This window comes from Notolepis coatsorum (assembly GCF_963971535.1).
Source record: "Notolepis coatsorum genome assembly, chromosome: 1".
NCBI lineage: Eukaryota > Metazoa > Chordata > Actinopteri > Aulopiformes > Paralepididae > Notolepis > Notolepis coatsorum.
The window spans coordinates 320,703,295-320,773,357 of record NC_140165.1 but is presented as its reverse complement, the minus strand read 5'-3'; the positions used below and the strand labels follow the sequence as shown (position 1 = coordinate 320,773,357).

Genomic DNA, 70,063 nt, shown 5'->3' with positions numbered 1-70,063 from the left:
CTGCTTAGGTTTCATATAAAGACTGCTTAGGTTTCATAAAGACTGCTTAGGTTTCATATAAAGACTGCTTAGGTTTCATAAAGACTGCTTAGGTTTCATAAAGACTGCTTAGGTTTCATAAAGACTGCTTAGGTTTCATATGAAGACTGCTTAGGTTTCATATAAAGACTGCTTAGGTTTCATAAAAAGACTGCTTAGGTTTCATATAAAGACTGCTTAGGTTTCATATAAAGACTGCTTAGGTTTCATAAAGACTGCTTAGGTTTCATAAAGACTGCTTAGGTTTCATATGAAGACTGCTTAGGTTTCATAAAGACTGCATAGGTTTCATATTATTATTTTTTATTTTATTTTCATCATATGAAGACTGCTTAGGTTTCATTATTTAGGAAATTATTTCATAAAGATGATGATAGCATTTCTACACACGTATATTGCCGGTGTTGTGCTTCACATTTGATTCACTGTCCACACATTTCTGCCTCTTGCTCTTCAGGGAAGAGTTTCCGAGAGGAGCAGTGTGAGAAGTACAACAGCCTCAGTTACCTGGACCTCCGTGGGAACGCCAAGCAGTGGATCCCCAAGCACGCCGGTGTGTCGCCCCGGGACCGCTGCAAGCTGTTCTGCAGGGCCAAGGGGAGCAGCGAGTTCAAGGTGTTCCAAGCCAAGGTAATAAGAATCATAATAATTAGGGATGTCCGATATTATCGGCCTATCGATATTATCAGCCGATATTGGCATTAAAATGTAATATCGGAAATTATCGGTATCGTTTTTTTTTTTTTTTTTTAACTTTTTTACATTTATTTAACCTTTATTTACCCAGGCAAGCAAGTAAGAACAAATTCTTATTTTATTTATTGTCAAAAGTATGCATACTGTTGTGTTAATTCCACAACAAGAGATATGTAATGTTAATTCGTTTTTTTGGGGGGGAAACGGTATCGGTTGATATCGGTATCGGAAACTTTGGGTGCCGGGAAACGCTTAAAAACACGTCATTCCCGGCCATGCTCAAGTTTCCGAAGACGCTTTACAGCGTCTTTGATATCAATATTTCAAAAATCTGGGACCGGAATTCATATTTCCCCTCCGCTGGCCTGAGATCCACCAGGAGGACCCACTGAGCTCTCTGGCGGTTCAGGAGCGCCATCTGGTGGCCGATCGGCGCAATCGCTTAACAGGAAGTGCCATAGAGGTTGTGCTGGATGGCCGTATTACTTCCGGGCACTCGCTATAGGTCCCGGCATTCTAGCTCGTCACAATACACATCGATCGATTGCCAATAACTCGATAAACAACATGATTTGGACGTATATACCATTATACAAGCTGGAGATGGACCGGGTAAATCTACATCCCATAATGATAAAATGTCTACTCTACGATGATCGCCCAACGGCGCGCGGAGACTGGGGTGAGTTTTAGCGTGTAAAGTTACCGTCTTCGATACTAACTGCTATTATCAACATTTGACCCACATTAGATGATTGGTATAACGCTGCCCACGGAATTATAAACGCCCCCTCGCCCATCCGGTCAACATCAGATGACGTGTAGTAACTTCTAGAAGTACGTCTAGTTGGAATTTTTTATATCGCGCTGATTGCCATAAAACTGTATTGCATCATCAATATAATGTATTTGGGGCTATATATCACGTTCTGGAGAAAGCTGCAGAAAGAGATGAAAACATACTTATACATTAGACCATACTTTACTATGAATATGTGAATGAAAAAGTTTAACGTTGCTACACAATGAACAATACATATAGGACTTTGAATGGGCCCTAATAATGGCAATGTAGCAATAGAATTTAAAAAGTTATAGCCCTGCAAAGAAGGGGACTTTCTCTATAGACAAATAGAGCCGGCAACCTACGGTTGATAATGAATTTAACCCATGGCAGCCAAAGTGAGTCGGACAATATCGGTATATCGGATATCGGTAAAAAAGCCAATATTGAACATCCCTAATAATAATAATATATTTGATTTGTAGGGCGCTTTATAATTGTGGAGCGAATCTCAAAGCGCTACATTGTAAAAGAACATAAAAGCTAGCAAGAGAGTAAAAAAAGAATGTAAAATAAGCAAGACTAAAACTAGTAAAAAAAAAAAAACATCAAATAAGAAGGGCTAAAACTAGCAGTGTTGGGAAAGTTCACTTTCTACATGAACTAGTTCAGTTCACAGTTCACACATTTTAAAATGAATTAGTTCAGTTCATAGTTCATAATAATTTTTTTTAACTAAAGTTCATGGTTTCAAAAATGAACTAGTTCATAGTTTATAGTTCTTTTTTCAATACGTTGCTGCGAGCTATTATTTGTCAAAATTATTGCCACAACCCATATAGAACCACAGACAGCAATCAGAATACTGGCATTTCCATCCCACTGTGACTATTTATCAGTGTCTCCCCGACCATTGCCTTGAAGGAGCGGCCCACGCCGTGCGTAATGAGTCTCTCTCTCCACACGCAACACGCACACACCAAAACATTTCGGTGCGTGTGTTCGCCCGTACGCCCGTCCCAAATCTGGCACACTTTTGAACTAAGTTATACTGTGATAGAGCGCCGAGAATGAACGCGTTCACAATTACGTTCATCTTCTAGCGGAAATACAGTACGTTCAGTTCACGTTCGCCCAAAATATGAAAGAGTTCATGAACGATCGTTCATTGAACGCGTTCAGGTACATCGCTGAAAACTCGGTAGGTCCGTTCACCATCGAGTTACTAGAACAGTAGATCCACCACAGCCCTGCATGGTACCGACAACATCTGGACCTTCGTGAAGCTACTGTAGCACATTGCATTTGCCAAATCTGTTCCAAAGCAAACTAGCTTAAAATGCTCTCATCTAAAATGTAGCTTCACTAGTGTGGCTGGGTAGCGTAGAGGTCTAAGTCTAAGAGGTCTGGGTTCGAATCCAGCTGTCAGCGGTACCTCCGGCTCGGTCAGTCGTCCCTACAAACACAATTGGCCAGTGTTCGCGGGTGGGAAGCCGGTGGGGTGCGAGTCCTGGTCGTTGCAAACAGCGACTCCTACTGGTCTGCCTTCCTGTTCAGCAGGGAGGGGATTTGGGCGAGCGTTACGTTCTCCCAGTGAAACTCCTCATGTCAGGTGAGAAGAAGCGGCAGGCGACTCCACATGTGATAGTTCTACACACCCTCCCCACACCGACAGTGGGGCAATGCGCGCAATGGCCAGGAAGGGAATTGGCATAACGACTAAATTGGGGGATGGGAGAAAAATTACAGAAAGGCTTCACAGCTGGAAGAAACGTCTTTCGTTAATGCTTTGATCTTGTGTCACTGAAGGTAATCGATGGAACCACCTGCGGTCCGGACACCACCTCCGTCTGCGTCCAAGGCCAGTGTGTGAAGGCGGGCTGTGACCAGGTGATCGGGTCCAACAAGAGGGTGGACAAGTGTGGCGTGTGTGGAGGCAGCGGGCTCACCTGCAGGAAGATAACAGGCTCCTACAACAAAGCCACGTAAGTAAAACCATCACATATGAAGAGCATGGCTCTGCAAAGATCATGAATTACAATCTGAACCTGAGGGACAGTAAATGGGTCAAATGTAACAAAGGTTTCAACTAGGGATGCTCGATATTGGCTTTTTTACCGATACCGATATACCGATATTGTCCAACTCTTAATTTCCGATACCGATATCACATTTGAATGCCGATAATATCGGACATAATTTCTATAGAAATGTTAAAAAATAAATCTTTTTTTGAAAACCGATACCGATATTTTCCGATATCACATTTTAATGCCGATATCGGCCGATAATATCGGTAGGCCGATAATATCGGACATCCCTAGTTTCAACTAATTACACATACCAGTGACAGTAGATATGGCCTTCAGGCCATGTCCAGACGAAACCGATTTCGGTCGTATCAGTCAAAGTATTTTATCGTACGCACCTTTCATCCACGCGGAACTGCGCTCTGGCAGCCTGAAGACGCTAGTTTCTGAAACCGGCCACCAGAGTGCGCAATTCTGAAGACGCTCCCCTTGCGTCGCGTCTTTACAAGCGATACGAGTCTTTTCCTGAACCGTTGACGTGATAGCCCACCTCTCCCTTACCCCGCGTGTGCAAACTCCCACATCACAACAACAAGACAGTGGTATCCTGAGGCGACGTTAAATACAGACAACGTTTGCTAGTCGAAAGGACTGGACACAGGGACAAGTTAAACATCAATCACTTACTTTAATACAACACAGGTGGTTTGAGCCGCGGCCTCTCTCTCTCTCTCTCTCTCTCTCTCTCTCTCTCTCTCTCTCTCTCTCTCTCTCTCCACTCCTTTGGAAACTAACGTTACGTTCGCTCAAAATCACAGAACCGGACGACACAGCAACGAACAACGATGACACTTCCGGTCGGGGGTTTTCAAAATAAAAGAGCGACGTCTAAAACAGGAAAGACATTTATTTTGTACATTTGTGGCACGCACTTATTTCTTGAGACGTTTTCGTTTTTTTTTACGGAAACCTTTTTTTAAATGAGAAAAACGAAATGAAAGCGAAAAAGATCAAAATCGTTTTCGTCTGGACAAGGCCTTAGATAACGTCCTAATAAGACCACCGCTGTGAACGCACCAACGCTTTTAAGGAGATCTTTTATTTTTAGAGCATTAACTCTTTGGAATAACCTGCCTCAAAACCTCTGCTGCATTTACAGTAGATTCACTTTAAAAAAGTATCTTAAATTGTATTTAACACTGTAAAGTTTTTTGTTTTGTTTTCTGTTTCTTTGCTCGCATGTAATTTTTGCCATCTTAATTGTTAGTTTCATTATGCATTGTGTGTTGCGTACTGACTTTTAATCATTTTGTTTTGCAATAATAATAGTTTTGTGTGTGGACCCCAGGAAGACTAGCCGGCTGCTATGGCACCAGCTAACGGGGATCCGTAATAAAAATCAAATCAAATCAAAAGCATCAATTAGAAACGCGTCCGTCTGTTTTTCCCCCCCCCGACCCCCCAGGTACGGATACAACGACATCGTCACCATCCCCGTCGGGGCGACCAACATCGACGTGAAGCAGCGGAGCCACCGGGGCATCAAGCACGACGGCAACTACCTGGCGGTGCGGCGGGAGGACGGCGGCTACATCCTGAACGGCAACTACTCCGTGTCCACGGTGGAGCAGGACATCCCCGTGCTGGGCGCCGTGCTGAAGTACAGCGGCTCCTCCACCACCCTGGAGCGCATCCAGAGCTTCCGGCAGCTCCGCGAGGCGGTCACCGTGCAGCTGCTGGCCACCGCCGGGGACGCCAACCCGCCCAAGGTCAAGTACACCTTCTTCATCCCCCGGGACGCCGCCTTCGCCGCCAAGTCCAAGGAGAAGAAGGGCGGCGGCCCGTCGCTGCACGTGATCCACCCGTTCGGCACCCCCGACTGGGCCCTGCTGGGCGACTGGTCCCCGTGCTCCAAGAGCTGCGGCTCCGGCTGGTCCAGGAGGAGCGTGGAGTGCCGGGACGGCGCGGGCTTCACGTCCAGCCACTGCGACAGGGCGCTGAAGCCCAGCGACATCAGGCCGTGCGGCGACCTGCCCTGCCCCATGTGGCAGATGGGTCCGTGGTCCGCCTGCTCGCGAACTTGTGGCCCGGGCGAGCGGCGGCGCAGCGTCCTCTGTATAGACTACACCGGGAAGACCGCCGAGTCGGAGAAGTGCGACCCGGGCAAGAGGCCCGAGCCGGTGTCCGGGGGCTGCCTCCTCAACCCAGAGTGCTAGTGGAGGGTGACGAGGGCAGAGCCGGTGTCCGGGGGCTGCCTCCTCAACCCAGAGTGCTAGTGGAGGGTGACGAGGGCAGAGCCGGTGTCCGGGGGCTGCCTCCTCAACCCAGAGTGCTAGTGGAGGGTGACGAGGGCAGAGCCGGTGTCCGGGGGCTGCCTCCTCAACCCAGAGTGCTAGTGGAGGGTGACGAGGGCAGAGGACGTTTTATTAAAAGGGCTGAAATAGGTCACTTTGAACAAGTCCCCCCTTCTGCGCCTCACACGTTGGCGGGGGAAGCCTTGTGAGTGAGTGAGTGAGTGAGTGAGTGAGTGAGTGAGTGAGTGAGTGAGTGAGTGAGTGGCCGACTGACTGAGCGAGTGAGCGAGTGCACTTACCGATCAAATTAAGTCACATCAAGGGCATTTGTCTGAGTATTGTTTTGTCATCTTTTGTTGATATTTGACAACCACTATTGAAATTGAAAAGCAATGGAAATCTACCTCAGGATGTACATGTGATGTTTTTGTAGAAGATGATCGAAGGCACCGTGTCTGTTCCTCAGCAAGGCGTGTTGTTCTAGTCCCACTCTGAACCGTGTGACTGGTCTGTGCCCACTGGTACGAGTTCCACGTGTCTCTCCTGGTCTTTTCAAAGTTAGCTTCCGTTCACAGTGGGACTAGTACTATAATTATGCAAATATACCTCCAATTATCCTCCAGAGAACTAGAAGCCTTCCAAAGCTCTGACCGAGCCGACGACGTGAGACTACGAAATGCCCTCCTGTTTGATTGCTTCTGTTTTCTACAAAAATAATCAGTTGTCCAAATGTGATTTGTCTTGAGATTGTTCAGGTGGTATGTCTGTCCTACGGTAAAAATAATAATAATAATAATAATAATAATGATGATAATAATAGGTATTGATTGTCTATATTGTTGACTGAGGATGTGTGACGTAGATAGACAGATTGATTGATAGGTGATAAATCAATTGGTCATTGACACCAAAACTGAGAATATTGTGGGAATCAAAATGTGTAAGCTTTAGGATAACTTACATCTGAGCAGTTCCTTTCAATAATAAGCTAGGCGTGTCAATATTATAGAGATGGGTAGACTTTGAGTTTACACACTCTGTGTAAAAATGGGTTTAGGGTAGACAACGAGTGGTCAGAATCTGAACCAAGAAAAAACAGCGAGGCAGAAATTTCTTTTCTGTTGTGTAATAAAAATGTTTGCCTTTTCCCGGGTGTGTTGTAATACAACTGATAGTAAAGAGTGGTGCAGAGAATTTATAATACAGCCACTTTGGAGGTGTTACCGTTTAAGCAGTAGCCTAATCTCTATCTGCGTGTATGAGACATAATTAATTCTTCTAATTTTCTGATTATTTTCCTGTGTTCATTCATATGCAAACCATCACTATTGTTATCCGATACTCTGTGTGTGTGTATATTTGATTGTTCATTCCAGTTGTTAATTTACAGGATGTTATCAAACAAGAGAGAGACGAAGCGTTGGCCCTGTATCCCTTCAGTGAAGGACCATAACTATTGTATTATTATTACAGCTTCCTTTTTAAGCTATTTATTTTTGTAACGTTTTTACCTTGGACATGTAATTAACATTTCAGATGCTGCTGTCTTTGAGATTTTTTATGTCTATAATAAAATTGCCAAATAAACACATTCAAATCAACTATTCAGTCTCTTTTTACTGCTCCTTCTGCTCCACACAACCACCATGAGAAGGTTTTTTTTACTGTCCCCAGAAGCCGTCCACTCCAAGACCATGACCTCCGGATCCAGCATGTGTAAGTTGGTTAGTTTTCTTAACAGTATGTAGTAGGGCTGCACGATTAATAAAAAAAAGAATAATCGCGATCTCGATTCAGACCCATGCGATCTCATTTCTAAATGATGACGATATTTTTTTTGCATAACATTTTATTATTATTATTATTTTTACTTAACTCTTTTAAATGATGACGATTCTGACTATAGTTATTTTGTATGTTACAAGAGATTTTTTTGTTTAAGTCGAGCACTTTCATATAATGTTTTTTTTTGTATCCACTTTTTCTCCTTATTTTCTATTTTTCTCCCATCCCAATTTTCTTGTATCCAATTCTCCCCTCCCCTGTCTTGAACGTTGCTCGACTATGCCCCCCCGCTGGTCGGTTGTAGGGAGGATAGAAGCCTTGCATCACATGTTCCCTCCGGCACACGAGGAGGCAGCCTGTCACATCTTTTCACCTGCCAGCGCGGACTCTCATTGGCGAGGTGTAACGTGTGGGAGGCTCACACTAGGGCTGGGTGATATAATTTTTTTTGTGTGACCTGCAACAGGGCAGTTTTAAAATCAGAGACAGTGGACAGACTTGTCTTTCTTGCCTGCAACTTAAAGTAATGGCTTTGCTTGTCCAAATGACAATACTGACCAAATTGAGATTTATTTTTCTCTTGTCCATTTATTTTGTTTGCTTTCTAATTTAAAATACAGTTTGAAACCGTCTGTACACAGAAAGCTATGTGTGCTAGCAGAGCTAGTCTCCAGTCGCGAGTCACGGTGCACATGTGCGGTGGTTTGTCCACCAAAAAAGCACCAAAAGATAGAAAAGAAACTAGCAGCGCCAGAACTGTTCAACTCCCCTGGAGCCACAGCCAGCAGAGAAGCCGGGTTACTTTAGCTTTTAAACCAGCTGCAGCCTGAGAACTGGAGTGTGAGGGGCTGTAACACTGAAGATGGCGGCAACGACAAAGAATTGCTGCAAAATAAACATACATCTGTTGTTTAAAAAAGAATTATAACAATTTAGATAATTATCGATATCGAGTGATATGATAACATTATCATATCGTTATCGCTATATCATTTTTTGCCATATCGCCCAGCCATAGCTCACACTACCCCCGTCATTTCCTGTCTGCTGTGCAGGCGTCCCCAACCGACCTGTAGGAGTCTCTGTCCACAACGTCCAATCCCCATGAATGAATGAATGAATGAAAACTTTATTTAACAGATTGCAGAAATGGGTACAATACAGTACGGCTCAATACACACAATTGTTAAGGGGATGCAGACCAGAGAAAGACGTTTGTCTTGTTTACATCAGGGTCCCCCATTTTCAATTCATAGTGACATTTATGACATACTCAATATACATGACATCATGACATTTATGGCATAGGGACATACATGACATACAGGTATATAGTACTGTTACATTTGATGGGGAGGAGACTTTACATTAGGAGGGGGTGGGTGGGTGGGTGAGAAATATACATACGGTGGGGAGATAAATATACATACGGTGGGGAGAGAATATATACATCGACCCACCGGAGTCTCTTGCATTGGTGACGAGCGCAATCTCCGCTACGCCACCCAGCCGCCACTTTCATATAATGTTATGTTTAAGTTTAAGTCAAGCACTTTGATATAATTATGTTGTCTGTTTAAGAAAGAGTGCAATAAATGATTTTATTTATTTATATTATTTATATTTATATATATTTATATTTTATTTATAAAAATTGTGTGAGAGAATCGTGATCTCAATTCTTTGAGATAAAAATTCTGATTCACATTTTAGCAAGAATCGTGCCGCCCTAGTGTGTAGCTTATAAAAATAGCTTTGTGACAGAAGGACCCTCCCCCTCCAGGTGGGTGGTCTTTAGCTCCTCTCCATGTCTGAAGGGTGTCCTGAGGTGGATTGGTCCAGAATGGTAAATAAAAATGGTGCATTTATATAACAGCTAGGGATGTCCCGATCCGATCACGTGATTTTCAGAAGATCGGAATCGTGAAAAAAAAATCTGGAATCTTTTTTTATAACTAGACTAGTTCATAGTTTTCTGTCTTTTTGGGGCCAAGTAAGGTTTAGTCAATAATCCAATGTACAGTTACCCCCCCCCCCCCACCCCGCCTACCCAACCCCCCCACACCCACCTCCAATGTACAGTCCCCCCCCCCACCCCACCTACCCAACGCCACCCCACCCACCCAACCACCTCCAATGTACAGTTACCCCCCCCACCCCACCTACCCAACCTCCTCCAATGTACAGTTTCTTCGTCAAATGTATATACTCTCTTTTTTAGACTCCTTTTTGTATCACAAACAGTACTGTATTTGTAGATCTGGTATGTCATAAATGTCTAGATGTAGCAGTACTGTCTATCTGTATGTCATAATATGTTATGATGAATTGAAAATGGGGGACCCTGATGTAAACAAGACAAAAGTCTTTCTCTGGTCTCTGTGTGTATTGAGCCATACTGTATTGTACCCATTCTGCCATTCTGCTATTCATCTGTTAATACAATTTTCAATCAATCAATCAATCAATCAATCAATCAATCAATCAATAGTCTAGAATTATTCTGCACTAAGCCAATTGTATATTTTATTTTATTATTTATGACTGAATGTAACTGAACTTGTGAAGCTATATAGAGCTACCTCTGTTACTGCACTACCTCTGTTACTGCACTACCTTTGTTATTGCACTATTCTGCACAGCACTTGTTTTAGTTTACATGGTTATTTTGTGGTGCACCACCACTTTATTTTGTTTTGAATTTTGATCCAATGGTGCAATAAGTGAAAAAAATAAGCTATATATCCATGTTGGATATAATGGATAGTTGGATATAAAAAAACAGGAGGGGTGGGCGGGGGACACTGTACAACTGTACAAACAAAACTGTACATTGGAATATTGACAAGGCCATACTTGGTAATTTACTGTACATTGGAGGGGGTTGTGTTAGGACATTTAAGGGGCCAGTTTCGAATTGCAGTCTCCCGTAGGTGTTTTTTGAGAGTGTTTTTGAAAGTGGGTAGTGATTCACATTCCTTTACAGCTTTGGGTAGGGCGTTCCGGATCGGGAAAAATCGGTATCGGCAGATACTCAAAATCACATGATCGGATCGGGAGCAAAAAAATGCGGTCGGGACATCCCTAATAACAGCTTTTATCCAAAGCGCTTTACAATTTGTTCCTCACATTTGACCCATTCACTCACACATTCACACACCGACGGCGGAGGCGACCATGCAAGGTGCCGACCTGCTCATCGGGAGCAATTAGGGGTTAAGTGTCTCGCTCAAGGCCACTTCGACACGCTGCACGGGAGGAGCGGGAATCGAACCGGGAACCTCCGGATTGCCAGACGACTGCTCTACCTCCCGAGCCACAGAACCCGGGTCAAGAGCAGGGCCAGACTGACCATACTGCGGCATGGTCATGCTGGACCTACAAAAGGCCTTCGACACTGTCAATCACTCCATTCTGATTGACAAGCTAAAAGCCATTGGTTTTGATAGTTTATCAGTGAGCTGGATGCAATCCTACCTGGAGGGGAGCTAACAGATGGTGGAGGTAAACGGTACCCTATCCCCCCCCCCCCCCCAGTGAGCTGTGGGGTTCCACAAGGAAGCATACTAGGACCGCTACTGTTCCTAATTTATGCAAATGACATGTCGTCAGCTTGTGACTGCAACTTGTTCCTGTTTGCGGACGACTCAGCCCTGCTGGTCTCTGACAAGAACAAGTCACAGGTTGAAAAAACCCTCAGCTCGGAACTCGGCAGAATCTGCACCTGGCTCGCTGATAACAAACTATCATTACACCTGGGCAAAACAGAGTCCATTCTCTTCGGTTCAAATAACAAACTCAGCAAGACCGACGGCTTCTCAGTTACAGTGGGTGACAATATTGTCACAAGGAAAGATGAAATTACCTACCTGGGTTCCATCCTAGAGGCAGATCTTTCCTGTGACAAAATGGCATCCAGTGTAATAAAAAAAAGTCAACCAACGAACTAGATTCTTGTACCGGATCTCCTCTCTGGTAAACAAGAATACCCTGAAGACTCTGGCAGGAGCACTCATTCAAGGGTACTACGACTATGCGTGCACCGCATGGTACCAAAGCACCTCAAAGGCGCTAAAAACAAAATTACAAACATCTCAAAACAAACTGGTCAGACTACTGCTTGACCTGACTCCTAGAACCCACCTCACCCCTGCCCACTTTGACAACCTAGGATGGCTTAGAGTAGACGACAGAGTACAGCAACTTGCAATGGGCCTGGTCTACAAGATACACTGACTACACCACTAAGGTACCCATGTACATGTCAAAATACTTCCCAAAGGTCAGTGAATACCACGACCACAACACCAGAGGAAGCTCAACAAATCATGTTAAACCCAGATTCGGCTCAAACAAGGGACTAAACACGTTTAGCAATTATGCCACATCGATGTGGAACGCCCTGCCTGATTGATTGATTGATTGAAAAGTTTATTAACAGATTGCAGAATGGGTACAGAACAGTACATCTCAATACATACAATTGTTAAGGGGATGCAGACCAGAGAAAGACTTTCGTCTTGTTTCCACCAGGGTCCCCCATTTTCAATTCATCATAACATATATGACATACATGACATACAGATAGACAGTACTGCTACATCTATACATTTATGACATATCAGATTTGCAAATACAGTACTGTTTGTGATACAAAAGTGTCCAGAAAAGGAGTGTATATACATTTGGCGTAGAAACTGTACATTGGAGGAGGTTGGTGGGGTGGGGTTGGGTGGGTTGGGTGAGGGCTGTACATTGGAGGTGGGGGGGGGGGGGGGGGGTTGGGTAGGGGACACACACACATTTTACACTGTACATTGGAATGTTGACAAAGCCTTACTTGGTCATTTACTGTACAACTAGGTTAGGACATTTGTAGGGGCCAGTTTCGAATTGCAGTCTCACGTAGGTGTTTTTTGAGAGTGTTTTTGAAGGTGGGTAGTGATTCACATTCCTTTACAGCTTTAGGCAGGGCGTTCCACATTGATGTGGCATAATTGCGAAACGTGTTTAGTCCCTTGTTTGAGCCGAATCTGGGTTTTACATGATTTGTGGAGCTCCCTCTGGTGTTGTGATCGTGGTATTCACTGACCTTTGGGAAGTATTTTGACATGTACATGGGTACCTTGGTCGCGTAGTGTATCTTGTAGACCAGGCCCATTGCAAGTTGCTGTACTCTGTCGTCTACTCTAAGCCATCCTAGGTTGTCAAAGTGGGCAGGGGTGAGGTGGGTTCTAGGAGTCAGGTCAAGTAGTAGTCTGACTAGCTTGTTTTGAGATGTTTGTAATTTGTTTTTTAGTGCCTTTGAGGTGCTTTGGTACCATGAGGTGCAAGCATAGTCGTAGTACCCTTGAATGAGTGCTCCTGCTAGAGTCTTCAGGGTATTCTTGTTTACCAGAGAGGAGATCCGGTACAAGAATCGCGTTCGTTGGTTGACTTTTTTTATTACATTGGATGCCATTTTGTCACAGGAAAGATTAGCCTCTAGGATGGAACCCAGGTAGGTAATTTCATCTTTCCTTGTGACAATATTGTCACCCACTGTAACCGAGAAGTCGTCAGTCTTGCTGAGTTTGTTATTTGAACCGAAGAGAATGGACTCTGTTTTGCCCATGTGTAATGATAGTTTGTTGTCGGCGAGCCATATGCAGATTTTGCCTAGTTCCTAGTTTGCCTAGTTTGCCTAGTTCCTAGTTACAGCCTAAAGCTGTAAAGGAATGTGAATCCAATATTTACTCCAGTAAAGCTGACTTATTTAAATCACATGTTATTAATATCAATACGATATGATATATGATATTAATATGATATCAGCCCAAAGCAGACCTCTGTGTGTAGTGGAGGCCGCGCGGTGCATTATGGGACAGAACTCCTTCTCCAAAAGCACAACAACAGGAGCACAAAGAAGAAGAAACAACAAGAACAGCGGCTCGGAAACTTTTCACACCGAGTTGCCGTGATGATGATGATGGTTCAATAATAGTTATTAATAATAATAATACGCGACGGGCAGACAGCTGCCTGACAGAGACGCCGAGGGGATGTGAAGGAGCAGCGGACCAGGAGCTCCAGCTCTCCCCGCTCCGCTGCCTCTCAGCGCCCGCCTCTCCGCGCCTCTGAGGCGGCCGCGCTGGACACCGCGACCCGAGGCTTCCGGCCGCCACCACAGGCCCCTCCGGTCCTCCTCCTCACACAACAACAAGGTACCTGCCGTCTGTCGCGCCGTGTGTTCGATACCCGCCGTGTCATCATGTCAACCATCCACGGTGATATCTGAGGACCGACTAGGAATGAACTAGCAGTGTTGTTGTTGTTGTTGTTATGTTGTGTGACAGACAGCCAAGGCGAGCTAACGGTTAGCCTCGGGGAAGCTAATGCTGGCTAACAGTGTTGGTTCTGCAGGTAATACATGTAATATAAGTTGTGTTCTGCAGGTAATACATGTAATATAAGTTGTGTTCTGCAGGTAATACATGTAATATAAGTTGTGTTCTGCAGGTAATACATGTAATATAAGTTGTGTTCTGCAGGTAATACATGTAATATAAGTTGTGTTCTGCAGGTAATACATGTAATATAAGTTGTGTTCTGCAGGTAATACATGTATTATAAGTTGTGTTCTGCAGGTAATACATGTAATATAAGTTGTGTTCTGCAGGTAATACATGTAATATAAGTTGTGTTCTGCAGGTAATACATGTAATATAAGTTGTGTTCTGCAGGTAATACATGTAATATAAGTTGTGTTCTGCAGGTAATACATGTAATATAAGTTGTGTTCTGCAGGTAATACATGTAATATAAGTTGTGTTCTGCAGGTAATACATGTAATATAAGTTGTGTTCTGCAGGTAATACATGTAATATAAGTTGTGTTCTGCAGGTAATACATGTATTATAAGTTGTGTTCTGCAGGTAATACATGTAATATAAGTTGTGTTCTGCAGGTAATACATGTAATATAAGTTGTGTTCTGCAGGTAATACATGTAATATAAGTTCTGCAGGTAATACATGTAATATAAGTTGTGTTCTGCAGGTAATACATGTAATATAAGTTGTGTTCTGCAGGTAATACATGTAATATAAGTTGTGTTCTGCAGGTAATACATGTAATATAAGTTGTGTTCTGCAGGTAATACATGTAATATAAGTTGTGTTCTGCAGGTAATACATGTAATATAAGTTGTGCAGGTAATACATGTAATATAAGTTGTGTTCTGCAGGTAATACATGTAATATAAGTTGTGTTCTGCAGGTAATACATGTATTATAAGTTGTGTTCTGCAGGTAATACATGTAATATAAGTTGTGTTCTGCAGGTAATACATGTAATATAAGTTGTGTTCTGCAGGTAATACATGTAATATAAGTTGTGTTCTGCAGGTAATACATGTAATATAAGTTGTGTTCTGCAGGTAATACATGTAATATAAGTTCTGCAGGTAATACATGTAATATAAGTTGTGTTCTGCAGGTAATACATGTAATATAAGTTGTGTTCTGCAGGTAATACATGTAATATAAGTTGTGTTCTGCAGGTAATACATGTAATATAAGTTGTGTTCTGCAGGTAATACATGTAATATAAGTTGTGTTCTGCAGGTAATACATGTAATATAAGTTGTGTTCTGCAGGTAATACATGTAATATAAGTTGTGTTCTGCAGGTAATACATGTAATATAAGTTGTGTTCTGCAGGTAATACATGTAATATAAGTTCTGCAGGTAATACATGTAATATAAGTTCTGCAGGTAATACATGTAATATAAGTTGTGTTCTGCAGGTAATACATGTAATATAAGTTGTGTTCTGCAGGTAATACATGTAATATAAGTTGTGTTCTGCAGGTAATACATGTAATATAAGTTCTGCAGGTAATACATGTAATATAAGTTGTGTTCTGCAGGTAATACATGTAATATAAGTTGTGTTCTGCAGGTAATACATGTAATATAAGTTGTGTTCTGCAGGTAATACATGTAATATAAGTTGTGTTTTGCAGGTAATACATGTAATATAAGTTCTGCAGGTAATACATGTAATATAAGTTGTGTTCTGCAGGTAATACATGTAATATAAGTTGTGTTCTGCAGGTAATACATGTAATATAAGTTGTGTTCCGCAGGTAATACATGTAATATAAGTTGTGTTCTGCAGGTAATACATGTAATATAAGTTCTGCAGGTAATACATGTAATATAAGTTCTGCAGGTAATACATGTAATATAAGTTCTGCAGGTAATACATGTAATATAAGTTGTGTTCTGCAGGTAATACATGTAATATAAGTTGTGTTCTGCAGGTAATACATGTAATATAAGTTCTGCAGGTAATACATGTAATATAAGTTGTGTTCTGCAGGTAATACATGTAATATAAGTTGTGTTCTGCAGGTAATACATGTAATATAAGTTGTGTTCTGCAGGTAATACATGTAATATAAGTTCTGCAGGTAATACATGTAATATAAGTTGTGTTCTGCAGGTAATACATGTAATATAAGTTGTGTTCTGCAGGTAATACATAATAATATAAGTTGTGTTCTGCAGGTAATACATGTAATATAAGTTGTGTTCTGCAGGTAATACATGTAATATAAGTTGTGTTCTGCAGGTAATACATGTAATATAAGTTGTGTTCTGCAGGTAATACATGTAATATAAGTTGTGTTCTGCAGGTAATACATGTAATATAAGTTGTGTTCTGCAGGTAATACATGTAATATAAGTTGTGTTCTGCAGGTAATACATGTAATATAAGTTGTGTTCTGCAGGTAATACATGTAATATAAGTTGTGTTCTGCAGGTAATACATGTAATATAAGTTGTGTTCAGCAGGTAATACATGTAATATAAGTTGTGTTCTGCAGGTAATACATGTAATATAAGTTGTGTTCTGCAGGTAATACATGTAATATAAGTTCTGCAGGTAATACATGTAATATAAGTTGTGTTCTGCAGGTAATACATGTAATATAAGTTGTGTTCTGCAGGTAATACATGTAATATAAGTTGTGTTCTGCAGGTAATACATGTAATATAAGTTGTGTTCTGCAGGTAATACATGTAATATAAGTTGTGTTCAGCAGGTAATACATGTAATATAAGTTGTGTTCTGCAGGTAATACATGTAATATAAGTTGTGTTCTGCAGGTAATACATGTAATATAAGTTCTGCAGGTAATACATGTAATATAAGTTGTGTTCTGCAGGTAATACATGTAATATAAGTTGTGTTCTGCAGGTAATACATGTAATATAAGTTGTGTAGCTAGTAGCTACACCACATTTTGTTGCATGGACATTTCTTTTGTTCGACATCCCGATGGGCTAGCTTAATAATAAACAACCCCATGTGTGTCTATATATGGCTGTTACAGTTTCGGCGTGGTTTGTGTGCATTTAACGCTACTATAGAGTGGCCACCGTTAACGTTAAGAAGCTGCAAGCTATCGAGTTCACTTCACAACATCATGTTGTCACTTGCTGCTGGTGCGTTGTTGTTGATGTAACGTAAACAAGTGAAAGTACGTGATTAGGGACCACACCCCCCCCCTATAGACCACTGCACTTCCACGTTACATGGAGCTCGTGATTAGGGAAAAAAATAAAAAGGTATATATATTTTTGCAAAATCAACTCTTCCTCTCCTTGTTAACTACAACAAGCAATGCTGTTTGTTATTTAAGATGAGGTCGGACTCGGCACTGACAGATTTGTGTTCATTGTGCTGCTTTTATAAAGCCTCAAATGACTGCTTACAATATTTCATGAAAGCAAAGTGTTTTGTTTGTCTAAGATTTAAAAAGGTTTAAACTTTACAGCACTGACAAAGTTGAACAAAGTGCTGTACAAGTCCCACAACATAAAAAAAAAAGTAAAAAAAAAAAAGTTAATTTTTTTTTATAGTTGATTCCATTTTTATTGCTCAATTCCGCGATTCCGTCCGCGATTCCGTGATCGCGGATTCCATATGGCTCTAGAAGAGAGAGCGCGCAGGGATCAAATGAATGCATGTGTTGATTAGAGGCTCGAGCCTACAATCACTTACGCCAAGGCTCTAATCAACATCCATTCACGCGCTCCCTTCCCCCCCCCCCCTTCCCGCTCTCTCCCACGAGCTCAAAATACCGGAAGTGTCGCGGTGGTCTCTAAGGACACCGTTTGACCTTGATGTGTGTCCACTGTTACTAGCTTGATTTCGTGGTGATTCAACTGGCCAACGATAACGTCACAAGAAAGTTAGCTTAGGTGAAAGTCGTGACTCAAGGGTGTTTTGCATAGCAAAGTCGTTGATGTGATTTAAGTTAAAATAAATATAGATTAGATTCGAATGTATTGGTCATTCAACCCCCCCACCCCACCTCATCCAATGTACAGTTTCTTCGTCAAATGTATATACTCTCTGTTTTAAACTCTTTTTGTATCACAAACGGTACTGTATTTGTAAATCTGGTATGTCTTAAATGTATAGATGTAGCAGTACTGTCTATCTGTATGTCATAATATGTCATTATGAATTGAAAATGGGGGACCCTGATCAGGCCTGTACGCTGCGACGAGATCGTCGCAAATTGCCCCCTAATTTGGCCGGTGCGAATGAAAAATTATATCTACTCGCAAGCTTGCGAATAGTGATTTCACCCCTTCATTCGCATTTCACTACACTAACATTAGCCTACAACCAGGGCTGTACAGGCGACATAATGTTGCGGTTGTAATTTCATTAGACAGACCAGCGCGGACATTTAATAACATGCAATTTAATTGACACGAGCAATGGGCTAACGTTAGCTGGTGGTCCCGAGTGAAGCAGGGACGGCGGAAAAGTGAGGAAAGGGGGTGGGTTATATTGACAAGTGACAACGCTTGACAACAGAAGTTTAAACATAACTTCATATTTATTAGTTATTCGTTTCTGTATATCATCCACTTTCCATCTCCGTGTTAGACTCTTCCTGTTTACATTCGAGTGTGACGTCATCACCTACGGCAGCTTAGACGATCAAAACGCGAACCTAGAACAAAACCCGGGGGGGGGGGGGCTGGCTCTCTTGTGCGTTCTCGCCCCCTCTCTCTCTCTCGCTCTCTCTCTACATTCAATGATTTAAAGTAGCCAAACGTTACAGACAGTATAAATACTAACTGGATAGTTGATGATAAACATTTAATTTCATTATCTGAAATATTCTAAAATCATTAAGTCTGCTATAAGCCATTATCCCTTTGTGTGTAATTATTATTTTCTCACAGTAGTATATATATATATATTAGGGGTGGGACGATACATCGATCCAGATCGATACATCGATGTAATTATCAACAATCGAATCGGATCGATGCGATGTAATAAGATCGATTCATATCGATACTCTTATTTTGAAAATCCTGTGGCGAGTCTCATATCCGCCCAAGAACAACAGCAGTAGCTCCGTGTGTGTAGATGTTACAGCATAGCATTCTCCCTTTCTGTGTGTGTGTGTGTGTGCGCGCGCGTCTTTGGAAAGACCAGATGAGGTCAGAGGAGTTTGATGTTTAAATGTTATTTAAACATAAACAATATAATACATAATAAATGTAGGCCTATACATGATCATGCAACATCAACAAATTGTTGTAGGAACGGTTTGGGAGAGGGAGGTTGTGAGTTTTGAGTTCCAAAAAATGTAGCTTAAAGTTTAAAGCTCAATATATAAAAACGTGGCACTTTACAGTGAACAGGAGGTCTATTTGTATTAAAAACAATAGATTGATTTTCCTTTAAATGTCTGGAAGAGCTCAAAAATACAAATGTCAAATGATATTTTCATTACCTTTTTTTTGTTGATCTAAATGTTACTGATTGTGTTAAATGGGCATATGATATAATCTCATATCGATCGCAGGCACCTGAATCTAATCGTATCGTATTGTATCGTGAGAGACTTTGTGATATCGGCAAATATCGTATCGTTGTCCAAAGAATCGATATCGTATCGTATCATGATGAAACTGGTGATTCCCACCCCTAATATATATATGTGTGTGTGTGTGTGTGTGTTTGGCTAAAGTGGATAGAAAACACAGTACTGTGCAAAAAAAGGGCACCCAAGAGTTTTTATATAAATAGTCTTAGATGTAAATAAATTTTTTTATTAGTGTGTCAGTAGACTACTCTTAGTACATTTTCATTAAATTATTTTTTAAAGCATCTTCATGGTTTAATAATGCAAACATATGTTGCAGGGACTTATTATAATCATCATATTGGCGTGACTGTATGCATCAAAGGGTTAAATCAAGCATTTTAAGTGCTTTAGGAAATGTCAAAATATTGCGATATATATTGTGTATCGTGATATGGCCAAAAAATATCGCAATATCATTTAGAGGCCATATCGCCCAGCCCTACTATAATGGTAAAATAGTTATTTAAAAATTTGCCCCTAAAAAATATTCTTTGCCCCTAAATTTCTCATTTAGGGGCAAGTGTGCCCCTAGTGAAAAAGCTTAGCGTACAGCCCTGCACTGATGTAAACAAGACGAAAGTCTTTCTCTGGTCTGCATAGGGCTGGGCGATATGACTAAAAACGTTATCGCGATAAAATTATAAAATTATTTTCATATAATTCGATATCGATAATTATCGTCGATATAATGTCCGTCAAGTTTAATTAACTTCTTATGCTGCTGCGAATGTCTCAAGTCGAGTTGATGCCGTCATCAGTCTGCGCACGTTAGCCGACAAGCGGAGTATCTCATGACAATAAATATGACACTAAAATACTCTCTTCCGCCACAATATATTGAAACGACGTCCACTGTATATCCCACACTACCATAAACGTGGCCTCAGAATTCAAAACACACACATACTCGGCACGTAAATATATAAAACAGTGCCGTGCAAGCTAGTTATCCTAGCCAGCCTGTTGGTTCTAAGCGGTGTATTCCATGACAATGTGCTAAATATGACACTAAAATACTCTCTTCCGCCACAATATATTGAAACGACGTCCACTGTATACCCCCACTACCATAAACGTGGCCTCAGAATTCAAAACACACACATACTCGGCACGTAAATATATAAAACAACGGCGTGCAAGCTAATTAGCCTAGCAAGCCTTGTTGTTACGCGAGTCGCGTCCTACCTCCTTCCGGGTCTCGGCCATCTCCTTCACTGATTGGTTGTTAGCTGTTGTGCGTAGCACGTCATCACGTAACGCTGGTTGTTGTGAGTGAGTGTGCTGAGCCGAGGCTGAACGGAGCCAAGCTTGGAAAATCGATATATCGAAACTTTGCGACCACGTTTCATGTTTATTTCGAGGAAATAATTTATCGCGATAGTTATCGTTATCGTTTTATCGCCCAGCCCTAGGTCTGCATCCCCTTAACAATTGTGTATATTGAGCTGTACTGTATTTTACCCATTCTGCAATCTGTTAATACACATTTCAATCAATCAATCACGTCACAAGAAAACCAGCTTAGGTGAAAGTCATGACTCAAGGGTGTTTTGCATAGCAAAATCGTTGATGTGATTTTTGAGTTTAAATAAATATAGATTAGATTCGAATGGATTGATTGATTGATTGAAATTTGAATGGGTACAATACAGTACGGCTCAATACACACAATTGTTAAGGGAATGCAGACCAGAGAAATACTTTCGTCTTGTTTACATCAGGGTCCCCCATTTTCAATTCATCATAACATGACATACAGATATACAGTACTGTTACATCCAGACATTTATGACATACTCGATAGTTAGATATACAAATATACAGTACTGTTTATTTACAGACAGAGTTGCATCATACAGCACAAGTGCAGTACAACGATTAAGCATTACATCACGCGCAGGAGTGGGTTGTGACAATTAGACCATGCCTAGGGGTGGTCGTTAGACCCCCTAGGCATGGTCTAATTGTCACAACCCACGACTACAAGTGGTGTAATGGCTTTTATACAACTGGCACATTCATCCAACCTTATTGCTATACAATAAACACACATTAATTAAAGATTTATTGAAGTGGATCCAACTATTCTCAGTAGGACATCCAACAAACTAACACATCCAACTGTCTCTCAACTAAGACATCCAACAAACTAAGACATCCAACTGTCTTTCAACTAGGCATCCAACAAACTAACACATCCAACTGTCTTTCACCTAGACATCCAACAAACTAAGACATCCAACTGTCTTTCAACTAGACATCCAGCAAACTAACGCATCCAACCTTTCTTTAGTTTTTAACCTACTTTCTATAGAACTTCATTCTTAGATGCTTCTATAGAAAGTAGGTAAAACAAATTAAAAAAAAAGTTTTCTTTGCCATATAGGGATTTTTTTTTAATTATTTGCCCTATATAGGGGGGGGGGGTTCTCTGCCCTATAAGAGTTTTTATTTATTTTTTTAAACCTACTTTCTATAGAAGCAGCTGGGAGGTGCGCTGTTTTAAGTGAGCGTGGGTTATTAAATTGATTGATTGCTCATTTTATTACTGTCCGCCTTGTTTCCAACTGGTTAAGTTTAGGCTCTCTTTCGAAGTTGGTTAAGGTTAGAGTTTGGAATCAGGGCTGGTGTTCTATCGCCCTGCTCTAAAGACAAACTCTAACCTTAACCAACTTCGAAAGAGAGCCTAAACTTAACCAGTTGGAAACAAGGCGGACAGTAATAAAATTAGCAATCAATCAATCAATTCAATAGTCCACGCTCACTTAAAACAGCGCACCTCCCAGCTGCTTCTATAGAAAGTAGGTAAAAAAAAGAATACATTTTTTTTTGCAATTAATCAATCAATCAATTCGCGCAATTTTTATTTTGTTCCACAATGACTCATGACCCATCAATTACATCATCCAACATTGTTTAAGCAACTAAGACATTCGCCGTGACAGAATCGTTTTTCATTTAGTCTTTATGACCCTATCACCATTATCCTTTCGTAATGTTTCCTGTCCGGCTTGTCCGCCATCTTGCTTTAATTCCTAAAACCACGAACGCGCATTGATAGTGATGCGGTTGTGGGCGGGTCCTGGGACCAAGAGCGTTGGGTTATGAAAAATACCCACGTGTAAATTGACTGTTTCAGCCAATCAGAATCGAGAAATTTGCATACCGTTGTATAAAAAGAAGTTTGGCATCTAACCAGAGTGCAAATGTAACAGTAAAGTGCAACAGCAATATACACTGTGGTTAAACTGGGTACCAAATATACAAATTAGTACTATGGAGTATATACAAATGTCCAATAACTAAGCTTTAAACTTTACATTTATGACATGTTGACATATCCAGTCCAGCTTTCTGTTCCTCACACGACGGGGAAATAACCCTACCTAAATTATATTATACCCCGTTCCCAATAGCTTTTGACCTTTTTGTCCACAATTGCTGAAAAACTGTATTTCTTTCTCAATTGAACGGTCTGTTGAAAGTATAGCATAATGCTGAAGGTCTTGGCATCGAGTATAATATGTCCTTTTTATTTTCCCTTTGACATCATCGCTTGTAATTATAATTTGTTTTCACATGTTAAGTAAGTAATTACTCCGTCCTTATTGCCTTGTCAACTAAATTATATATCTTGGAATATAAACCAAGAGACATTCGTGGAATTAAATTGACAAATGAAGCGTGGCGTTGAAGGAGACGCTTCACTTAACCCTTTCACTGCCACACGACAGAAGGTTAACCCTTTACTATCGCACAAGTTTCAAGTTCAAGTTTCTTTATTAGTTGTCATACAGAAGTACAGAATACTTTTATATAAAATGCTTCTTTCTGTTTTGCTCCAGAGATTGTGCTAGATAAAAATAGATAAGTATAAAGTATAGTAAGTATAAAATAGAAGTCAAGTATGTAGACAAAGGTGTTCAATATATACATATATACAATGCAGAGTAGAAAAGTAACTGAGTTACAATACAATATATACTACACAGTACAATGCAGAAATGGGATGAGGTACAATTTGGGTACAATTTACAGTAAGGTGTTTCCCACAGGATTTTCACAGACTATGGGGGGTGAACCTCCGATCCTCTAGGGGGGTCCGGGGTCATGCCCCCCCGGAACTTTTTTTTTGGTACATTTTAAAGTTAAATGCATCAATCTGGTGCACTTTGAGAGCAAAATAAAGAGGCTAGATCTATGATGAACTTTGTGCTCAAAACACAAAATCGACTAGACTAGTGCTTCCCAATCCTCTCCTCGAAGCACCCCACCCGTTCAATGTATTTGTTAAATTCCACCACCAGCACACCTGATTGAACTTAACTAGCCCTTTATTAGTTGAATCAGGTGTGGTGGTGGTGGAATTGAACAAATACATGGAACGGCTGGGGTGTCTCGAGGAGAGGTTTGGGAAGCACTGGACTAGAGCAGACATTTGAGCCATCAGAGAAATGAAGCAAAAGTGGTTACCTGTGTTGAACTGGTTTATTTTTTAGAAAATAAAAAATATAGTGGATTGCTATTACGACTACTACCACTGCCAATACTACTGATACATCCCTAGTGGCAAACTTTATATTTAAAAAAATACTACAAAATAAAAAATTAAATAATACTTTTTTTTGTAATAATTTTATATTTTTTTTATACAACTGTGGCGAGACTAATTAGACGGGTCGCCACAGTCTAGGTAATTGCTGGGAAACCCTTGTAGTGCAAATTCTTTGCCAATAAATTTTTTATTTTTATTTTATTTATCCTTTATTTATCCAGGAATGTCCCATTGAGATACAAGATCTCTTCTTCCAGGGAGTCCTGACCAACACAGCACACAACAAGTTTCAACATAAAACAGGGCATTAAACAAAAAAACATACAATTCAAATATAAATACAGAGGGTCATTTGTGCAGTGGCAAGGAGCATAATCACATCAACAATAGCATCAGGTAAAACAGTTACATGTTTCATAAAGGGCTAATCGTAGCATACCTTTAAAAGCATTCACAGTAGGAAGTGCCTGTAGACAAAGTTTCACTTGCAGCGTATTCCATAAAAAGGGAGCATAGTGGGAGAATGCAGCTTTACCAAGCTCTGACTGCATCAAAGGAACATTTAACAGCATCCCATTTGCTGCTCGTCTGGTATTAAAAAAGCAAGTATAAAAGGACAGAAGTCTGGAGATATATAAGGGCAGCTTACCTAGCAATGACTTAAGGATAAAAATCAACATGTGTGATTGTCTTCTTTGGTACAGAGTATAAAGATAAAATATAAAGTGTGTTTAGGTGTTCTAAAGTGGGTGCTGCAGTGAGTTGTTTGTTTAAAGTGAGTGTGTGCGTGTGGATGTGTGTGCTGTGAGTGCATTTGATGGTTGTTACGATTGTTCATTGTTCAACCCTTGTTCATTGAGCAATCATTGTTCATTGAGCATCCTGATGGCCTGGGGATAGACGCTCCTTCTGAGTCTCTCTGTGCTGGCCATGAGACTCCGGTAGCGCTTGCCTGACCGCAGCAGTTCAAAGAGGCAGTTGTTTGGGTGGCTGGAGTCTTTGATTATTCTCTTAGCCTTGCCCATGCACTGCTTGTCGTGTGGCAGTGAGTGAAAGGGTTAACCGGCTGTCGTGTGGCAGTGAAAGGGTTAACCTTCTGTGTGTTGTCGTGGTGAAAGGGTTAACCGTTTTGGTAGTGCAGCAGTGAAAGGGTTAAGTCACTGTGGTGGAGTCAGGGCTAACTCAGGTCTGTTTAGCCATGGCTTCATATTCCACCACCACCCCACTGTACCTCCTCAGACTGGGCCTGTAGTTCACATCACCTTCACTGGGCCAACATGGCCTGGGTGTATATTCCCTTGGTCTCTCTCTCTCTTTCTCTCTCTCTCTCTCTCTCTCTCTCTCTCTCTCTCTCTCTCTCTCTCTCTCTCTCTCTCCCCCCATCTCTCTCTCTACCCCTCTTTCTCTCCCCCCATCTCTCTTCCTCTCACTCTCTCCTTTCTCCCTCTCTCTACTTCTCTCTCTCTTCCCCTCTCTCTCCCCCACCTCTCTCTCTACCCCTCTCTCTCTCTCCCCCCATCTCTCTCTCTACCCCTCTCTCTCCCTCCCCCCATCTCTCTTCCTCTCACTCTTTCCTTTCTCCCTCTCTCTACTTCTCACTCTCTACCCCTCTCTCCCCCCATCTCTCTCTCTACCCCTCTCTCCCCCCATCTCTCTCTACCCCTCTCTCCCCCCATCTCACTCTCTACCCCTCTCTCCCCCCATCTCTCTCTCTACCCCTCTCTCCCCCCATCTCTCTCTCTACCCCTCTCTCCCCCCATCTCACTCTCTACCCCTCTCTCCCCCCATCTCTCTCTCTACCCCTCTCTCCCTCCCTCTCTCTCTCTACCCCTCTCTCTCCTCCTCCTCCTCTCTGAAGGGGAGCGAGAGCTCTCCCTGCGTGAGCCCCTTGGAGTTGAGCGTTTGTTTGATGGAAACTCTCTCCTGCCTCCTCAGAGAGTCCACAGCTGCTCAGCATCCTGTAGTGGACTGGGCAGCACATGGTTCTGGCCCGCGCCTGTCTACCCCCCCCCCTGCAAGCACATGGGTCTGGCTCGCGCCGCAGCGCATCTGCTTTGATTGTCGTTATGTAACTTGGCATCTCGTCCACCACGCTGTCTACCCTCCCCCCCCCCCCCCCCCTCACTGGCTCCTCGCTGCTTCCCGGCTGTTTACGTTAGGGATGTGCATGACTGACCCAAATCATTTTCAAATAGTCTACTGTTCTTAACTCAATCAGCGCCAGGGGGCGCTAGAACGCCATCGCTTTAATCAATGGGGAGACTGTGAGATTTGCGAGTGCTTAAAATTAGGGATGCACCGAATATTCGGCCACCGAAAATTATCGGACGAAAATGGTTCAAAAAGGCACTTTCGGCTTTCGGCCGAAAGGGTTTTAGCACGAAAAAATATCACAGAATGTTAAAGAACAGGGTTACGTTCGTAACCTAACGTGTTGTTGTGATGACATAATCAAAACGCGGCTTCAGTCATTACATGCGCAACGCGTAACGTGAGCTCTTCAGTCCTGAAGTGATAGTGATTATTAATATTATTTAAGTTAAGTTTAGCCATAATCATGTCTTTTGCCATAATCAGGTAGCTAAAAAATAAAATAAAATACATTATATATATATATATATTTATATTAATAATTTTCGGCCAACTGTTTCCTAATACACCCGTCGATTATCAGTGTGTTGCTTCCAGTCAACATGCACGAAACGGATTGTTTTTTCATCCGTACATTTCCGTTTTATACCGTTTTGAGTATAGTTTTGGTGATTCTTAGTAATCCCAGGAAAAGACGCGATAATAGCGTTTTAGTGGAATATACTTATCACATTGTAATTTTTCGCCTGATTATCGAATCTTCCTGAAATCAATCAATCGCAGATGTAACGTGGTAAACGCTCGTCCTGCCGGAGTATTTAAACCCCGCCCGCACGGCTCAGATCGGCTCAGAAAAGAAACCACCATTTATAATGGAGTGCAATACCGGCTGGAAGGCGCAGGCGGCGGTATTTGCCCTTTTGCGAGCTCAGACCCATTCCCAACGATAACATCAGGCTGGATGGATGAAAATTAATGGATATAGCTAATAAAAGAAATAACGATTAAAACCCGAGTTTTCTCGTGATTGGCGCTGAACGATTGGCAAGTTAACCCGACTTTTCTCGTGACTGGGCTGGCGCTGAATGAGTTAAGAGACCGAATATTCGAAAATTCAAACCCCCGAAATTGTTATTTTCTGTTTCAGTTTAAATTCAGTTAAAATGTTCAGTTTCAGTTAAATTCAGTTGTTCTTTTGAATAGAATGGATCATTAAAATCATTGCACATGAATAGGCACTTGAGAGATAATCCTTCAGAACGTTGATCGGCTCAGCTGACCGACAATAAATCAAAATGACACCGTTCACAAAACTGTAAAGCACTTCTATAAATGTACCGTTTACCATGTTGTTGTTGTTGTTGTTGTCGTCGACGGAACCCCGACTTCAGCTCCAAATGTTCACTTTTCACAAACCAAAGCGTGGTGTGTTTGTCTCCCCCCGCAGGAGGGAGGCGGCGTCGTCCTTCGCACCGCAGCCGGCCGCCCGCCCGCCCCGCCATGGGGGTCCAGACCTTCACGCACAGCTCCCCGTCCCACGGCCAGGAGGTGCTGGAGAAGCTGAACGCGCTGCGCTGCGAGGGCCACCTGTGCGACGTCACCATCCGCGTGCAGGACAAGCTCTTCCTCGCCCACAAGGTGGTGCTGGCGTGCTGCAGCGAGTTCTTCCGCTCCAAGCTGGTGGGCCGGCCGGAGGACGAGGACAAGTTCGTGCTGGACCTGCACCACGTGACGGTGAGCGGCTTCGCGCCGCTGCTGGACTACGCCTACACCTCCACGCTGGCCGTCAGCACGGAGAACATCATCGACGTGCTGGCGGCCGCGAGCTACATGCAGATGTTCGCCGTGGCTGGCACCTGCTCCGAGTTCATGAAGTCCAGCGTGCTGTGGGGCCCCGGGGGGGGGGGCGGGGGCAACAACACGGGGGCGGGGGACAAGCCGCAGGAGTCGGCGGCGGAGAGCGCCTCGTCGTCGCACCGCGCGCTCACGCCGCTGGACGGCAGCCTGTCGCCCGTGTCGTCCGACTGCAGCGTGATGATGGAGCGCCACCTGCCCTCCATGTGTCGCGAGTCGCGGCGCAAGCGCAAGCCCTTCGCGTCGATGATGATGATGGCGTCGCCCCCGGAGAGCCCGCTGAAGTGCCTGCCGGCGCAGATGATGATGACGGCCGGCGCGTCGCCGCAGGTCCCCGACCCCTCGCCCTCCTCCTCCTCCTTCCAGGACGCGGCGGCGCAGCAGCAGCAGCCCGTGGAGTCGTCCTCGCTGGCCTTCCCCTGGACCTTCCCCTTCGGCATCGACCGGCGCTTCCACTCGGACAAGAAGCTCCCGGGGGGGAGCCCGCGCTGCTGCCTGGAGCCAGGCGGGGGCGCCGGCGGGACGTCCGACGTGGCGGGGGGTGGGGGCGGCGCCGCGGCGGTGCGACGGCTCAGCGACTTCCTGACGACGTGCGAGAGCTCGTCCAAGGTGCCGGCGGGGGAGGAGGAGGAGGAGGAGGAGGAGGACGTGAGGGTGAAGGTGGAGCGGCTCAGCGACGAGGAGGTGCAGGAGGGCGGGGCCTCGCAGCCCGTCAGCGCCTCCTCCCTCAGCGACCAGCAGACGGTGCCGGGCAGCGAGCGGGCGCAGGAGGAGCTGCTCATCAGCCCCCAGTCGTCCTCCATAGGTGCGGCCTCCTGACCTCTGACCCTAACCCTCACCCTCCTGGCACCCTCACCTGCAAGCTGTCTTTGAATCTTATTTATTTATTTTTATTATTTGTTTTTATTTGAAATTTTATTTAATTTAATATAACTTTATTGTCCACCCAGATGGAACATTTTCTTTGGCTCAACAAATATGGAAATCAAACAAAAAAAAGGGGGGGGGGGGGAAAGCCTCAAGTTTCTTTATTAGTTGTCATACAGAATACTTTTATATGAAATGCTTCTTTCTGTTCTGCGCCTGGATAAAAAATAGATAAATAGAAAGTCAAAAGTACTGTATGTAAACAAGTGTAAACAAAGTGTTCAATATACATATATACAATATACAATACAGAGTAGGGATGTCCGAAGATTGGGATCGGCAAAAAATTATTTTTTATTATTTTTTTATTCAACAAACATGACGGCAGACCAGCCACACTCTCGGACCCAAATTAATTATAATTTTTTTTTATCCCAATTTCTCACATTACATTCACCCTGAATGTTGACATTATCCAGGTGAAAAGTTAACTTCATAAATCATTTGATGTATAATTAAATCAAAGGAAATGCGTTTGGCTCTGAGAGTGTGGCTGGTCTGCCGTTCTGCAGCTGGATACTGTTGGTTTGTTTTGGCAAAATTCTTCTGCTCTGTGTGACAATAAATAAATGAATGATGATATGCAATTTAAAACCAAAACTAAGGCCTCAGTATGAGTTTAAGACGTGAACATGGTCATGTTTGTTGAATAATAAAAAAAAAAAAAAAAGGGTAGTGTGTAGTGTGGTAGTGAAAGAGTTAACCTTCTGTAGTGTGGTAGTGAAAGAGTTAACCTTCTGTAGTGTGGTAGTGAAAGGTTAACCTTCTGTAGTGTGGTAGTGAAAGGTTAACCTTCTGTAGTGTGGTAGTGAAAGGTTAACCTTCTGTAGTGGTAGTGAAAGGTTCACCTTCTGTAGTGTGGTAGTGAAAGGTTAACCTTCTGTAGTGTGGTAGTGAAAGGTTAACCTTCTATAGTATGGTAGTGAAAGGGTTAACCTTCTGTAGTGTGGTAGTGAAAGGTTAACCGTCTGTAGTGTGGTAGTGAAAGAGTTAACCTTCTGTAGTGTGGTAGTGAAAGGTTAACCTTCTGTAGTGTGGTATTGAAAGGTTAACCTTCTATAGTATGGTAGTGAAAGGGTTAACCTTCTGTAGTGTGGTAGTGAAAGGTTAACCGTCTGTAGTGTGGTAGTGAAAGAGTTAACCTTCTGTAGTGTGGTAGTGAAAGGTTAACCTTCTGTAGTGTGGTAGTAAAAGATTAACCTTCTGTAGTGTGGTAGTGAAATGTTAACCTTCTGTAGTGTGGTAGTGAAAGAGTTAACCGTCTGTAGTGTGGTAGTGAAAGGCTTAATACTAGGGATGCTCGATATTGGCTTTTTTACCTATACCGATATTGTCCAACTCTTAATTTCCGATACCGATATCAACCGATACCGATATATGCTGGGTTTCCCCCCCCCAAAAAAAACGGAATAATTTCAGGTAATTAACATTACATATCTCTTGTCGTGGAATTAACACAACATTATGCATACTTTTGACAATAAATAAAATCTGAATTTGTTCTTACTTGCTTGCCTGGGTAAATAAAGGTTAAATAAATGTAAAAAAAAATAATTATTATTATTTTTTTGAAAACCAATACAGATAATTTCCGATATTGCATTTTAATGCCATATATCGGACATCCCTAGTTAATACATGACGTTCTGCCTGCTTGGCTCGACAGGCTCGATGGACGAGGGCGTGTCGGAGGGGCTGCCGTCGATGCAGAGCACGTCCAATGCCGGGGGACACACGGAGGACGACGAGAGGTAATAATAATATTTATAATATATTTATATTAATAAAATCATATCGGAACCTCGCGTTCCAATAGGCTTCTTGAATTTCTGTAATCTGTTACAAAACATGATAAAGGTCATAGTGTGCAGCACCCAGTGGATAGATAGCGGGGCGTAGAGATACAAAAAATAAGTGAAATAATAGCAACAGTAAAATGAGCAGACGTATAAAATCACAGTTTTTCACATTGGGATCTAACATCCCAACAGGCCACCTTGTTTATGGTTTGATTCAGTTTTAGTAGAATAGAGAAGACATGAATGATGAAATGAGCTCACAAAGGTAACCGGCTTTGTTAAGACTTGCAGATCGGGCGCTACGAGTCGAGGAAACGTCAGTCACGGGGCTCCACGCCCGCTTAGATCATCGCCGAGCGCTGCGTTAGGAATAGCAACAGCATGACCACCGGGCGGACTGTAATGATGCCAGGCAACGGTGTAAACATGTTAGGAAGTCAATGGAACGCCACAATAGAGTTTACGTGACGGCTTACTAGCGTCCTACTGGGAACACATTAGTCAGTGTCATTAGAAACGGGTTAATAACAAGTGTTGGACAACCCAGCAACCACAATCGAGTTTGGGGTTTCATGTTTTGTTTTATTTGTCACATATAAGGTACATAATAATAATAATAATGGAGGACTTTGGAGCAGTCTTTATTTGGCATGCAGTGACACACATGCGATGGGCGGCACACACACACACACAGGAACACACACACATGCAATTGTTGTGTCGCCGATGCGATTGAGTCTCTGCACTTGACCCATCCCGTCGTCCTTCCCCCCCCAAGGGCAGCCGGGAGCAGATAGGGGCGTCGGCGAGGTACCGCGCCCCGGGGACCAATCCAAGTGCTCCTGTCCGTCTTCGTCAGGGATGCGACAGCGTCGGCGATCTGTTGTGCATGTTTTTCCATTGAGTTTCTCTTATCGGGGGGGAGAAACCCTTGCGAGCACAGAGGGGGAGAACATGCAAACTCCACACAGAAAGGCCCGGGAGATACCCCACCTGGGTACCTGGCAACGTGGAAACCTGGTCCCCAAGCGGGAATCGAACCCTGGACCTTCTCGCTGTGAGGCGACAGTGTTAACCACTACACCACCGTGCCGCCATGTACAATACAGTGAAATGCTTGGTTCTGTATGAGATTGTGCTTCATACAGTAAAACACGGTTCGCACAAGGTCATTGGAGTGCTTAAAGTGCTTGATAAAAAAAAAAGTCAAGGCCCTGAATTCATTGAAAACAGCCCATTTCTTAACAAGGTCCTTGAAAAGTCCTTGAAATTCAAATAAATCATTCGCATTGAACGTTTTGTTCATCCATGATAAAATTTGTCTGAATCAAGAAATACATTCTTTCCATTTAAAGTGTAACTAATTGTCGGAAATTGCATTTTATCCATAAATATTGGACCAGATTTTTTTTCTATAAAAAAACAGCATTTAAAAGAAAAATAGTGCTTGGAAAAGTACTTATGTCTGTGGGAACCCTGAAAACAAGAGTTTTAAGTTCAAGTTTCTTTAATAGTTGTCATACAGAAGTACAGAATACTTTTATACAAAATGCTTCTTACTGTTGCGCTCCAGAGACTGTGCAAGACAAAAGATAAGTATAAAATAACATAGTATAGCATGTAAAATAGAAGTAAAAATAGTCAGTGTTCAGTATATCAGTATATACATACCGGTATGTACAATGTTCGATGCAGAATAGAAGTAACTGAGTTACCATACAATATAATATACTATGCAATATACTAATATACAATACTATATAGTGCAAAGCAGAAATGGGATGAGGTACAATACAGTACAACAAGAATAAAGACCAAATGCTACAAAATATACAAAACTACAAAGTACAAAATGCAAAGATGCAAAAATGAGGTAGAGATGTAGTGCACATCTTTTAGTAATACATGGATCAAATATGGTGTAGTGTTACAAAGTGTTTAAAGCATCCAAGTGAGTGTTTAGAGGTGAGTGTGTGCAGTGAGTGGGTGAGTTGGTGTTGCTGGTCAGTGTTGTAGTCGAGTCACTAAATCTCGAGTCCGTGTCGAGTCTCGAGTCCCCAGTGTGTTCAAGTCCAAGTCACCAAAGAAGAGCCAGAGTCGAGTCCCCATCATTACCCGAGTCCCAGTCCCAGTCCGAGTCATCGAGGTCGAGTCCACTCCACTCTGGCATCAAAGAGCCGACGACGTACAAATAAAAAAAGCTCTACGTTAAACATAAATGACACAGCGGTCACCGTTTCAATGGGAGTTTATTTACTTTGTGACCCAATAGCCAAACAAAATGCACTAGCTGTCGATAGCTTATGCCAAATGATTAGGGCCTATTACAAAAAAAAAAGAGCAATTGATCAATTAAAATGATCAATGAAGATCAGTCCAGGACTCCAGTGCTACACCACTGTCCGGTCAGCGACACGTACAGTGTTTCTGAATCCCGTCTGTCTGTGTTCCAGGCTGGAGGGCATCCAGTACCCCTACCACCTCTACATCAGCCCCTCGGCTCGACCCGGCGCCAACGGCCCCGACCGGCCCTTCCAGTGCCCCACCTGCGGGGTCCGCTTCACACGCATCCAGAACCTCAAGCAGCACATGCTCATCCACTCCGGTAGGTGTTAAAGCAGCGCGTGTTAAATCAGCACGTGTTAAATCAGCACGTGTTAAATCAGCACGTGTTAAAGCAGCACATGTTAAATCAGCACGTGTTAATACACTCCGGTAGGTGCAACACGTGTTAAATCAGCACGTGTTAAATCAGCACGTGTTAAATCAGCACATGTTAAAGCAGCACATGTTAAATCAGCACGTGTTAAATCAACACGTGTTAAAGCAGCACATGTTACAGCAGCACATGTTAAAGCAGCACGTGTTACAGCAGCAGCACATGTTAAAGCAGCAGCACATGTTAAAGCAGCACATGTTAAAGCAGCACGTGTTACAGCAGCAGCACATGTTAAAGCAGCAGCACATGTTAAAGCAGCACGTGTTACAGCAGCACATGTTAAAGCAGCACATGTTAAAGCAGCAGCACATGTTAAAGCAGCACGTGTTAAAGCAGCACGTGTTAAAGCAGCAGCACATGTTAAAGCAGAAGCACATGTTAAAGCAGCAGCACATGTTAAAGCAGCATCACATGTTAAAGCAGCACATGTTAAAGCAGCAGCACATGTTAAAACATTTGACCCACATTAGATGATTGGTATAACGCTGCCCACGGAATTATAAACGCCCCCTCGCCCATCCGGTCAACATCAGATGACGTGTAGTAACTTCTAGAAGTACGTCTAGTTGGAATTTTTTATATCGCGCGGATTGCCATCAAACTGTATTTCATCATCAATATAATGCATTTGGGGCTATAGATCACGTTCTGGAGAAAGCTGCAGAAAGAGATGAAAACATACTTATACATTAGACCATACTTTACTATGAATATGTGAATGAAAAAGTTTAACGTTGCTACACAATGAACAATACATATAGGACTTTGAATGGGCCCTAATAATGGCAATGTAGCAATAGAATTTAAAAAGTTATAGCCCTGCAAAGAAGGGGACTTTCTCCATAGACAAATAGCGCTGGCAATCTATGGTATATCATTAATTTAACCCATGGCAGCCAAAGTGTTAAAGCAGCACATGTTAAAGCAGCAGCACATGTTAAAGCAGCACATGTTAAAGCAGCAGCACATGTTAAAGCAGCAGCACATGTTAAAGCAGCAGCACATGTTAAAGCAGCACATGTTAAAGCAGCACGTGTTAAAGCAGAAGCACATGTTAAAGCAGCAGCACATGTTAAAGCAGCACATGTTAAAGCAGCAGCACATGTTAAAGCAGCACGTGTTAAAGCAGCACATGTTAAAGCAGCAGCACATGTTAAAGCAGCACATGTTAAAGCAGCACATGTTAAAGCAGCAGCACATGTTAAAGCAGCAGCACATGTTAAAGCAGCAGCACATGTTAAAGCAGCAGCACATGTTAAAGCAGCAGCACATGTTAAAGCAACACATGTTAAAGCAGCACGTGTTACAGCAGCAGCACATGTTAAAGCAGCAGCACATGTTAAAGCAGCACGTGTTAAAGCAGCACATGTTAAAGCAGCAGCACGTGTTAAAGCAGCACATGTTAAAGCAGCACGTGTTAAAGCAGAAGCACATGTTAAAGCAGCAGCACATGTTAAAGCAGCACATGTTAAAGCAGCAGCACATGTTAAAGCAGCACGTGTTAAAGCAGCACATGTTAAAGCAGCAGCACATGTTAAAGCAGCACATGTTAAAGCAGCACATGTTAAAGCAGAAGCACATGTTAAAGCAGCAGCACATGTTAAAGCAGCATCACATGTTAAAGCAGCAGCACATGTTAAAGCAGCAGCACATGTTAAAGCAGCAGCACATGTTAAAGCAGCAGCACATGTTAAAGCAGCACGTGTTAAAGCAGCAGCACATGTTAAAGCAGCATCACATGTTAAAGCAGCACATGTTAAAGCAGCACATGTTAAAGCAGCAGCACGTGTTAAAGCAGCAGCACATGTTAAAGCAGCAGCACATGTTAAAGCAGCACATGTTAAAGCAGCACATGTTAAAGCAGCACATGTTAAAGCAGCACATGTTAAAGCAGCAGCACGTGTTAAAGCAGCACATGTTAAAGCAGCAGCACATGTTAAAGCAGCATCACATGTTAAAGCAGCACATGTTAAAGCAGCACATGTTAAAGCAGCAGCACATGTTAAAGCAGCACATGTTAAAGCAGCAGCACATGTTAAAGCAGCAGCACATGTTAAAGCAGCAGCACATGTTAAAGCAGCACGTGTTAAAGCAGCAGCACATGTTAAAGCAGCACATGTTAAAGCAGCACATGTTAAATCAGCACATGTTAAAGCAGCACATGTTAAAGCAGCAGCACATGTTAAAGCAGCAGCACATGTTGAAGCAGCACATGTTAAAGCAGCACATGTTAAAGCAGCACATGTTAAAGCAGCACATGTTAAAGCAGCAGCACATGTTAAAGCAGCACGTGTTAAAACAGCAGCACGTGTTAAAGCAGCAGCACATGTTAAAGCAGCAGCACATGTTAAAGCAGCAGCACATGTTGAAGCAGCACATGTTAAAGCAGCAGCACATGTTAAAGCTGCAGCACATGTTAAAGCAGCACATGTTGAAGCAGCAGCACATGTTAAAGCAGCACATGTTAAAGCAGCAGCACATGTTAAAGCAGCACATGTTAAAGCAGCAGCACATGTTAAAGCTGCAGCACATGTTAAAGCAGCACATGTTAAAGCTGCAGCACATGTTAAAGCAGCACATGTTAAAGCAGCAGCACATGTTAAAGCAGCACGTGTTAAAGCAGCACGTGTTAAAGCAGCACATGTTAAAGCAGCACGTGTTAAAGCAGCATGTGTTAAAGCAGCACATGTTAAAGCAGCACATGTTAAAGCAGCACATGTTAAAGCAGCAACACATGTTAAAGAAGCACATGTTAAAGCAGCACATGTTAAAGCAGCACATGTTAAAGCAGCACATGTTAAAGCAGCAGCACATGTTAAAACAGCAGCACATGTTAAAGAAGCACATGTTAAAGCAGCACATGTTAAAGCAGCAGCACATGTTAAAGCAACACATGTTAAAGCAGCACATGTTAAAGCAGCAGCACGTGTTAAAGCAGCACATGTTAAAGCAGCACATGTTAAAGCAGCAGCACATGTTAAAGCAGCACATGTTAAAGCAGCACATGTTAAAGCAGCACATGTTAAAGCAGCACATGTTAAAGCAGCAGCACATGTTAAAGCAGCAGCACATGTTAAAGCAACACATGTTAAAGCAGCAGCACATGTTAAAGCAGCACATGTTAAAGCAGCACATGTTAAAGCAGCAGCACATGTTAAAGCAGCACATGTTAAAGCAGCACATGTTAAAGCAGCAGCACATGTTAAAGCAGCAGCACATGTTAAAGCAGCACATGTTAAAGCAGCAGCACATGTTAAAGCAGCACATGTTAAAGCAGCAGCACATGTTAAAGCAGCACATGTTAAAGCAGCACATATTAAAGCAGCACATGTTAAAGCAGCAGCACATGTTAAAGCAGCAGCACATGTTAAAGCAGCACACGCTCGTAGATGCAGCTGAGGAAACCGCCACGTCTTGTTTATCAAACCCGTTGATTTAGGAATGTTCGTTATGTCGCACAAACACCGTCTCCAGAAAACACCGTATACATGTTATTGATACAGCTGCACTTTATTTGCGCTCTCGGGGGATCATTTCTAGTGTGAAATATTTCTGCTTCAGCAAGATGTTTTTGGACATTTTGTCCTTTTTGCTTATTTTTAGATCAAAGAATCGGTACAAACTGCTACCCTGGCTCCTTTCCCCTCGTATTACACCACCGTTGGCTTCGCACACTGTACTCGTAAAATGTTTATTTAAGGCGAGACAGTACCCCCTAATAGGCCAAAAGAAATATTTGAATAGATATCACTATGAAACCTTTCCAGTTTGCTATGTACATATAAACTTAAGAAAGAATATATTGCAAGTTTTCAGAATTGTATGTTTATATATGCAAATGAGGCACTTCCTCATTATGCTCATATCGCCAAGACACGAATCACCAACATGGATAATGCCAGATTCAAAAACTTGGTTTCATTTTGTTGATACATTCAAAACAAAACTTTTTCCTCAAGGGATTGTGGCTAGGTCCTCTTATCAGCCCATACATCAGGGAATACTGTCTACTGTCATCAATAAAAAAATCTAGTTTTGGTATACAATTTACTCTAAACCCGGCTTTGAATGATAATATCAACAAACCCTTCTGTAATTAGAAGCGGGATATGGATGGGAATAAATGTGGAACGTTTGGTGTGTGTAGGTACTAGGGGAAATTAGGGGTGGGACGATACATCGATCCAGATCGATATATCGATCTATTATCAATGATCATATAGGGTCCATGCAACGTAAAAATATCTATTCATATTGCGATACTCTTATTTTGAAAATCCCCTGGCGAGCATACCAGCTCCGCCCCAACAACAACAGTAGCTCCGCGTGTGTAGACGTTAGACAGCATTGCTTCAGAGTCCGCCTATTTTGCGACCCGAAATTAGTGCCTGTTTCCCCCCCCCCCCCCCCACAACGGGTCAAATGCATCTTAACATGCTTTGCATCCTCGCCATTCCTTTATGCCCACGTCGCGTTAAATACCTAAATTAACATTGCGTTAGCGTAAACGAACTAAGCTAAGCTGATCAGAGCCATATAGAGAGAACAGCAGAGGTCCAATAGGGACTGGGGAAGGGGGGGGGGCATTCTCTCTGTGTGTGTCTGCGTTTGGAAAGAGGGGTTTTAGGTTGCGTGTTGTGAGTTCCAAAAAATGTTACTTAAAGTTTAAAGCTCAATTTATCAAAACCTGGCACTTTACAGTGAACAGGAGGTCTATTTGTATTAAAAACAATAATTTTTTTCATTTAAATGTCTGGAAGAGCTCAAAAATAAAAATGTCAAATGATATTTCCGTTGCCTTTTTTGAGTTGATCTAAATCAGGGGTCTCAAACTCGCGGCCCGCGGGCCAATTGCGGCCCGCGGGATGATATTTTGCGGCCCCCTACTGGACATCAAAGTGTAGTGTTAACGCGGCCCGCGCGCAACTGTTTGCCGAGTCGTTGCGCGAGAGTTGGACGTTTTATTTATTTTATCACTTGTAGGCTACCATAGCGCAGGCTCATGACAGCAACGTTATGTTAGTGACTTGGTTGAAACGTGATTCCGGAGTGATATCAAGTAAAGTGGAAGCAAATGCATCCTCGCTATCTCTCTCCTCTGCGAGCAGTGCTGAAGTGCTCTGCATGTCCGACTGCACTGCCTGTGTCTGTGTACGAGTCTGGTCCAATCACATACGCGTCCCGTCAGCGTTTTCCCCCCTCACCCACAGTCTGCGAATCAGAGGCAGAGTAGGGGAGTAGGGCGGGTCTTCACGGACTGCATGTCGTATCTCTCTTTCAGTTCAAGTCGGAGCAGATTTAAAAGCGCATCTACAGTAAACTCGCTCCCAGTTTTATCTCTGTGAGATAAATGTAGCTATTAGCCTATTTTCGCCAGCAGGCAGCCAGCAGAAAAATATGGCATTTTCAAAGATGGTCAGTAAAAGAAAAGTCGACTGCAATTCAAAGGTGAATGGACGGGAAAATATGCGTTCATCCCGAGTCCCAGCCAGGGGCGTAGCTGGAGATTCTGGGCCCCACGAAAGAATCAATTTGTGGGCCCCCAATCTATAAAAAAATTTGGGGCATTTATTTATTGATGAAAACGCATAATATGGTTTTTACCTATTTTTTTTATAATACAGGCAATTATACTTTTGAGTCATCTACATTAACTTACTTTAGGATAATAATAAAACCATATTAATAAAAAGATAATAATAGTGTTCTCTGGGCCCCCCCCCTCCCCAGTGCTGGGCCCTTGGAATCATCCTAACCTCCCCCCCCCCCCCCCCCCCCCCCCAGCTACTCCCCTGGTCCCAGCACCAAACCAATTATGTGACTATATGCCAAGAAACTGTAGCTATTTGAAAATAATGTATGACTGAAGTGAAGAACTGAAGAACTGTTCATGTTCTGAAATGTTATTGCTAAAGATTGAGAAGATTGGATCAGTTGTACTTTTTTTTTGAATACTTGAAACCCTTTTTTTGTGGAATATTTGATGCGGCCCAGCCTCACCCAGACTCTACCTCCAGCGGCCCCCAGGTAAATTGAGTTTGAGACCCCTGGTCTAAATGTTACTGAATGGGCAATATCGTCTCATATCGATCGCAGGCACCTGAATCGAATCGTATTGTATCGTGGCAGACTTTGTGATATCGGCAAATATCGTATCGTTGTCCAAATAATCGATATCGTATCGTGATGAAACTGGTGATTCCCACCCCTAGGGGAAATGGGAGTTCCATGTCTTTGTGTGTAAGTAAAATGCATAAAAACTCGTTTTTGAGAAAACACCCTCAAAGTTCTGTATTGGTAATTGTGATCTATGGACACAATCAGACAAAATGAAGTACATTTTTATTGCCACTAGTTTGAAATAAGACATGTTAAGGAAGCTAAATATAACAATCTCTATCGCAGAGAAAAAGAAAAAAAAAGCAATTTTGGGGGCACTGTCCCCCCGGAACAACAGCCAGTTTTTAGAAGATGTATTGTTTCGGGGGACATGCAACATGTCGGAGCGCGCTCTGTACCCCGTGCCCGAGAGGTGCCTCGACACCTTCGGGGAATAGCGTCACCTTGGCAGGGAACGAATGGAGCCTGGCATTACAGTGAAATACTTGAAATACATATTCTATAATAAGCAGAGGGACATTTTCAGGAAGATGAAAAGCTTCTAACCTGTAGAGCAGGTATATCTTACATTTCTGAGTTTGTTTGTTTTCCAGTGTCCATTTGATTTGGTGAGTTTGCCACCAGAGGGACGTCGTGCTGCACGGCTGGTTCTACTGGACGCTCGCTGCTCGATACGTTTAGCAGTTATTCTCAATTTCCAGACTAAAAATGTCTAAATATTGAGACCAATATCACTATTGCTACTATCACTCAACCCTACGTGACACTGGTAAGCATGACTTCTGAATCTGACTTTTTAACAAGAAGCAAATCGGCCCAATGGACGAGAGCACCGTTCATCTGATGTAGCAGACCCTTTCTGACAAAAGAAGCCACCCAACTCCAATCAACAGTCATCTCCCGCCTCGACTACTGCAACGCACTGCTCGCTGGCCTCCCGGCCACTGCCACCAAGCCTCTTCAACTCATTCAGAACGCAGCGGCCCGCCTGATCTCAAACCTACCGAAGTCGGCCCATGTCACCCCACTTCTTAGGGACCTGCACTGGCTCCCCATCGCTGCATGAATCCGCTTCAAGGCCCTCGACCTGGCATACCGTGCGGCAAAGGGAACCGCTCCCGCCTACCCCCGGTCAATGGTCTCTAACTACACACCCTCAAGACCCCTACGCTCTGCATCTTCTGGCCGACTCAGACCCACTCCTATCCAAGCTCCGGGAGGGTCATCAAAGAGAAGACGCCTTTTCTCAGTCCTTGCCCCACAATGGTGGAATGAACTACCCACCACAGTTAGGACAGCCGAAACACGTCCAATTTTTCGTCGTCGACTAAAGACGCACTTCTTCAATCATTATCTGAAATTTAAAAAAAAACTCTAACCCTAACTAACCTTACTGTCAGCACTTGTCCTAATAAACTAACCTACACTGTAGCACTCAACACTTTGATGAACATTGTTACTCAGATGATAGAGTTGTGCCCTTCCTGATGACTTGTCGTACAGAACTTGTAAGTCGCTTTGGATAAAAGCGTTCAGTTAAATGAGTTCTCCAACCACTCAGCTCTCTGGCTGCACCGCTAGTCTGATGTAGCCTGAGTTCTCCAACCACTCAGCTCTCTCTCTGGCTGCACCGCTAGTCTGATGTAGCCTGAGTTCTCCAACCACTCAGCTCTCTGGCTGCACCGCTAGTCTGATGTAGCCTGAGTTCTCCAACCACTCAGCTCTCTGGCTGCACCGCTAGTCTGATGTAGCCTGAGTTCTCCAACCACTCAGCTCTCTGGCTGCACCGCTAGTCTGATGTAGCCTGAGTTCTCCAACCACTCAGCTCTCTGGCTGCACCGCTAGTCTGATGTAGCCTGAGTTCTCCAACCACTCAGCTCTCTGGCTGCACCGCTAGTCTGATGTAGCCTGAGTTCTCCAACCACTCAGCTCTCTGGCTGCACCGCTAGTCTGATGTAGCCTGAGTTCTCCAACCACTCTGCTCTCTGGCTGCACCGCTAGTCTGATGTAGCCTGAGTTCTCCAACCACTCAGCTCTCTGGCTGCACCGCTAGTCTGATGTAGCCTGAGTTCTCCAACCACTCAGCTCTCTGGCTGCACCGCTAGTCTGATGTAGCCTGAGTTCTCCAACCACTCAGCTCTCTGGCTGCACCGCTAGTCTGATGTAGCCGGAGTTCTCCAACCACTCAGCTCTGCACCGTTCACTCTTACAAAATCAATGGCTACAGGAAAAATATCAAACTCAGAAATGTAAGTTGTACCTGTCCTAGCTCACAAGCATTTCCTCTTCCAGACCTCGATCCCAATCCGAGTAAATTTTATATCGAGTATCTGCCGATACCCGGTCCTGATCCAATATTTGTATTTTCCTAGATGATGACACAGTCCATTAAAGGTAGTAAAAAAACAATCCAATGTAGGTAAGGCATGCTTGGTAAATGAATAACTCTGCTTAAAGAAAATTGCCTACATCGCAGCTTTCCCTTAACCTGTTGAGCCCGAGCCTTATGTTCTGAAAATCAGCCTAAAAGTACATACCCAAGTAAACGGAAGATTGCTCCACTTCTACAAGGTCCATTTGCATGTTCTTGGTATCTAGGGGACACCTATGGATCTCATGGAATGTATTCCCAGTGTCAGAAATATTGTGTCCGTTACATTTCTATTTTTATACAAAGCGACATATCGCATCTTTTGTGAACCATGCACCTGTCGTGGCCCGGCGGTGAGATTTTGAGTTTGACAAGACCCTGCCGTATATTTGTAATCCATAAACGTACCGAATTAGCGAATTTGAAAGAAGGAAGGGCGGCGGTATAAAGAGCCAGATCTAGCCTCAGTCGCTCGCCAGCCCTGCGGCCCCGCCTCTGCATTCGATCCCTCGCCACGTACGAGGCCCGGTGTGCCCGGAGGTCTGACCATGTCGTTCGGCCCATCGAAAAATATGGAAATATCCAGTAATCCGACATGTGAAACAATGTCCAGTAGTTCTTGTCTTGTGTACAAAGGGTCAGCGTGAATAGACTGGACACGACGTAATGCTGATAATAGTTGATCTGTCGTGTTCCTGAACTTCCTGCCGGCGAGACACAGAGCTCCTGCCGTGAGTGCCGTCCCCCCTCTCAAAAATGTACCCAAAAGGTAGGCGAGACTGCCACCTATCGGGATTCGATCGCCATCACAGTTTTACAAAATCCATGCAGAAGGTCACCGGGACTGTCTAGTATCCTAATAAAAAATTAAAACATAAAACCAGTATAGGGTCAACGCATGGTCAATGTGTTCAGAGCACAGAAGTATTAGTATTATATTTCTTATAATGCAAAATTACACTGCATCACATGTAGGTTGTAACATGCAGTACCTGTAGCCATCATCTGTTGTGTCAGGTGGAGGTGGAGCCATCATCTGTTGTGTCAGGTGGAGGCGGAGCCATCATCTGTTGTGTCAGGTGGAGGTGGAGCCATCATCTGTTGTGTCAGGTGGAGGCGGAGCCATCATCTGTTGTGTCAGGTGGAGGCGGAGCCACGTGAAATCCATCTGGGGGTTTTCCAGGAGCCAATATCGTACAGTTAGCCAGATGGCTTAACAATGTCACAGGACCAGAGAATCTGTGGTCATAATTAATGATTAATATGTATGATTTCGGATTTCTAAACCAAATCTATTGTTCCAAGTTGACTTTTTACTGATTTAAATCCAAGAAGCAAGACTATTGCCAGATACCTTTCAAGATGTAATCGGAACATCTCAATCCTAGTTGTCGTAAAGTCTTTTCCATGTGGAGTTATTCTCTTTTTTTATTCTCTGAATTATTGTTCTCTGGAAACTCTCTTGGCATCAAACGATAATATTCACAGCTTTGGTCTTTTAGACGCTGTGGATGTAAAGAGATCGTTCGATGTGTTTTCACAACAACAATTTATAAACCAGAAAAACATTCAAATGGTTCAAATCCTATCCTATTTGTCTACTAAGAATGTATTTAGTTGAAGACGGCCCTATGCTCACTATTAAAGATAATATACTATAAGATTCAAGATTCAAGATTCAAGAGTTTTAATTGTCACGGCATACAGGTATACAATGAAATGCGGCTGGTCTTGCCCGCGACGATGTGCAATACAGTGGTACAACATATAATAGAATCCAATAAAAATACAGTGGTACAACATATTAATAGAATCCAATAAAACAGTGCAATAAACAGGTACATGGTGTGCCATCTCGGTATCTGTACATTAGTATTTACAGAGCATATAGGACATGCTAGTTAGCTTTAGTAGTGCAATACACTGTTCCTGATGTTATACTACTTTAAGTGGCCTTTCCTCTGGCCATAAGTGTGCGTGTGTGCGGCATGAGTGTTAAAGTGGCTGCTAGTGTGTGAGCGTGCTCAGCGTGCGTGTCGTGTATGTACTTGTGTGTGGATAGTTCAGTTTCTGTGTCTCTCAATGTTCATTGTTCAAGGCTCTGATGGCCTGGGGGAAGAAGCTTAGCCTAAGCCTCTCCGTCTTAGTCTCTAGAATTCGCAGGCGTCTGCCTGACCTCAGCAGCTGGAACAGGCTGTTATTGGGGTGGTGAGGGTCTTTCATTATCCTGCAGGCTCTGGATTTGCACCTCTTGTTGTATAGAGCCTGCAGGGGAGGTAGCGCAATACCCGTGGTACGCTCGGCTGAGCGCACCACTCTCTGTAGGGCCTTCTTGTCCTGTGCCGTGCTGTTCCCATACCAGGCAGTGATGTTTCCAGTCAAGATGCTCTCTACAGCTCCTGAGTAGAAGGACTGGAGTATCTTCCCCGATACTCTGAACTTCCTTAACTGTCTCAAGTGGTAGAGGCGCTGCTTCGCTTTCTTTACTACTGTGTCTATGTGTGTTGACCATGTCAGGTCCTATAAAGATAGTATATTAAAAATACACTTATTTATTACATAATTCTAAACCCAACATTCAACATAGCTTAAATAGATTTGAATCCAAAATATCAAGATATAGCCATGGAATAAATCTGGCCGAGCTATAACCCTGCGTCCTGCAGTATCTCCCCGGAGACCAGCCACTGTGTAGTACACCATCCTGACCACCAGGCTGTTGGGGCGCAAACCTTTTGGTTCATGGCCCATAAAAGCAAAGGGATGCCTGCTTGCCCCCCCAGCCCCCCCTCCCACCCAACATGGTGACGTAGAGATAGAATGATTAACTTTGACGCAGAATTGTTATTTTTATTTCCCCTTTTCAGGCTATTTTTACTTGGGATTATTGACAGAGGGCTTTAGACTTCAAATATATATTATTTACTATAAACAAGAAAAATATCTCAAGTTCAAGTTCTTTAATAGTTGTCATACAGAAGTACAGAATACTTTCATACAAAATGCTTCTTACTGTTACGCTCTATACCAAAGATTATAACTATGACAATGTACAGTATATATATATATATTTCTTCCAGCCCTCAGAAATCCTCTTGTGGTCCCTCTGGGGGTCCCGTCCCTCAGGTTGAGCATCCACAGTGCTGTTAATAGCCGTGTGATTAATGGAATAAGTAAGCCTTTAATGTCTGCAGTTGGGCCATTCCAGGGAACATTGATTTTTGAAAACAGTCTAGGCTTTGTCTTTGGCGGAAGGGGATCTGCCCGTCCAGCCAGCCAGCAGGCCTCTGCCCGCTCAGAGCGGATCTAGTCGTCTAATCGATGCCCGTCCAGCCAGCCGGCAGGCCTCTGCCCGCTCAGAGCGGATCTAGTCGTCTAATCGATGCCCGTCCAGCCAGCCAGCAGGCCTCTGCCCGCTCAGAGCGGATCTAGTCGTCTAATCGATGCCCGTCCAGCCAGCCGGCAGGCCTCTGCCCGCTCAGAGCGGATCTAGTCGTCTAATCGATGCCCGTCCAGCCAGCCGGCAGGCCTCTGCCCGCTCAGAGCGGATCTAGTCGTCTAATCGATGCCCGTCCAGCCAGCCGGCAGGCCTCTGCCCGCTCAGAGCGGATCTAGTCGTCTAATCGATGCCCGTCCAGCCAGCCGGCAGGCCTCTGCCCGCTCAGAGCGGATCTAGTCGTCTAATCGATGCCCGTCCAGCCAGCCAGCAGGCCTCTGCCCGCTCAGAGCGGATCTAGTCGTCTAATCGATGCCCGTCCAGCCAGCCAGCAGGCCTCTGCCCGCTCAGAGCGGATCTAGTCGTCTAATCGATGCCCGTCCAGCCAGCCAGCAGGCCTCTGCCCGCTCAGAGCGGATCTAGTCGTCTAATCGATGCCCGTCCAGCCAGCCGGCAGGCCTCTGCCCGCTCAGAGCGTATCTAGTCGTCTAATCGATGCCCGTCCAGCCAGCCGGCAGGCCTCTGCCCGCTCAGAGCGGATCTAGTCGTCTAATCGATGCCCGTCCAGCCAGCCAGCAGGCCTCTGCCCGCTCAGAGCGGATCTAGTCGTCTAATCGATGCCCGTCCAGCCAGCCAGCAGGCCTCTGCCCGCTCAGAGCGGATCTAGTCGTCTAATCGATGCCCGTCCAGCCAGCCGGCAGGCCTCTGCCCGCTCAGAGCGGATCTAGTCGTCTAATCGATGCCCGTCCAGCCAGCCAGCAGGCCTCTGCCCGCTCAGAGCGGATCTAGTCGTCTAATCGATGCCCGTCCAGCCAGCCAGCAGGCCTCTGCCCGCTCAGAGCGGATCTAGTCGTCTAATCGATGCCCGTCCAGCCAGCCGGCAGGCCTCTGCCCGCTCAGAGCGGATCTAGTCGTCTAATCGATGCCCGTCCAGCCAGCCAGCAGGCCTCTGCCCGCTCAGAGCGGATCTAGTCGTCTAATCGATGCCCGTCCAGCCAGCCAGCAGGCCTCTGCCCGCTCAGAGCGGATCTAGTCGTCTAATCGATGCCCGTCCAGCCAGCCAGCAGGCCTCTGCCCGCTCAGAGCGGATCTAGTCGTCTAATCGATGGAGTCTGAGTCAACTAAGACCTTTTGTAGTCGAGGAACCGTTTCTCTCTCTCCGAGTTTAAGTAAGGGATAATGTATGGCTACGAGGTCATTGTCGCAAAATAATTGACCGACACAGAGTTTAAAATACCGAGCCGCTTCGGCGAGGTGTTTTAAACGTCAGTGAAGGTCAATTATTTTGCGACAATGATCGAGTATAGCTATACATTATCCCGCTTATTACATGGCTAACTTACTAACAATATACCTAATTAATTTTACATCGACTCGCAACACTGGTTCTGGCTCCGCTCGTCGCTCCGCCCCCTGTCATCGCCGGCAGCAGAACACCGGCAGTGTCTAATTGCACTGAAACAGTGTGTGTCAGTGGGCTTGATTGCGAACAGCTGCGCACAGCGGTCATTATTGTCCCACAGCGGTCATTATTGTCTGATAATGACCGCTGTCGGGGGGCTATTGACCAATCACAAGCAAGCATTTCGGCGGATGTGAAAACGCCATGTAATAATGAATTATAACATCTCTGGCATCGCAATAATATTTACCAATAATATGCTTTCGGTCTTTTAATAAGCATTCGATTTAAAGAGGTCTCTCATACATAATGTATATATTTATAATATTATATATATAGCTATATAGTACAGGGCTGTACGCTAAGCTTTTTCACTAGGGGCACACTTGCCCCTAAATGAGAAATTTAGGGGCAAAAAATATTTTTTAGGGGCAAATTTTTAAATAACTATTTTACCATTATTTATATCGATTGTTTTTGATTAAAAAAAAATTATATAATTATTATTTTGAATAAAATATATATATATTATATAATCATACTTGTAGTTGTATTATCTGCGAGACATCGCCACCTCGCTGTCTGCAAACAGCTCCACTGTCTGTGTGTATACTCGAGCAAGGATTCTCCGGGGGTGCAGCTGGACCCTAAACGCTACATTCAGAATCAGCATGCAAAAGAATTCTCCGGCGCTGCACCTGGACCCTAGTCAGCAGCCCTCACTCATGCGATGTAAACCAGGGACTCGAATACGCATGTTGTTGTTGTAGGTAGCTTGCAGGACGCTTGTAGGACATTGATGCCAGGAGCTTTCTGTAGCTACTGCTGGATGGCGTTGGGACAACGCCTCAGTGAACTATTTAGTTTACTGCGACATTTCGTAGTGACTAGTTACCTAGCCAACCGAGGTATTATGCACTGGACTATTGCTGATGGATTTGTTGATGTCGGGAGCTATCCGTAGCTAGCCGGCTGGATAACGTTACACAATGCCTCAAAGTCATGTATTAAACTAAGTGAATAGTTGACTGGGTCATTTTGTAACGGTAGCTAACGTTATCTCACGAAGGTCCCACACTGACTAGACTAACGTCACGGTGAGGCAATAGCCTCTGTTTACATGCAACAGGTGGGGAGGGGGTAGCAGCAGCAGCAGCAGCAGCAGTGCGCGGTGCGCGCTTCATGTGTGCTGAGACAGCGAGTGAGAACTCCGCTAAAGAATTGGATCATGATTTTCGGTTTTCACATGACTATTTGATTGCCCGTCACACGGCGCTCAGACGTCTCAGTGGGAGGCGCCAAACGTAAAAACTGAGCGCAAATGGCGGGTGGCGCTCTCTAGTTTCGGTCCCTGACTACTAGACTTACTGGAGCATTTGTTGATAGCTATCAGTAGCTAGCCGGCTGGCAGGCTCACCGAGGTCCCAGTGTTTACAACAGCCACGGGTGCGAGAGGGCTGGAGGAGGAGCAGACGCCGCAGCTCTCTCCGTGTGTCTGAGTTCAGTTCAGTTCGGCTCACTATAGGAGGTCGAACGCGACGAAAATATGAAGCAATACTAACTTTACTTTTCTTCATAGCTAAATCAGACAGTCAGCCAGTCTATCAGAGTGAATGCTCAGTCGATTGTTCCCGCTGATCATACCTGCTGAGTGCTCACTGCTCAGCTCGCGTGAGTGACGTCATCGCGTCATCATACGCCTTGGATCATTTAGGAGTGAAATGCGAATCCAAGGCTTGAAAGCACTACTCGCAAGCCCGCCCCCAGATAATATTTACCAATCACAACGGCCAATTAAAGGGGCAATTCGCGATGATATCATCGCAGTGTACAGGCCTGTAAGTAGCTATATATAGCTATATTGTTTTAATTGATTGTTATCTTTGTCTTACTGTTATGATTTTATATGTGTTTAATTTTTTGCTTATCTCTCTCTCTCTCTCTCTCTCTCTCTCTCTCTCTCTCTCACACTCTCACACTCTCACACTCTCACACTCTCTCTCACACTCACCCAGACAGTGGGAGTGTGTTCTTTCTCTCGCTTCAGATTCTAGGTGATATTGACCATATTGTGTTGTAATGTATAATATAACTGATACATACAGACCCTTATCTTATCTCCTCTCTGCTCCCCTGTAGGCATTAAGCCTTTATCTTATCTTATCTTATCTCCTCTCTGCTCCTCTGTAGGCATTAAGCCCTTATCTTATCTTATCTCCTCTCTGCTCCCCTGTAGGCATTAAGCCCTTATCTTATCTTATCTCCTCTCTGCTCCCCTGTAGGCATTAAGCCCTTATCTTATCTTATCTCCTCTCTGCTCCTCTGTACGCATTAAGCCTTTATCTTATCTTATCTTATCTCCTCTCTGCTCCCCTGTAGGCATTAAGCCTTTATCTTATCTTATCTTATCTCCTCTCTGCTCCTCTGTAGGCATTAAGTCTTTATCTTATCTTATCTCCTCTCTTCTCCCCTGTAGGCATTAAGCCTTTATCTTATCTTATCTGCTCCTCTGTAGGCATTAAGCCTTTATCTTATCTTATCTCCTCTCTGCTCCTCTGTAGGCATTAACAGGCCTGTACGCTGCGACGAGATCGTCGCAAATTGCCCCCTAATTTGGCCGGTGCGAATGAAAAATTATATCTACTCGCAAGCTTGCGAATAGTGATTTCACCCCTTCATTCGCATTTCACTACACTAACATTAGCCTACAACCAGGGCTGTACAGGCGACATAATGTTGCGGTTGTAATTTCATTAGACAGACCAGCGCGGACATTTAATAACATGCAATTTAATTGACACGAGCAATGGGCTAACGTTAGCTGGTGGTCCCGAGTGAAGCAGGGACGGTGGAAAAGTGAGGAAAGGGGGTGGGTTATATTGACAAGTGACAACGCTTGACAACAGAAGTTTAAACATAACTTCATATTTATTAGTTATTCGTTTCTGTATATCATCGACCACTGTGACTTTCCATCTCCGTGTTAGACTCTTCCTGTTTACATTCGAGTGTGACGTCATCACCTACGGCAGCTTAGACGATCAAAACGCGAACCTAGAACAAAACCCGGGGGGGGGGGGGGGGGGGGCTGGCTCTCTTGTGCGTTCTCGCCCCCTCTCTCTCTCTCGCTCTCTCTCTACATTCAATGATTTAAAGTAGCCAAACGTTACAGACAGTATAAATACTAACTGGATAGTTGATGATAAACATTTAATTTCATTATCTGAAATATTCTAAAATCATTAAGTCTGCTATAAGCCATTATCCCTTTGTGTGTAATTATTATTTTCTCACAGTAGTATATATATATGTGTGTGTGTGTTTGGCTAAAGTGGATAGAAAACACAGTACTGTGCAAAAAAAGGGCACCCAATAGTTTTTATATAAATAGTCTTAGATGTAAATAATTTTTTTTATTAGTGTGTCAGTAGACTACTCTTAGTACATTTTCATTAAATTATTTTTTAAAGCATCTTCATGGTTTAATAATGCAAACATATGTTGCAGGGACTTATTATAATCATCATATTGGCGTGACTGTATGCATCAAAGGGTTAAATCAAGCATTTTTAAGTGCTTTAGGAAATGTCAAAATATTGCGATATATATTGTGTATCGTGATATGGCCAAAAAATATCGCAATATCATTTAGAGGCCATATCGCCCAGCCCTACTATAATGGTAAAATAGTTATTTAAAAATTTGCCCCTAAAAAATATTATTTGCCCCTAAATTTCTCATTTAGGGGCAAGTGTGCCCCTAGTGAAAAAGCTTAGCGTACAGCCCTGATTAAGCCTTTATCTTATCTTATCTCCTCTCTGCTCCCCTGTAGGCATTAAGCCTTTATCTTATCTTATCTCCTCTCTGCTCCTCTGTAGGCATTAAGCCTTTATCTTATCTTATCTTATCTCCTCTTTGCTCCTCTGTAGGCATTAAGCCTTTATCTTATCTTATCTTATCTCCTCTCTGCTCCTCTGTAGGCATTAAGCCTTTATCTTATCTTATCTCCTCTCTGCTCCCCTGTAGGCATTAAGCCCTTATCTTATCTTATCTTATCTTCTCTCTGCTCCTCTGTAGGCATTAAGCCTTTATCTTATCTTATCTCCTCTCTGCTCCTCTGTAGGCATTAAGCCTTTATCTTATCTTATCTTATCTCCTCTTTGCTCCTCTGTAGGCATTAAGCCTTTATCTTATCTTATCTTATCTTATCTCCTCTCTGCTCCTCTGTAGGCATTAAGCCTTTATCTTATCTTATCTCCTCTCTGCTCCCCTGTAGGCATTAAGCCCTTATCTTATCTTATCTTATCTTCTCTCTGCTCCTCTGTAGGCATTAAGCCTTTATCTTATCTTATCTCCTCTCTGCTCCCCTGTAGGCATTAAGCCCTTATCTTATCTAGTCAAGTCAAGTCAAGAGTTTTATTTGTCACGGCATACAAGTATACAATGAAATGTGGGGGGTCTTGCCCGCAACGATGTGCATAATTACAATAGTAATATATAATAAGAATCCAATAGAACGACATTGTGCTATAACAAGTAACAAAGTAGGGCATATCGGTATATGTACATGAGTTATTTACAGAGCATGGTAGGACATGCTAGGTCCTGTGGTAGTGCAATACACTGTTAGCTACGGATGAGGCACTGGGTCTTTCTGTACACTGCTATACAATGCTATATTTTACAATCTCAAGCTCTACTATACTATTCTTAAAGTGACCTTTCCTTCTGTAAAGTGACCATAAGTGTGAGTGTGTGCAGCATGAGTGTGTGTGTGCTCATGTTAAAGTGGCTGCTAGTGTGTCGGCGTGTACAGTGTGTGTGTTGTGTGTGTGCTCATGTGTGCTTGTGTGTGGAGAGTTCAGTGTTCAAGGCTCTGATGGCCTGGGGGAAGAAGCTGAGTCTTATCTCCTCTCTGCTCCTCTGTAGGCGTTAAGCCTTTATCTTATCTTATCTCCTCTCTGTAGGCATTAAGCCTTTATCATATCTTATCTTATCTCCTCTCTGTAGGCATTAAGCCTTTATCTTATCTTATCTCCTCGCTGCTCCCCTGTAGGCATTACGCCTTTATCTTATCTTATCTTATCTCCTCTCTGTAGGCATTAAGCCTTTATCTTATCTTATCTCCTCTGTAGGCATTAAGCCTTTATCTTATCTTATCTCCTCTGTAGGCATTAAGCCTTTATCTTATCTTATCTTATCTCCTCTCTGCTCCTCTGTAGGCATTAGGCCTTTATCTTATCTTATCTTATCTCCTCTCTGTAGGCATTAAGCCTTTATCTTATCTTATCTCCTCTGTAGGCATTAAGCCTTTATCTTATCTTATCTTATCTCCTCTCTGCTCCTCTGTAGGCATTAAGTCTTTATCTTATCTTATCTTATCTCCTCTCTTCTCCCCTGTAGGCATTAAGCCTTTATCTTATCGTATCTCCTCTCTGCTCCTCTGTAGGCATTAAGCCTTTATCTTATCTTATCTCCTCTCTGCTCCCCTGTAGGCATTAAGCCTTTATCTTATCTTATCTGCTCCTCTGTAGGCATTAAGCCTTTATCTTATCTTATCTCCTCTCTGCTCCTCTGTAGGCATTAGGCCTTTATCTTATCTTATCTTATCTCCTCTCTGCAGGCATTAAGCCTTTATCTTATCTTATCTCCCCTGTAGGCATTAAGCCTTTATCTTATCTTATCTTATCTCCTCTCTGCTCCTCTGTAGGCATTAGGCCTTTATCTTATCTTATCTTATCTCATCTCTGCAGGCATTAAGCCTTTATCTTATCTTATCTCCTCTCTGCTCCTCTGTAGGCATTAAGCCCTTATCTTATCTTATCTTATCTCCTCTCTGCTCCTCTGTAGGCATTAAGCCTTTATCTTATCTTATCTCCTCTCTGTAGGCATTAAGCCTTTATCTTATCTTATCTCTTCTCTGTAGGCATTAAGCCTTTATCTTATCTTATCTTATCTCCTCTCTGCTCCTCTGTAGGCATTAAGCCTTTATCTTATCTCTTCTCTGTAGGCATTAAGCCTTTATCTTATCTTATCTTATCTCTTCTCTGTAGGCATTAAGCCTTTATCTTATCTTATCTCTTCTCTGTAGGCATTAAGCCTTTATCTTATCTTATCTTATCTCCTCTCTGCAGGCATTAGGCCTTTATCTTATCTTATCTTATCTCCTCTCTGCAGGCATTAAGCCTTTATCTTATCTTATCTTATCTCTTCTCTGTAGGCATTAAGCCTTTATCTTATCTTATCTTATCTCTTCTCTGTAGGCATTAAGCCCTTATCTTATCTCCTCTCTGTAGGCACTAAGTCCTTATCTTATCTTATCTCCTCTGTAGGCATTAAGCCCTTATCTTATCTCCTCTCCTCTCTGTAGGCATTAAGCCCTTATCTTATCTCCTCTCCTCTCTGTAGGCATTAAGCCTTTATCTTATCTTATCTCCTCTCTGTAGGCATTAAGCCCTTATCTTATCTCCTCTCCTTAGGTGTTAAGCCCTTATCTTATCTTATCTCCTCTCCTTAGGTGTTAAGCCCTTATCTTATCTCCTCTCCTCTCTGTAGGCATTAAGCCCTTATCTTATCTCCTCTCCTCTCCTTAGGCGTTAAGCCCTTATCTTATCTTATCTCCTCTCCTTAGGTGTTAAGCCCTTATCTTATCTCCTCTCCTTAGGTGTTAAGCCCTTATCTTATCTCCTCTCCTCTCTGTAGGCATTAAGCCCTTATCTTATCTTATCTCCTCTCTGTAGGCATTAAGCCCTTATCTTATCTTATCTCCTCTCCTTAGGCATTAAGCCCTTATCTTATCTCCTCTCCTCTCCTTAGGTGTTAAGCCCTTATCTTATCTCCTCTCCTTAGGTGTTAAGCCCTTATCTTATCTCCTCTCCTCTCTGTAGGCATTAAGCCCTTATCTTATCTCCTCTCCTCTCCTTAGGCGTTAAGCCCTTATCTTATCTCCTCTCCTTAGGTGTTAAGCCCTTATCTTATCTTATCTCCTCTCCGTAGGTGTTAAGCCCTTATCTTATCTCCTCTCCGTAGGTGTTAAGCCCTTATCTTATCTTATCTCCTCTCTGTAGGCATTAAGCCCTTATCTTATCTCCTCTCCTCTCCTTAGGTGTTAAGCCCTTCCAGTGCGACCGCTGTGGTAAAAAGTTCACGCGCGCCTACTCCCTGAAGATGCACCGGCTGAAGCATGAAGGTAAACGCTGTTTCCGGTGCCAGATTTGTAGCGCCACGTTCACGTCCTTCGGTGAATATAAGCACCACATGAGGGTCTCCCGGCACATCATACGCAAGCCGCGGATTTACGAGTGCAAAACCTGCGGCGCCATGTTCACCAACTCTGGCAATTTAATTGTTCACCTGAGGAGTCTGAACCATGAGGCGTCCGAGCCGCTAGCGAGCTACTTCCAGAGCAGGTGAGGAGTCCAGGGTCCAGTTAGCTAGGTTACATGCACAGTAATTAATTAACTTACATGCACAGTAATTAATTAACTTACATGCACATTCATTAATTAACTTACATGCACATGAATGAACTAAGTTACATGCACATGAATTAACTAGGTTACATGCACAGTAATGAACTAGGTTACATGCACAGTAATTAATTAACTTACATGCACAGTAATTAATTAACTTACATGCACATTCATTAATTAACTTACATGCACGTGAATGAACTAAGTTACATGCACATGAATTAACTAAGTTACATGCACAGTAATGAACTAAGTTACATGCACATTAATGAACTAAGTTACATGCACATTAATGAACTAAGTTACATGCACATTAATGAACTAAGTTACATGCACATTAATGAACTAAGTTACATGCACATTAATGAACTAAGTTACATGCACATTAATGAACTAAGTTACATGCACATTAATGAACTAAGTTACATGCACATTAATGAACTAAGTTACATGCACATTAATGAACTAAGTTACATGCACATTAATGAACTAAGTTACATGCACATTAATGAACTAAGTTACATGCACATTAATGAACTAAGTTACATGCACATTAATGAACTAAGTTACATGCACATTAATGAACTAAGTTACATGCACATTAATGAACTAGGTTACATGCACATTCATTAATTAACTTACATGCACATGAATGAACTAAGTTACATGCACAGTAATTAATTAACTTACATGCACATTCATTAATTAACTTACATGCACAGTAATGAACTAGGTTACATGCACATTAATGAACTAAGTTACATGCACATGAATGAACTAAGTTACATGCACATGAATGAACTAAGTTACATGCACAGTAATGAACTAAGTTACATGCACAGTAATGAACTAAGTTACATGCACAGTAATGAACTAGGTTACATGCACATTAATATGGTTAATTCTTGCATTATGCTATGGACCATATGTATTGTAATGTATGATGGGGCACAGTGGGCACAGTGGGCACACAGACCATCTGCACCTATGATCACACTGCCTACTTGCTCATATGCGTATATTCAGAGTTAATTATATTGTTTACACTGCCTATTCTTACTTTGCTACTCATTTTGGCATTTTGTTTGCATGTTGTACTTTAGTTTTGTATATTGTATATTATTTTGTATAGTGTTTGGTCTTTAACTCTTTTACTGTGTGAAGCACAATCTCAGGGGGCTCACACGGAACCAAGCATTTCACTGTAATGTACCTTTTTATATGTGACGAATAAAACGTGAAACTTGAACTTGATACTAGCAGCTGATATGCTGCCCAAGGTCACAGACAGGATAAGGTGTCTTTTATTCCGATGATCGCTATGGGCCGTGTACATGAGTGCATGTTGTGAGTGTTACCATGGAAACGGGACAGACCACGAGCCCAGCACACGTCTGGATCATGTGTTTTTACACGCCTCGTTATCCCGATGCGTTATCCCTCTTGACATTAGCATATACCAGCGATCATTTGGGTTTCTCATATAGTTGGAATATGAGCTCATCTGTGCTTTTGTAAATGCTATATGGCATCCATATACTCAAGGATCCCGAGTAGGGCTGCAACGATTAGTCGGCATAATCGATGATGTCGATTATAAAAAATCGTAGACGAGGAATTGTTGCGTCGATTAGTCATTACATTTTTTTTTAAAAGAATTATTATATATATATTTTTGCACTACCTATCTTTGTGAAAGTGGCTTCTCAGCTCTGGTCCAGCTGAAGACTTCTTAGCTTAACATAACAGACCGACAGTAAGTTTGGGGGAACTAATGGGATAACTGGGGATGTTGTTTGGTCCTGACAAGAGTCTCAAAGCAACTCTGAGGTCATGCTCAATGTCCAATCTGTTCCTCTGCTCTGTCTTCAGCTGGACCAGAGCTGAGAAGCCACTTTCACAAAGATAGGTAGTGCAAAAAAAAATATTTTTTTATTTTTTTATATAATTGTTTTTCGATTAGTCGACTAATCGAAAAAATAATCGACAGATTAGTCGACTACCAAAATAGTCATTAGTTGCAGCCCTAATCCCGAGTAATATCGGGATATTAATGTGCATGCTGTAGAGCAGATGGAGCCCACAACACCAACACGGATTAAATAATCGTCTAAATAATCTTGTATAGCTAGCAGTTCCCCAGAAGCAAGACAAACAGTCCACAAATTCACAGCGCAAATTCCTTACCCGGATTGGAAAGAATGCCAGGATGAGAAATTAACTACTGGTTACTAAAAAGAGTAAAAAAAAAAAAAGTGTTAAAAACTAATAAAAAGACAAGTTACAAACAAAACATGAGCAAACACCGAACGGAGACAATAGACGTGCTGCCATCTTGGATTCTAAAAGGGGACGTTTGAGATGATTGTGGAAGTCTTTAATAATCAGCAGCCTGTAGCTGCCGGCTCCCAGTGGGAGTCTTTTTGTATAAAGTCGATAAAGTGTTCTTCTTTCATACCCAAGACTTTTCCACTTCTCTAATCAACTCCAGGCCTCGCAGGTCGCTCGGCTCAAACGGGCCGTTGACTCCTCTGGAGTTTTATAGTCGAGCGTCTGCTGCCCCCGAGACCGTAACACTGTGGAAAACTCTCTGGCAACCCCGTCAGAACCCCCACTCCCGTCCTCCGTCCGCACATAAAGGGATATGTTAACCGTATTGTATTAAAAAGAAATCTGCTCTTTTTCATATCATATCGCAGATCGAGGACTGTAGTCTTAGCCGTAAGTCTTTGCCACAAACAACGCAGACTCATAACCTCCACGTTTCCTACCGGATATTGTTTAGTATCGTCGCTGTATAACTGAGGTAAAACGGAGAGACACGAGCTTGGATATTGAAGATTGAAGTTTTTTTGTGGGGGGGGGGGGATTTTCCAAAGCCATCGTAAACTGGAAATGCAGGCCTTGTATTTCACATGTAAACAAAGCTTCCACAGCTCCGCAGTTCAGGGTTTTTTTAGCTTCGTATACCGTCAGCTGTTATTTCAGGAGCTCGGCCATCGCTTTTTGGAGAGTGGAAAGAATCCCTGCGATACCGTGATATTCTGGTTTCCAGGGGCGGCTCGACCCTCTGTGTTTACAGTGTCGATGCAGATCTATGAGACGTGAGTGTCGTGCTGCTCCTCTTCACCTCCTCTCTCTCCTCTTCACCTCCCCTCTCTCCTCTTCACCTCCTCTTCACCTCCCCTCTCCTCTTCACCTCCCCTCTCCCCTCTTCACCTCCCCTCTCCCCTCTTCACCTCCCCTCTCTCCTCTTCACCTCCCCTCTCCCCTCTTCACCTCCCCTCTCTCCTCTTCACCTCCTCTCTCTCCTCTTCACCTCCCCTCTCTCCTCTTCACCTCCTCCCTCTCCTCTTCACCTCCCCTCTCCTCTTCACCTCCCCCCTCTCCTCTTCACCTCCCCTCTCTCCTCTTCACCTCCCCTCTCCTCTTCACCTCCCCTCTCCTCTTCACCTCCCCCTCTCCTCTTCACCTCCTCTCTCCTCTTCACCTCCCCTCTCTCCTCTTCACCTCCTCCTCTCTCCTCTTCACCTCCCCTCTCTCCTCTTCACCTCCCCTCTCTCCTCTTCACCTCCCCTCTCTCCTCTTCACCTCCCCTCTCTCCTCTTCACCTCCTCTCTCTCCTCTTCACCTCCTCTCTCCTCTTCACCTCCCTCTCTCCTCTTCACCTCCCCTCTCTCTCTTCACCTCCTCTCTCTCCTCTTCACCTCCCCTCCCCTCTCTCCTCTTCACCTCCTCTCTCCTCTTCACCTCTCCTCTTCTCTTCACCTCCTCTCTCCTCTTCACCTCCCTCTCTCCTCTTCACCTCCCCTCTCCCCTCTTCACCTCCCTCTCCCCTCTTCACCTCCTCCTCTCCTCTTCACCTCCTCTTCACCTCCCCTCCCCCTCTTCACCTCCCTCTCCCCTCTTCACCTCCTCTCTCTCCTCTTCACCTCCCCCCTCTCCTCTTCACCTCCCCTCTCTTCTCTTCACCTCCTCTCTCCTCTTCACCTCCCTCTCTCCTCTTCACCTCCTCTCTCTCCTCTTCACCTCCCTCTCTCCTCTTCACCTCCCCTCTCTCCTCTTCACCTCTCCTCTTCTCTTCACCTCCTCTCTCCTCTTCACCTCCCCTCTCTCCTCTCTCACCTCCTCTCTCCTCTTCACCTCCCCTCTCTCCTCTTCACCTCCTCTCTCTCCTCTTCACCTCCCCTCTCTCCTCTTCACCTCTCCTCTCCTCTTCACCTCCCCTCTCTCCTCTTCACCTCCCCTCTCTCCTCTTCACCTCCCCTCTCTCCTCTTCACCTCCTCTCTCTCCTCTTCACCTCCCTCTCTCCTCTTGACTCCCCTCTCCTCTTCACCTCCTCTCTCTCCTCTTCACCTCCCCTCTCTCCTCTTCACCTCCCCTCTCTCCTCTTCACCTCCCCTCTCTCCTCTTCACCTCCTCTCTCCTCTTCACCTCCCTCTCTCCTCTTCACCTCCCTCTTCACCTCCTCTCTCCTCTTCACCTCCCCTCTCTCCTCTTCACCTCCCCTCTCTCCTCTTCACCTCCCCTCTCTCCTCTTCACCTCCCCTCTCTCCTCTTCACCTCCCCTCTCTCCTCTTCACCTCTCCTCTTCACCTCCTCTCTCCTCTTCACCTCCCCTCTCCTCTTCACCTCCCCTCTCTCCTCTTCACCTCCCCCTCTCCTCTTCACCTCCTCTCTCCTCTTTCACCTCCCCTCTCCTCTTCACCTCCCTCTCTCTCCTCTTCACCTCTCCTCTTCACCTCCTCTCTCTCCTCTTCACCTCCTCCCTCTCCTCTTCACCTCCCTCTCTCCTCTTCACCTCCTCTCTCTCCTCTTCACCTCCCCTCTCTCCTCTTCACCTCCCCCCTCTCCTCTTCACCTCCCCTCTCTCCTCTTCACCTCCTCTCTCTCCTCTTCACCTCCCCTCTCTCCTCTTCACCTCCCCTCTCTCCTCTTCACCTCCTCTCTCCTCTTCCTCCTCTCTCCTCTCACCTCCCTCCCCCTCTCCTCCCCCCTCCCCTCTCTCCTCTTCACTTCCCCTCTCCCTCTTCACCTCCTCTCTCTCCTCTTCACCTCCTCTCTCTCCTCTTCACCTCCTCTCTCTCCTCTTCACCTCCTCTCTCTCCTCTTCACCTCCCCTCTCTCCTCTTCACCTCCCCTCTCTCCTCTTCACCTCCTCTCTCCTCTTCACCTCCCCTCTCTCCTCTTCACCTCCCCTCTCTCCTCTTCACCTCTCCTCTCTCCTCTTCACCTCCCTCTCTCCTCTTCACCTCCCCTCTCTCCTCTTCACCTCCCCTCTCTCCTCTTCACCTCCCCTCTCCTCTTCACCTCCTCTCTCTCCTCTTCACCTCCCCTCTCTCCTCTTCACCTCCCCTCTCTCCTCTTCACCTCCCCTCTCTCCTCTTCACCTCCTCTTCACCTCCCTCTCCTCTTCACCTCCCCTCTCTCCTCTTCACCTCTCCTCTTCACCTCCCCTCTCTCCTCTTCACCTCCCCTCTCTCCTCTTCACCTCCTCTCTCTCCTCTTCACCTCCCTCTCTCCTCTTCACCTCCTCTCTCTCCTCTTCACCTCCCCTCTCTCCTCTTCACCTCCTCTCTCTCCTCTTCACCTCCCCTCTCTCCTCTTCACCTCCCCTCTCCTCTTCACCTCCCTCTCTCCTCTTCACCTCTCCTCTTCACCTCCCCTCTCTCCTCTTCACCTCCCTCTCTCCTCTTCACCTCCTCTCTCTCCTCTTCACCTCCCCTCTCTCCTCTTCACCTCCCCTCTCTCCTCTTCACCTCCCCTCTCTCCTCTTCACCTCCTCTCTCTCCTCTTCACCTCCTCTCTCTCCTCTTCACCTCCTCTCTCTCCTCTTCACCTCCCCTCTCTCCTCTTCACCTCTCCTCTTCACCTCCCCTCTCTCCTCTTCACCTCCCCTCTCTCCTCTTCACCTCCCCTCTCTCCTCTTCACCTCCCCTCTCTCCTCTTCACCTCCTCTCTCTCCTCTTCACCTCCCCTCTCTCCTCTTCACCTCCTCTCTCTCCTCTTCACCTCCCCCCTCTCCTCTTCACCTCCCTCTCTCCTCTCCTCCCTCTCTCCTCTTCACCTCCCCTCTCTCCTCTTCACCTCCTCTCTCTCCTCTTCACCTCCCTCTCTCCTCTTCACCTCCCCTCTCTCCTCTTCACCTCCCCTCTCTCCTCTTCACCTCCCCTCTCTCCTCTTCACCTCCCCTCTCTCCTCTTCACCTCCCCTCTCTCCTCTTCACCTCCCCTCTCTCCTCTTCACCTCCCTCTCTCCTCTTCACCTCCCCTCTCTCCTCTTCACCTCCCCTCTCTCCTCTCCTCTCCCCCTCTCTTCTTCACCTCCCCTCTCTCCTCTTCACCTCCCCTCTCTCCTCTTCACCTCCCCTCTCTCCTCTTCACCTCCTCTCTCTCCTCTCCTCTCCCCCTCTCTTCTTCACCTCCCCTCTCTCCTCTTCACCTCCCCTCTCTCCTCTTCACCTCCCCTCTCTCCTCTTCACCTCCTCTCTCTCCTCTCCTCTCCCCCTCTCTTCTTCACCTCCCCTCTCTCCTCTTCACCTCCCCTCTCTCCTCTTCACCTCCCCTCTCTCCTCTTCACCTCCTCTCTCTCCTCTTCACCTCCCCTCTCTCCTCTTCACCTCCTCTCTCTCCTCTTCACCTCCCCTCTCCTCTTCACCTCTCCTCTTCACCTCCTCTCTCTCCTCTTCACCTCCCCCTCTCTCCTCTTCACCTCCTCTCTCCTCTTCACCTCCCCTCTTCTCTTCACCTCCTCTCTCTTCACCTCCCCTCTCTCCTCTTCACCTCCTCTCTCCTCTTCACCTCCTCTCTCTCCTCTTCACCTCCTCTCTCTCCTCTTCACCTCCTCTCTCTCCTCTTCACCTCCCCTCTCTCCTCTTCACCTCCCCTCTCTCCTCTTCACCTCCTCTCTCTCCTCTTCACCTCCTCTCTCTCCTCTTCACCTCCCCTCTCTCCTCTTCACCTCCTCTCTCTCCTCTTCACCTCCCCTCTCTCCTCTTCACCTCCCCTCTCTCCTCTTCACCTCCCCTCTCTCCTCTTCACCTCCTCTCTCTCCTCTTCACCTCCTCTCTCTCCTCTTCACCTCCCCTCTCTCCTCTTCACCTCCTCTCTCTCCTCTTCACCTCCCCTCTCTCCTCTTCACCTCCCCTCTCTCCTCTTCACCTCCCTCTCTCCTCTTCACCTCCTCTCTCTCCTCTTCACCTCCCCTCTCTCCTCTTCACCTCCTCTCTCTCCTCTTCACCTCCCCTCTCTCCTCTTCACCTCCCCTCTCTCCTCTTCACCTCCCCTCTCTCCTCTTCACCTCTCCTCTTCACCTCCCTCCCCTCTCTCCTCTTCACCTCCTCCCCCTCTCCTCTTCACCTCCCCTCTCCTCCTCCCCTCTCTCCTCTTCACCTCCCCTCTCTCTCCTCTTCACCTCCCCTCTCCTCTTCACCTCCCCTCTCCTCTTCACCTCCCCCCCTCCCCCCTCCCCTCTCCCCCTCGCTGCAGTGATCTCCTCGTGCCCGACTACCTGAGCCAGGTGCAGGAGGAGGAGGAGGTGCTGGGGGCGCAGTACGAGCTGGAGCACCACCACCACCACCCGGCCTACGCCACCGACGGCTCCTCCTCCACCTCCTCGCTCCAGATGCCCGTCATCTCCCAGGTCTCCTCCTCCACGCAGAGCTGCTGCGAGAGCTCCCCCCCCGGCTTCCTCTCCGCCGAGCCTCCCGAGCGCCTGGAGCTCCCGGCCTCCTCCGTCGGGATGGACGCCCTGCAGGTGGCGGAGGAGGCCGGGGGGCTGGGCGCGTCGTGTGGCGGAGGCTGCTCCCCGGAGGCGTCTGAAGAGGAGCGGCGGCAGCAGCAGCGAGCCCAGGAGCTGGCTTCTTCCATCACCATCGAGTGATCCCACCGCGTCTGTCCGCTCGCGTCCTCGTCCCGCTCATTTCTTCGACTCAGAAGTCCGCGTGGTCCCAGCCTCGCCTCGCCGCCCCGACCTTTTGGAAAGTGCCTGAGATCCTTCCCATTTCAACGAGCGCCGCGTGGAGGAAGGAGGAGAGGTCTGGACTCTGCCCCACGGCGACAAATCAAACCTTTGTTGTGTTTATAAAAGAAGAAAAGAGAAATTGTATTTAATTAGTAGTTGGTCTGTCCGGACAGAGACACGGTTAACTCCTTCAGTGCCGTCGCTTTAGGCAAACTGTTAATGTCACTCAATATTCTCTATATTGCAAGAGCTTGTACTGTAGTTTTAATAATTGAATGCTATGTATGTTGGGTGTTGTGGTGATGTGTGACATGTCAGAGGTGTGTGTGTGTGTGTGTACGTTTATTTCTTTAATCAATATAAACAGTACATTTGTTATACAAAAAAAAGTTACAAAATGTTTTTAGTTTCAAAACTTGAAATTCCCTTAACTTAAAGATATTAGCGCAATTTCTTTGTTTTGTTTTTCTAGCACTAGGATCGTTCAGTTGCTTGTGTTCTCACACGACGGCCTGTACGGTGTGACGATGTAGCAGTTAGTTTCATACGAGCGGAGGCCTGTTTGTCCAGGGACATTTCTTTTTCTTTTTAATTTGTGTAAATATGTAAGCAATTGGAAGGGGGAATTCGTTTACACAGTGTAACATTTTAATAACTCGCACAGATCTCGATAATCTCGACAAAGAGAGGGACACTGCTGAGATGCCGTTACTAAACAAAACCATATTTCACTTTGGTACAACGTTTTTATCCCGTTAGAAAGCGACTTATAGTGATTTGACTCGTATGTGTCGCCTTAGTTGTCCCTGAAACGCTGCACTGGCTGAACGGTCGAACACATTTCTCTGCCGAGTAAAACACATGTTTGGGGCAAATGGAGTTTGCTTCTGGTTGCCTGATGAGAAAAGTGTTGTTGTGTTTTTACTGCTTTTTATTCTTTTCTTTTTGAGTGTTTTAGAGACTGGGAAGCAACCTCCTTTTGTTCGCTATTCATACAACGTGAGATATATCTGATATATCTGTCCATAAACACTTGAATGTCCTCACGCCCCCCCCACCAGCCTAACCATCCAAAATCATCTGCACTGGTTATAACAGAATATGAATGAATTGCTTGCCAGTAGCCTAGTTGGATACGGTCATTGTGTTTGCATAATATAATGTATATTCTTCATCTAAATAGTTAAAATATAATATGTGTGCTAATGCATCAAGCAAGTAATGTTAAAGTGAAAGGTCCTTAACATTTTTACCCATTATTGTTTATAGCGGGAAAGTGAATATGACCTTTGGCCTAGTTAGAACGTGACCTTGGTGTCGACCCCTGGCCTTAAAACCCTGTACGGCCCAAATTAAATTGACTTTAGCAACTTCAGAGGCCAGAATGTGGGACCTATAAATATATTTACTATCAAATGGCATTGTGAGGCTGAACGACCCGTTGACTATGTTAATATGCAACCAAAAACAAGTATAACATTTACAGACTTAAATAGCTAAAAGCTAAAAGTGATGTTGTAATTTAGCAACCGAGGGCCTCACAGGGTTAAAGGAGACCTGTTGCATGTATTTTCAACCATTTTATAGACGTCCTTGAATCTAAGGAATGTGTTTCAGTTTTTGCCTAAATCTAATTGTTATTATTTTAGGGCTGTCAATCGATACATTTTTAAAATGCATTAATCATATGATTAATGAAATAATTAAACTTTGCAAAATGTGAGTAGGAGCTACAGTCGTAAATGCATGAGAAAATGGTTTGGTAAAGTAATAAGTACTTATCGTTAGAGAAAGTAATCACAAGTACTTATCGTTAGAGAAAGTAATCACAAGTACTTATCGTTAGAGAAAGTAATCACAAGTACTTATCGTTAGAGAAAGTAATCACAAGTACTTATCGTTAGAGAAAGTAATCACAAGTACTTATCGTCACCGGAGTCTTTAATAACGTTGAATCCATTTTCTCTCCCATGTAACAATGTCTTTGATTGCAGACTATTCCTTCAGATAATCTCGCTAATATGAACATTACAGCGACCTAACGTTAGCATAATTAGAAAGCATAAGGTAGCTGGAGCTGTGTACTTCATGCTTGTTGCTTCGCTGTGAAACACCGTTCGTTCATCACTGCATCGTTTCTACAAGTTGGTTTTAATCCAAAGTCTGCTTGGAAACTTGGTCTGGGCACGTCTGTTTAGTTTACTCCGTTTATTTGATCAGGGACAGTGCATATCAATCAGTTATACATTTATAATTTATGGTTAGTTATGTCAAAGAGTTGTCGGGAACGTAAACACAGAGTGTTGGAGGTCAACTCGGTTTACTCATATATTAATAATATAATAATATTTCTTTTAACTTTATTTTGATGGTTTTCAAATGAATAAAATCTTTTTTTCTTTTTAAGATGCGTTAATATTGACAGCCCTAAATTATTTAACATCTCTTTCTTCTCTCTTAACAAACACCAAATGTTAAATGAATTATTCCCTCCCCTGCCTGGCTATACCCCACACCCAAGAGTTTTATCTCAAGATGTTAAACCCCCCCTCGCCAAGTGGCAAGGATTTCCCCTCGGTGCCTAACTAACATTTCAAGACTGCCAGACCCGTACACGGACTATATAGGTTAGAACACATTTTCCATGATATGTCTCGGAACATTTCCTAAAGTTGAGCACTCAGAACGGTATCAGCGGTGATGTCATCCCTGCACTGGCACAAACGCTTTGTATCTCTAACTCGCTCTTATCTAGAATTTAAACCAAATTCAGATTACTTCATGAAAATTCTAAAAGTAAACATTCCCGTCTGCTACTTTAGGAGAACGGAAGCAAGCTTGCCACAGATCGGAGCAAATGTGAGGCTAATGCGCCTTAATACATGCTCACTATGCAGCTGAACGTTATACCAAAGTGAAATCCCCCTTTTTAAAACGAGACGAGCGTTGTTTCATAAATAATAATGGTTTAAGCGTTTTTTTTATTTGTGTTTTTCTCCCTACTTTAAACGGATCAACCCAGTACAAAGACACACACGGGAGTATAGTTTGTAGTGACGCTACTTAGAAAAACTTTATTTGTGGATTTAATTCAGAAACCATAACTCTGTTGACTTTTTGGTCAAAAACTAGCTGTTTGCGATGCCTATATTGTGCCAACGTAGGGGTCATAACTGTACAGTACTTGGACATTGTCGTGCCTGTTATCATGATGAGATAATGACGTCCGTGGGAATCCATGGGTTGAAAGCTACTGATATTTATTACCTGTTTTTATCTTGTCCAGTGAATTATTATTATCAATTCAATTCATTTTAATCTCGGTATTATAGTCTCCGGTATGAAACGGTTACGGTTATCGCGGTAAAAGACTGAACAACGTAACGGTGGGACGGAGGACAATGGGGGGGGGGGGGGGGGGGGACTCAAACACTAATCGGTAATGCTTTGATGAAAAGGTGACGAGGTGTGACCTTGAGAATCACCGTTACCAGTGCTCTGTGAATCACAAGGCGGATGTTCACGGAGATTTGTCTTAAATGAAATCTTTACCCTTTCATTTGCTCCTTTAAAAGAGTTGTGCCATTTGCCCTCTTATTTGGGTACGAATCAAGCTTTTTCTTTCCCTATTGGACCAAATGCTCTCTTATCTGATTGGGGAGCTACAGTATGCCTCCCCAATCAGTAATTGCACACAATTAAAAGAACGAGATAATCATGCTACGTGGTCCATGTCGTTTAGCAGTTTGTGGTTTTTCTTTTGCTCCTAAAACACTGTATGATATTGTGCATTTAAGAGTCTATAGCCTTACTAAACGGACCTATTTAACTTGAGTTGCACAATTTAAAAACTTTAGAAAACATTTTATATTCTCCATTTGTATGTTTTATGCTTTTAGCCAGTTCAGTTTGTGTGTGCGTGCGTGTGTCTGTATTCATATAACCTTTTTATACAAAAAACGCTGCTGTTTGTTGAAACGCAAAAGTGCCCAAAATATTTTTGTGAACCAATCGTGTGCAATAAATGGACAGGTGTAAAGGTTCTATAAACTCGATATTTTGAACAGCGAATAAGAAGAATGTATAATTGTGTTTTATTCAGACGTGACTGAAACTGAAGAAAAAGACGACAACACCCCCCCCCCCCCCCTTTTTGATGTGTGAAGTAATGAACAATATGCTTCAATATCAAAAAAAAAAGTTATTATTTAAATTCTCTTCTTTGGTTAATTTCAAAAGTTGCATGTTCATATAGTTCTGTGAATTTGGAGAGCATGTGCTGCGTGGTGTTTCTGTTGGCTGTTTCCGTGACGACGATGACGCCATTATCCTGTCGAGGCCGTATACGTTGTCGATCGCATTTTTTATCCAACAAATATTTAGTTTGTTTTGTTTTTGTTTCCCGCTTTTCCCGTTGTACACAGCATGTCATCTTATTCCCCTACCTGGTTTCTTTATGTGCAATGTTTTTGAGAAGTTGTATTGATTCTATACAGTATAGGCCTTTGCAGTGTACACATGATGTTGTATACATTTTCCAGTTCATACGGTTTGTTTAAAAATAGACGGGGGGGGGGGGGGGGGGGAATCAACTAGACACTAGAGGAAGATGAAAAAAAAACACAAATGGTAGCTGTTCATAAGTACATATATATTTTTGGTGACTTTTGTATTATGGTTGCTGTTTCATGGGTATGCCATCTTTGGATATTCTTGTTAAATGTGAACACACCTTTGGTTTGGGGGGGGGGGGGGGCTTGATAGTCTTCACTTTGTGACTGTCTGCGATGTGTATATATACACACATTTATTATATACTCTTTATACCGTAGGTTACTGCAACCTGCTTTGAGAAACATGTTGTATTTTGTTGTCTTTGATACTGTATTTAAAACTGTAGTTTTCAAGAAATTGTTCAAAAATGTCCCTGATCGTAATGCAACCTGCACATTGTGTGTGATGAACAGACGGCTGTGGTGTTGATGTGGAACTGGACTTTACAAGATACAATTCCACAGTTGGCTATTATTAAAAAAAACAAAACATAAGACCACTTTGTACTATAAAGATAAATCGTTATTCTGAATCTTCAGTCCTGTTGTCGAGAGGAGTTGTTTTTGTAAAAGAAAAGAAGAAATGTAAATAAATCCTACATTAAGTCATTAAAGTTGTCTCTGTTTTTTCTAGTTTGTTTTATTTTGTCATTGTATTAAATCTAAACCAATTTTAGTAATGCTAAGCAACATGAACCACCGAAGAACAATTTATTTATTTACAAATTATTTGTTTCTACATGGAATCACTAGGCGTTGCATGGAGATACGTGTAGTTCTTCAGTAATTAATTTATTAATTAATTAGACTATTACAGCAAATAACATGATGGCTGTGATGTTATTTATTATTAACTACTATTGCTATTACTATTAACTATTACTATTAACTACTATTACTATGAACTAATATTGCTATTAACTACTATTACTATTAACTATTACTACTATGAACTAATATTGCTATTAACTACTATTACTATGAACTGTCATGAATTGAAAATGGGGGACCCTGATGTAAACAAGACGAAAGTCTTTCTCTGGTCTGCATCCCCTTAACAATTGTGTGTATTGAGCCGTACTGTATTGTACCCATTCTGCAATCTGTTAATTAAAGTTTTCAATCAATCAATCAACTACTATTACTATTAACTAGGGGTGTGAAGGTACACGTATCCGTACCGAACCGTTTCAGTACTGGACCTTAGATTCAGTACGGCTGTGTACCGAACGAATACAACGGTATGTTAACCACTATAGATCTTTTCACAATCTAATATAATTTTTTTTACAAGTCGATTATTAATTTCAATATAGAATATTCGTTGACAGCCCTACAAGTACAGTTAGTTGCTGCACACTACATCACCCCCGAGTGGAACATGGAAAGCCAAACTTTCCCCCACTGTACCGAAAACACGTACCGAACCGTGACTTCAAAACCGAGGTCCGTACCGAACCGTGGTTTTTGTGTACCGTTACACCCCTACTATTTATTTGATGTATTTTTTGTTCTCCCTTTTTTCCGTATTTTTCTCCCATCCCAATTTTGTCGTTATGCCAATTCCCTTCCTGGTCGTTGCGCGCATTTGCCCCCTACTGTCGGCCTGGGGAGGGTTGAAGACTACCACACGCCTCCTCCGATACAAGTGGAGCCAGCCACTTCTTTTCACCTGACAGCGAGGACTCTCACTGGGGGAGTGTAACGCGTGGGAGGATCACACTACCTCCCCCAGTTCCCTTCCTTGCTGAGCAGGCGCCCCGACCGACCAGTAGGAGTCGCTGTTTACAACGACCAGGATACACACACCCCGCCGGCTTCCCACCCGCTGACACTGTCAATTGTGTTAGTAGGGACGACTGACCGAGCCGGAGGTACCGCTGACAGCTGGATTCGATACCAGTGTCTCTGCGGTGGTAGGCGAGCGCTTAGTCCACTGCGCTACCCAGCCGCCCCACACCCCTACTATGAACTAAGTAAGGGATAATGTATAGCTACGAGGTCATTGTCGCAAAATAATTGACCGACACGGAGTTTAAAATACCGAGCCGCTTCGGCGAGGTGTTTTAAACGTCAGTGAAGGTCAATTATTTTGCGACAATGACCGAGTATAGCTATACATTATCCCGCTTATTACATGGCTAACTTACTAACAATATACCTAATTCATTTTACATCGACTCGCAACACTGGTTCTGGCTGCGTTCTGGCTCCGCCCCCTGTCATCGCCGGCAGCAGAACACCGGCATGTGTCTAATTGCACTGAAACAGTGTGTGTCAGTGGGCTTGATTGCGAACAGCTGCGCACAGCGGTCATTATTGAAAAAACAGCGGTCATTATTGAAAAATAATGACCGCTGTCGGGGGGCTATTGACCAATCACAAGCAAGCATTTCGGCGAATGTGAAAACGCCATGTAATAATTACTATTAACTACTATTACTATTAACAGAGCTCATACTGTACACACAGTAACAGGTACAGAGCTCATACTGTACACACAGTAACAGGTACAGAGCTCATACTGTACACACAGTAACAGGTACAGAGCTCATACTGTACACACAGTAACAGGTACAGAGCTCATACTGTACACACAGTAACAGGTACAGAGCTCATACTGTACACACAGTAACAGGTACAGAGCTCATACTGTACACACAGTAACAGGTACAGAGCTCATACTGTACACACAGTAACAGGTACAGAGCTCATACTGTACACACAGTAACAGGTACAGAGCTCATACTGTACACACAGTAACAGGTACAGAGCTCATACTGTACACACAGTAACAGGTACAGCGCCCACATACTGTACACACAGTAACAGGTACAGAGCTCATACTGTACACACAGTAACAGGTACAGAGCTCATACTGTACACACAGTAACAGGTACAGAGCTCATACTGTACACACAGTAACAGGTACAGCGCCAACATACTGTACACACAGTAACAGGTACAGAGCTCACGCCAGGGGTGTAAAAAGTATGCAGAAATTATACTTAAGTGAAAGTATGGGGTACCGTCTCAAAATCGTCCTCAAGTAAAAGTCAGAGTATCTGTGGCTAAAAACACACTTGAGTAAAAGTCAAAACGTTTCTACTTTTAAAATGTACTTAAGTACTAAAAAGTAAAAACTTTTTCTGACTGTATTCTTCTGATAGCAGGTGTTTAATCAAAGATCCCCACTTTCTAGTCTTGCACACGGACCAATCAGC

General features: G+C 43.8%; 2 protein-coding genes across 3 annotated transcripts in view; both read left to right on the top strand.

The window, feature by feature from the left end:
- adamts8a (ADAM metallopeptidase with thrombospondin type 1 motif, 8a) overlaps window positions 1-5,765 on the top strand; it is a gene marked incomplete at both ends in the record, with an annotated part of 28,923 nt that extends 23,158 nt beyond the window's left edge. Inside the window, 3 exons of the mRNA XM_084312015.1 lie at window positions 497-669; window positions 3,329-3,504; window positions 5,015-5,765. Of these exons, the coding sequence (XP_084168141.1) occupies window positions 497-669; window positions 3,329-3,504; window positions 5,015-5,765 (1,100 nt within the window). The remainder of the gene's footprint in view (window positions 1-496; window positions 670-3,328; window positions 3,505-5,014) is intronic.
- Window positions 5,766-13,504: 7,739 nt separating this feature from the next.
- On the top strand, window positions 13,505-65,704 carry zbtb44 (zinc finger and BTB domain containing 44). 2 transcript variants are annotated; one of them, XM_084313379.1, is made up of 6 exons: window positions 13,505-13,831; window positions 27,671-28,882; window positions 30,671-30,755; window positions 33,257-33,408; window positions 53,957-54,260; window positions 61,812-65,704. In XM_084313379.1, the coding sequence occupies exons 2-6, from the start codon at window positions 27,724-27,726 to the stop codon at window positions 62,203-62,205; spliced, it is 2,094 nt and encodes a 697-aa protein (XP_084169505.1). In that variant the 5' UTR covers window positions 13,505-13,831; window positions 27,671-27,723; the 3' UTR covers window positions 62,206-65,704. The 2 variants fall into 2 exon arrangements, with proteins under 2 accessions (XP_084169505.1, XP_084169506.1); XM_084313380.1 differs by having other exon boundaries at window positions 53,957-54,040; window positions 61,812-61,970.
- Window positions 65,705-70,063: the final 4,359 nt, after the last annotated feature.

Bases quoted from the DNA above. Each gene is read 5' to 3' on its own strand.
- zbtb44 (XM_084313379.1), top strand. From the start codon at position 27,724: ATGGGGGTCCAGACCTTCACGCACAGCTCCCCGTCCCACGGCCAGGAG. The intron at 28,883-30,670 runs GTGCGGCCTCCT...TTGGCTCGACAG, and splicing joins CCCCCAGTCGTCCTCCATAG to GCTCGATGGACGAGGGCGTG. The intron at 30,756-33,256 runs GTAATAATAATA...TCTGTGTTCCAG, and splicing joins CACACGGAGGACGACGAGAG to GCTGGAGGGCATCCAGTACC.